This window comes from Podarcis tiliguerta (genome assembly GCF_965153285.1).
Source record: "Podarcis tiliguerta genome assembly, chromosome: 17".
NCBI classification, from domain to species: Eukaryota; Metazoa; Chordata; class Lepidosauria; order Squamata; family Lacertidae; genus Podarcis; species Podarcis tiliguerta.
Window position 1 is genome coordinate 33,115,418 of NC_139550.1, and position 70,421 is coordinate 33,185,838.

General features: G+C 46.3%; 4 protein-coding genes across 8 annotated transcripts; 1 reads left to right on the plus strand and 3 right to left on the minus strand.

The window, feature by feature from the left end:
- Window positions 1–3,390: 3,390 nt before the first annotated feature.
- On the plus strand, window positions 3,391–4,387 carry PSPN (persephin; the record flags this gene model as incomplete). The annotated part of the gene is made up of 1 exon (XM_083419113.1): window positions 3,391–4,387. A coding segment is annotated over one exon (414 nt), but the record flags the coding sequence as incomplete, so codon positions are not given.
- Window positions 4,388–5,858: 1,471 nt separating this feature from the next.
- Window positions 5,859–12,196, minus strand: ALKBH7 (alkB homolog 7). Its single transcript, XM_083420711.1, has 4 exons — window positions 11,880–12,196; window positions 10,109–10,282; window positions 7,685–7,809; window positions 5,859–6,312 (listed from the first exon to the last, which is right to left on the minus strand). Exons 1-4 carry the CDS (start codon window positions 12,171–12,173, stop codon window positions 6,177–6,179), a joined length of 729 nt encoding a protein of 242 aa, XP_083276837.1. The 5' UTR covers window positions 12,174–12,196; the 3' UTR covers window positions 5,859–6,176.
- Window positions 12,197–20,024: 7,828 nt separating this feature from the next.
- On the minus strand, window positions 20,025–46,058 carry LOC310667513 (afadin- and alpha-actinin-binding protein-like). 5 transcript variants are annotated; one of them, XM_083420090.1, is made up of 14 exons: window positions 45,892–46,058; window positions 42,138–42,217; window positions 40,269–40,435; window positions 38,892–39,107; window positions 33,126–33,236; window positions 31,672–31,807; window positions 31,260–31,335; window positions 29,541–29,685; window positions 28,809–28,893; window positions 26,904–27,052; window positions 22,769–22,942; window positions 21,759–21,885; window positions 21,220–21,391; window positions 20,025–20,674 (listed from the first exon to the last, which is right to left on the minus strand). In XM_083420090.1, the coding sequence occupies exons 2-14, from the start codon at window positions 42,190–42,192 to the stop codon at window positions 20,545–20,547; spliced, it is 1,743 nt and encodes a 580-aa protein (XP_083276216.1). In that variant the 5' UTR covers window positions 42,193–42,217; window positions 45,892–46,058; the 3' UTR covers window positions 20,025–20,544. The 5 variants fall into 5 exon arrangements, with proteins under 5 accessions (XP_083276216.1, XP_083276218.1, XP_083276217.1 ...); XM_083420092.1 differs by lacking the exon at window positions 45,892–46,058 and adding an exon at window positions 44,979–45,028 and having other exon boundaries at window positions 42,144–42,217; XM_083420091.1 differs by lacking the exon at window positions 45,892–46,058 and adding an exon at window positions 44,979–45,028.
- A 3,547-nt stretch (window positions 46,059–49,605) lies between these two features.
- Window positions 49,606–57,345, minus strand: CLPP (caseinolytic mitochondrial matrix peptidase proteolytic subunit). The gene is made up of 7 exons (XM_083420691.1): window positions 57,279–57,345; window positions 54,912–55,013; window positions 54,122–54,193; window positions 52,962–53,058; window positions 52,236–52,423; window positions 51,095–51,200; window positions 49,606–50,080 (listed from the first exon to the last, which is right to left on the minus strand). Exons 1-7 carry the CDS (start codon window positions 57,294–57,296, stop codon window positions 49,911–49,913), a joined length of 753 nt encoding a protein of 250 aa, XP_083276817.1. The 5' UTR covers window positions 57,297–57,345; the 3' UTR covers window positions 49,606–49,910.
- Between the last annotated feature and the right edge of the window lie 13,076 nt (window positions 57,346–70,421).

The following is a 70,421-nucleotide window of genomic DNA, read 5'->3' on the forward strand; positions in this document are numbered from 1 at the left end:
ACACAGGTTCCCCTCCCCTACTTTACGGCTTAAAGCAAAAGGATCATTTAGTACTGAGAGGGGAAAGTTTAATAAAACATTGTTTTAGGTTTTGAGTGTACGCAAGCCCTCTGTCTTAATGTGCTTGTAGCATGAAAAGGGCTTATTAAGAGCCAGTGTGGTGTAGTGGTTAAGAGCAGTAGTCTCGTAATCTGGGGAACCGGGTTCGCGTCTCTGCTCCTCCACATGCAGCTGCTGGGTGACCTTGGGCCAGTCACACTTCTCTGAAGTCTCTCAGCCCCGCTCACCTCACAGAGTGTTTGTTGTGGGGGAGGAAGGGAAAGGAGAATGTTAGCCGCTTTGAGACTCCTGAAGGGGAGTGAAAGGCGGGATATCAAATCCAAACTCTTCTTCTTCTTATTATTATTATTAAAAAACCGGTGTTTGAAAACACAGCAGACATGCAGGGTGGAAATGGAATGAGGTCCCCTCACTCGATGCAATTCCCTTTTGCATCCCCTAATTCTATTATGGAGTTCCCGTAACCCTCCAGAGCAGATTTAGGGGGCATGGAGGATCCTGTTGCATGAGTGGACTTTGTTTTGTGCATGCAACAACTTGGTTGAGTCCCACCCTCATTGCTTTGGGATGGGACACCCTAGATAAGTGACAAATGCCTAGAGAGAGGAAGTAATGTGAGCTTCTCCTATGCTCCTGCCTCCCAAGCTCATTTTGTACATATTTCTTATTTGGTAAGAAATGGCCAAGTCATTGTTCTATGTGTGCGGCTGACGTATCAGTTATTTACAATTCAAAACATTCCAGCTGCGAATAGCTAGATCCACTGCGCATACAAACCTGGACAACTGTAGAAGCTTGCTCATAGAATCATAGAGTTGGAAGAGACCACAAGGGCCATCGAGTCCAACCCCCTGCCAAGCAGGAAACACCATCAGAGCACTCCTGACATATGGTTGTCAAGCCTCTGCTTAAAGACCTCCAAAGAAGGAGACTCCACCACACTCCTTGGCAGCAAATTCCACTGTCAAACAGCTCTTACTGTCAGGAAGTTCTTCCTAATGTTTAGGTGGAATCTTCTTTCTTGTAGTTTGGATCCATTGCTCCGTGTCCGCTTCTCTGGAGCAGCAGAAAACAACATTTCTCCCTCCTCTATGTGACATCCTTTTATATATTTGAACATGGCTATCATATCACCCCTTAACCTCCTCTTCTCCAGGCTAAACATGCCCAGCTCCCTTAGCTGTTCCTCATAAGGCATCGTTTCCAGGCCTTTGACCATTTTGGTTGCCCTCCTCTGGACACATTCCAGTTTGTCAGTGTCCTCCTTGAACTGTGGTGCCCAGAACTGGACACAGTACTCCAGGTGAGGTCTGACCAGAGCAGAATACAGTGGCACTATTACTTCCCTTGATCTAGATGCTATACTCCTATTGATGCAGCCCAGAATTGCATTGGCTTTTTTAGCTGCCGCGTCACACTGTTGGCTCATGTCAAGTTTGTGGTCAACCAAGACTCCTAGATCCTTTTCACATGTACTGCTCTCAAGCCAGGTGTCACCCATCTTGTATTTGTGCCTCTCATTTTTTTTGCCCAAGTGCAATACTTTACATTTCTCCCTGTTAAAATTCATCATATTTGTGACCTAGGTCTCTGTACCAGCGCTCTAGCTTTTTGACCACTATAACTGACATAGCACAGTGCGCAAGGATCAGGCAGGATGGCAACAATCCCTTGGGGGTTGAAACGCAGAATTGGCCCCGTCATGGAGAACAGACTTCCCCAAACATCTGGAGGGCCACAGGCAGGCAAAGGCTACCAGAGAAGGGTTGGGTATCTGATTGTCCCAAGGGTACCAGTCATCTTATTCCCAGATGGGGCTCAAATATTGCAAGTGATCCCAGCTTGGAGGTGTGCGGAGGGGGAGGGCTTGGGTGTCAAACCATGAGAGCAGGACATTTCTTGCTTTAAATTGGATCCACGGCGAGACTCCTTACAGGGTCCCCGCCGCGGGATCACATTCACCCGGTGCTATACTAGCTGCACTGGCTCCCAGTGGAATACAGGATCAGGTTTAAGGTGCTGGTTTTAACCTTTAGGGACATGGGTGGCACTGTGGGTTAAACCACAGAGCCTAGGACTTGCCGATCAGAAGGCTGGCGGTTCGAATCCCTGTGATGGGGTGAGCTCCCGTTGCTTGCTCCCTGCTCCTGCCCATCTAGCAGTTTGAAAGCACGTCAAAGTGCAAGTAGATAAATAGTGCAAGTAGATACCGTCGGGAAGGTAAACGGCATATCTGTGCGCTGCTGCTCTGGTTTGCCAGAAGCGGCTTAGTCATGCTGGCCACATGACCCGGAAGCTGTACGTCGGCTCCCTCGGAAGCTGCCACAGTCGGCCACGACTGGACCTAATGGTCAGGGGTCCCTTTACCTTTAACCTTTAAAGCCCTATACGGCCTAGGACCCTCATACCTACGGGACCACCTCTCCTGGTATGTCCCATAGAGGACCTTACTGCAAACAAAAACATCTTGGAGGTCCCGGGCCACAGAGAGGTTAGGCTGGCCTCAACTAGAGCCAGGGCTTTTTCGGCTGTGGCCCCGATCTGGTGGAATGCTCTGTCACAAGAGACAAGGGCCCTGCGGGACTTGACATCTTTCCACAGGGCCTGCAAGACAGAGCTGTTCCACCAGGCCTTTGGCCAAGGCACAGTCTGACCCCCTCCTTTGGCAACCCTCACAGAACTCTAGCCCAATGGTTGCCATTAATTTGATTTTGAATTGATTTTAAAATGAATTGATTTTAGAATGCTGTGTTACTTTTCTTGTTGTTAGCCATTCTGAGCCCGGCTTTGGCTGGGGAGGGAGGGATATAAATAATTTTATTATTATTATTATTATTATTATTATTATTATTATTATTATTATTATTACAGTGGTGCCCCGCAAGACGAATGCCTCGCAAGACGGAAAACCCGCTAGACGAAAGGGTTTTCCGTTTTTCAATGCGCTTCGCAGGACGAATTTCCCTATGGGCTTGCTTCGCAAGACGAAAATGTCTTGCGAGTCTTGAGATTTTTTTCCGCTCCCCACCCCCTTTTTCTAAGCCGCTAAACCGCTAATAGCCTTTTAGCAGCTAATCCGCTAATCCCTTAAGCCTTTAATAGCCGCCAATAGCCGCTAAACCACTAATAGCGCTAAGCCGCTAATAGGGTTGCTTCGCATGACGAAAAAACCGCAAGACGAAGAGACTCGCAGAACGGATTAATTTCGTCTTGCGAGGCACCACTGTATTTTTTATTATTATTATTATTATTATTATTATTATTATTATTATTATTATTATTATTATTATTATCCCCCACCTGCCTTACCCCATTCTTCCTTTCCTTCTCATTTCAGAAACACAGACCTCTCAAGGACCATCCCTGGACACGGCAGGCCTCCAGAACAGCCTGCTCAAGTCACCTCCTAGCCCAGCCAGGAGCCGTCCCAAGCGGCGCGCATGGGAGAGGCCCGAGGACCGGGAGTGCCGCCTGCGAAGCCTGCAGGTTCGCGTCAAGGACCTGGGCTTGGGCTACAGCTCCGAGGAGACCATCCTCTTCAAGTACTGCAGCGGCAGCTGCCCCAAGGCCCGCAGCAACCATGACCTGACCCTCTCCGCTCTGCTGCAGAGGAGCGAGATACCGGCCTTGGGGGACCCCTGCTGCCGCCCCACACACTATGAGGATGTGGCCTTCCTGGATGACAGCCACCAGTGGCAGGAGGTGGAGCAGCTTTCGGCCGCTGCCTGCAGCTGTGTGGGCTGATGGTGGTGTTGTTTTTGAGGGGGCGAGGGGAGGGATAAATGAAAGCAGACATGGGGCAGCAGCAGAGCCCATAGTAGAACAGGCCACCTTGCCCCACCAACGCAGTCCATGGCTCAGAGATGTGCTTTTAGCCACCAATTAATGTGCAACTAACAAAGACGTCCCAGCAAGGGGTGCCCAGGCCGCCACGCTGCTCCCCAGTTCCAAGAGCAAAGCCATTCCTCATAACTCACAGCCTAGGGGAGCGGCCTAAGGAGTGTCACACCCATTACTGGTCCCCTGCTCCTCCCTAGGACCACTTCACTTTACAAACATGCGGTGTTTTGACCAGATCCTTTCCGAATTAGGTCCGAGAGGCTGGGGCAGCACCGCAAGGGCTGAGCAAGCGGATATATTTATGGGTTATTTCTAAGTTATTTAATTTATTTCTTCCCCTGAACAGGAGGAAGGCCTAGCAGTTGTGCTAGCCTTTGTCCAAACTGAGCTCCCCTTTACGAAATAATAATGTATATGCTGATTTCTCATGTTAAGAGGCTTGAGGGTATTAGTCCCAGACATGCAATAAGAATGACTGACTTGTAAATACTGGTGTCTATACAATAAAGAGCAAGCAAGGAAATGACAGCGTCTACAGTTTTGGGGTTACCAGCACACATTGGGAGGACAGGTTGCTTGCTAGATTCATGGGAGGAAAGACTGGATGAGCAGGGTATTATTATTAATTATTATTATTATTATTATTATTATTATTATTATTATTATTATTCCCCAACGGATGACCTGAGCTAAATGATAAGAGACTGCTGCACAGTGACCCAGGCAATGCCAGGTATAGAAAAGCAATGTACTGCAAAAGCAATACCTGATCAATAATAGTATTACTATTAGGTACCTATCCATGGCCTACTTTTAAAATGAGGCTGCATTTTAAATTGCATTTTAACCTGTATTTTAAATCCCCCCATTATGTTTTTATTGTAATTTTACTGGAGTTAGCTGCCCTGAGCCCGGCTCTGGTCACGGAGGGTGGGGTATAAAAATATATATATTATTATTATTACTATTTGATGAACCAAGGAAAATATAAAAATCAGAAAGAGACCCTGGCAACAAGCCTACATTCTAAGGAAAAACATATACAGGGGTTGTTTTTTTAATTAAAAAAGGCAAGTGCTTCTCAACCATCCCAGCTCCACAAGCATCATGAATCTTTTTCTATTTAAAAAGAGAGGGAGGGAGGGAAGGAGGAAGGGAAGAAGAGGCAGTGAAGGACAGTACAGGGTGAAAAGTCAGAGCAGGAGGAAGATGGCCATGTGCATCTTATAGATAAAAAGTGGGTCCTTTCTTGCAGGCTGGAGTTAAAGGTGGGTCCAAGGTCTTGAAATGGTGGACAGGCATTTTCCTAAATTCTCCCTCCCTGCACCACCACCAATTGATTCAAGGATTATGTGAGCTACGGATAGGAGTGCTAAGAGTGGAAATTTTGTGAGCACTATAGTCTCCCCTCTCTCTTTCCACATCCAATATCAAATCTGCACCTTGTCTTCCATTTTTATGTTTCAATTGCCAGCTATCTTCATGGACTTTCAGTGCCGCAGGCCAGAAGCAGGGTTTTTATTCTACTCTATTTCCACTCTTTGCACACCTCTCCAGTATCGCAATCTAGGAGGACCCTGAATTAGCCTCTGAATTATTTTTGGATCACATGAATACTCAGGCTACTGTTGAGGATCTCATGACAGGTCCTTGTAAGGCCCACTTTGAGGGACACACCTCACACAACGGAGAGCAAATCCCAGCTGTGAGAAAAGGCAAAATTTCAGGCGATTTGGGTTTTGAATTGGGAAAAACAAGAAAAGCTTTGCCATTCTGTTCACACCAGCGAGTTGCCACGGACCAGGTGTGTGATTCTCCTCATGACCTCCACTTTTGTTAGTTAGAGAGCCTGTAACCTTCCATTGGACAACACCTGTTTAGCCTCCTTTGCTGAGTTCGCCATTTTGAAACAGCCTGTTTGACAGCGAATGCAGGCAAAAAAACTTGAGAGCAACATATCAAAGAAGAAGCATCAAGATTTTTATTCCCTGAGATGAACTGTACATTCATGAAGTATGTTTCGGCCCATTTCTCCAACTCTTTGCAGGGCTCCCCTCTTTCCCATCCACTAAGGGCAAAACTGCCTTAGATCTTGACCATCCTCAGACTCTCCTCCTTCTGGTGCGCTGAGGAGAAAGCCCATCCATCACTTACTCCTGGCTGCAAAGCTGTGTCCCATGGAGCCAGGAGGGCAGGGCAGAGCCACAATTTCAGAAGCGTCCCCACTACCACCAGATGAGCACTTAAGAGATACTCCAAATGGAGATAGTCAGGTTCTATGGTGGAGTAGATGGCAAGGGGAGGTTTCGGCAGATGACAGAGATCCTCCGCTCCCGGGGGATTTTCTTTCCACCAAAAAAGGATTCCTCATCTTTAAGGATCTCATGAGTGAATTCATAGCGAGCCGGCCCCCTTAAGACAAAGAGGAAATTACTCAAGATACCAGTGTGTTACCATAACTAATAATAATAATAATGCACACACACACACACACACACACACACACTGTTTCCCCAGCCACTCTGGGCGGCTCCCAACAGAACATTAAAAACACGATAAAACATCAAACATTAAAAACTTCCCCAAACAGGGCTGCCTTCAGATGTCTTCTAAATGTCAGATAGTTGTTTATTTCCTGGACATCTGATGGGAGGGCGTTCCACAGGGCGGGCGCCACTACCGAGAAGACCCTCTGCCTGGTTCCCTGTAACCTCGCTTCCTGCAGTCAGTGAACTGTCAGAAGGCCCTCGGTGCTGGACCTCAATGTCCAGGCTGAATGATGGGGTAGAGACGCTCCTTCAGGTATGCTGGGCCGAGGCCATTTAGGGCTTTAAAGGTCAGCACCAACATTTTGAATTGTGCTCGGAAACGTACTGGGAGCCAACGTAGGTCTTTCAGGACCAGTGTTATATGGTCTCGGCGGCCGCTCCAGTCACCAGTCTAGCTGCCGCATTCTGGATTAGTTGTAGTTTCTGGGTCACCTTCAAAGGTAGCCCCATGTAGAGCGCATTGAGGTAGTCCAAGCGGGAGATAACCAGAGCATGCACCACTCTGGCGAGACAGAGTGGAAGGAATTTTGCTCCAGGCAGAAAAAGAGACACTGTGATCCACCCAATAGGTCTCTGTGGCTCAGCTCCAGGACTTGGGTATTTTATATCTGGCTTCACTGGGCAATCCTAAAGAAGACCTTCTGTTTTCAGACACTAACTGTAGAGATGCAGTCTGCAGATACACGCACACACACACAAAACACACTCATCTACACCTCACAGCACTTCATGTATATGAAGAGCTTAGGACCTTCATGAATTCCTGTAAGACATCAGACTGGTTCACACATAATGTGAAGCCACAGTTCCTTGATCCACAAATGAGTCCTGAGCTCATATATTCCCCTCTCCCCTCTTTTTGGGGAACAGAAGCTTCTGCTGTTGAACAAAACACAGTTCCTTGTAACATCCAAAAAGCAGGGAACCTTGATTTGCGAGAACCAGTATCTGAGTGGGGTTCATCCCCCTGAGTTTCAGCGTAACAGGGAATGGTGTTTAAATTGTTCTGAAGCACGCCTTGTGGCCATGCAGAGAAGCGGAAGCAGGAACCTAGTGCTCCCTTCAAAGAACGCTTTGCAAGGGGATTTTGACAGGTAAGCAAACAACAAGGGAGGACTCTTGATTCATCACTGTACTTTCTCAGAGGCATCTGTTGGGAGGTAGGATCTGGGCTACATAGTCTCTCTGCCTGTAATCTACCCAGGCAATTCTAACATGCTAATATGGCTTATTACCTGAGGATGTAGAGAGAACGGCGTTCAAGAAGCAGGTCCAGCCAGTCATGCGCGTTCTGTTCACTGACCAGGCGCATCACACTTGAGGACAGCAGGGAAAGCCCTGCAATGGTGCAGCCACAGAACTAGCAGACGGTTTTTGAAAAAAGGAAGGGGGAAAGAGAACAGAATGTTTAATTCTGTAATCACAACCAGTCCTTTAACACAACCCAGAAACAAGAGCACCTGTGAGAGGTGGGGCAGGAAGATACATTTACACGGGGAGAAAGGTGATAACATTTGAACACATTTTCTCAATGCCTGAACTGGGGTTTGATGTTGCCAAGAAGAGGCACAAAATTCAATGGGACCCACGTCTGAGTAGACATGCAAACGATTATGCTACAGGAATCATATTCTAACACAAATTTTCAAAGCAACAATTCCCCAATTGAAGCAAAATCTATTCTAATGAGAAAGCAACGCCAGAAGGGAACAGACAAGCCTGGTTCTCACTGACAGGGTAAATCTGTATTTGAACTCTTTCCCTTGAATTCAGTTTGAAGAAATTCATGCGATGAAATCTTCCAACAAACACAGTCCCCACGGCACAGAAAACTAGAATGTCAGGGAGAATGAGAGGCTAGAATCCTTCCCACACATGCAGGGAGCTGCTTTGCACGATGGAGCATTCAGACAGACGAGCCTCCAGCTGCGGTCACAGGTACTGCTGCCGTCCAAACACAAGTTTACCTTCTCAATGAGAACCAGGCCTTCTTATTGCAACTAAGGGCCAACCTTTTGTGCATGAATGCACAGCAACAAAAGGCAGGCGCTCTTCTTGAAAAAGCCCTTAAAGGTAAAGGGTAAAGGGACCCCTGACCATTAGGTCCAGTTGTGACCGACTCTGGGGTTGCGGTGCTCATCTCGCTTTATTGGCTGAGGGAGCCGGCGTATATCTTCCGGGTCATGTGGGCAGCATGACTAAGCCGCTTCTAGCGAACCACAGCAGCACACGGAAACGCCATTTACCTTCCCGCCGGAGCGGTACCTATTTATCTACTTGCACTTTGATGTGCTTCCGAACTGCTAGGTGGGCAGGAGCAGGGACCAAGCAATGGGATTCGAACCGCCGACCTTCTGATCGGCAAGTCCTAGGCTCTGTGGTTTAACCCACAGAGCCACCCACGTCCCAGAAAAAGGCCTTAGGCCAATGCTAAATATTAATCTACACAAAAAATATGCCTCTTATTCATGGTCACTTGGGGTCTCCTGCTGCCCACCTGCACTTATTTCAGTCACAGTTGCCTGATGTTGCTTCCCATTCATTTTGCTGGCTCAAGGTGAAGGGGGGGAAGTTGCCATATTGCAAACAAATCCATAAGGACTATTTATGGCTGATCAGATCAAAGTTCCCTCTAGTACCACATCTCTCCTACCCTGGCCAGTCAGGTGGCTCTAGGTAAAGGTAAAGGGACCCCTGACCATTAAGTCCAGTCGTGACCGACTCTGGGGTTACGGCACTCATCTCGCTTTATTGGCAGAGGGAGCCGGCGTACAGCTTCCGGGTCATGTGGCCAGGATGACTAAGCCGCTTCTGGCGAACCAGAGCAGAGCATGGAAACGCCGTTTACCTTCCCGCCACAGCGGCACCTATTTATCTACTTGCACTTTGGCATGCTTTCGAACTGCTAGGTTGGCTCTAGGAAGCCCATAAAGGGCACCTAGGGAAGGGGTGGCCAACATGGGGCTACCTTTGTAGGTGACCCGGAAACTGCAATTAATCCAGAATGCGGCAGCTAGACTGGTGACTGGGAGTGGCCACCGGGACCACATAACATCAGTCCTGAGAGATTTGCATTGACTCCCAGTACGTTGCCGAGCACAATTCAAAGTGTTGGTGCTTACCTTTAAAGCCCTAAACGGCCTCGGTCCTGTATACCTGAAGGAGCGTCTCCACCCCCATCACTCAGCCCAGACACTGAAATCCAGCGCCGAGGGCCTTCTGGCGGTTCCCTCTTTGCGAGAAGTGAGGTTACAGGGAACCAGACAGAGGGCCTTCTCAGTAGTGGCACCCGCCCCGTGGAATGCCCTTCCTTCAGATGTGAAGGAAATAAGGAGCTATCCTATCTTTAAAAGACATCTGAAGGCAGCCCTGTTCAGGGAAGTTTTTAATATTTAATGCTGTACTGTTTTTAACACTTGATTGGGAGCCGTCCAGAGTGGCTGGGGAAACTCAGCCAGATGGGCGGGGTATAAATAATAAATTATTATTATTATTATTTACCAGCCAGCACAGATCATAACCAGGAATGAGGCATTATAGTCCACAGCATGCGGAGGCCACCCCTATTTCCAACCCCTGCTCTGGGGCACAACCCTCCCCAGTTATCAGGATGCTATTCTGCAAAGCTGCAAGGAGAATACCTGGCGTGTTTGCCTTACCTTGACACTGTCTATGTGAGGCTTTATGTAGCCAGTTTTATCCAAATCCAGGACGTGAACTTGAGCGAGCTGCGGCACTCCCGGGGGGAAAGCCGTATCCCGGACCCTTTGCAGGATCTCCTGACACTCCTTACTCCAATGCGATCTTTCTGTCTCGCGGTACCTATGAATAACCTACGGGATGGAGAAGAGATTTCGTGAGATGTTTCGGAGGCCCCCGGTGGTTGAACCTGCCCAAGGCCTGGAAAGAGGAAAGCCCGCATCTGAAATTGGGAAAGGTTGTGGAGGAAAGGGCTCAGGTTTACTGCATGTACAATGTTAAAGGAAAATATAATGAAAATGATGTATAGATGGTACTTGACCCCTGTAAAGTTAGCAAATAGCACAACAGTGATAATCTATGCTGGAAATGTAAAGAAAAAGAGGGTACCTTTTACCATATGTGGTGGACCTGCCACAAGGTGAAAGACTTCTGGGAGAAGATTTATAATGAGCTGAAAATAATGCTGAAATACACATTTGTTAAGAAACCAGAGGCCTTTCTTCTTGGAATAATAGGTCTGGAATTGCCCAAGATTGTTTTTGTATGCCACAACTGCAGCTCGAATTCTATTAGCCAAGAATTGGAAAACACAAGAAATACCAACAGTGGAGGAATGGCAGATGAAGATGATGGACTTTTCGGAGCTAGCCGACCTGACCGGAAGAATCGACCAGGAGGAGGAGGAGCATCAGGAAGAATGGAAGAAATTCAAAGACTATTTATCTAAATATGCAAAGATAAATTAAATAGAAATACTTGCAAAATAATAGTTAGGCTAAGGATCTGAATATGTGAAATTCTAAAACAATATGTTTAAAGTTAAGATGAAAAGAGATAAAGATGTTAAGAGGATTAAGGAAATTTTATGAGATATTATTTTGGAAAACCGTTACAATGATACATAATGAAATTCAGTCAAGCGAATTTGACGAAGTCATTGAACTAGGATATTCATATTGGACCAAGTTCAGTTATGAATTGTGTTTGTCTAAAAATGTGGAAAACTAATAATTTTTTGGGGGGGGAATTATAATTAATTGAAAAAAAAAGTTGAAATATACATTTATAAAGAAAACAGAAGCCTTTCTTCTTGGAGTAACAGGTTTGGAATTGCCCAAGAAAGATGTTAAAATATTTTTGTATGCCACAACTGCTGCTCATATTTTGTTGGCTAAAAAGTGGAAAACCCAAGAATTACCAACAAAAGAAGAATGGCAGATGAAGATGATGGATTTTTCAGAGCTAGCCGACCTGACCAGAGGAGTCCGCGACCAGAAGGAGGAGGAGTATCAGGAAGAATGGAATAAATTTAATGATTATTTAGTTAAATTTGTTAAGTTAAACTAACTGGAAATAGCTTGCAGATACTTAGGATTTTATTTATGTTAAATGAATTAATATGTTTAATTCTATAAGGTGAAGATTTAAGGATGTTAATGTTTAAGTCAAATTTCATAAAAATTGTGATTTGGAAAACTGTTAAAAGGACATGCAATGAAATTCAACCAAGGGGAAGCGAGGAAGTCACTGTAATTTTTAACAAGGCTATGATTTATGTTTGCTTTGTTTGTTTGTCTTGTGTGTTTGTTGGTTTGTTTATAATATTGTGAAAACCAATAAACTTTTTGGAAAATAATAATAATATTTTTTTGGAAAGAGGAAAGCCCCCGTCTCCCCTCCACTTCGCGCGCCCACCTCGGGCGCCCAAGGTGCCCCGGGGATACCCACCCCGTCCCAGTGCGCGTCCTGGTAGCGGCCTCGGCGCAGCGGCGCCTCCACCTCCCGCGCCAGCAGCGCCTCTTCTTCCTCGCTCAGGAAGTCCGGCACCACCGACGCGCCGCCCGCGACCAGCCTCCGCAGCAGCGCCTCGCTCGACGCCACCGCCGGCTGCTCCGGAGCGCCTTCCCGGCCGTGCAGCGCCCGCTCGGCGCATCGCCGCGCAGCACAGTGCGCCCTCCGTGCGCCCAGGGCGCACCGGCTCTGCATGGCCGCTGGCGGGGCAAGGGCGAGCTCGCGGTGCATGCCGGGCGCGCCGACACCCCTCGCCGCATGCTGACGTTCGCCTTTCACGGATCCCGAGGACGGGAGCCAGGAACCCACGTGTTTGCTTTCTCCGCCCCCTGCCATCCTGTCCCTTTAAGGAATGCGCCAATGTTGTGGTGCGTCCCCGCTTTGGAGCTAGTTATCCGATCAAGCTTACGTTCTTCGTTTCATGCTTTCAAAGAAGGAAAATCTCCCAAGCGGTCGACCACACACATTGGGACAGCAAATAAAACAATACGGAACAAAACATTAACTGAAGAAAGCAAGCCAAATGTCAACATACATCCAAAACAACTTTTATTGAGCTGTGTTTCCAAATGGCACCCACCGCAGTCTTGGGTAGCTGCTATAAGGTCCCGAAGGTGAACAGATCTTTGTATTTGTGGTCAGCTTTAGAAGGCATCCCTTAGCTTTCTGAAACCTTGTTCAGGGAAGTTTTTAATGTTTTTTTAATCGCATTTTAAACATGCTGTTGAGAGCCGCCCAGAGTGATTGGGGAAACCCAACCAGATGGGCAGGGTATAAATAATAAATTCATTATTGTTATTATTATTATTATTACTTGCATAAGCAAGCACGTGCACCTGGGCAGAAATGCTCCGGTTTCTTTTGAATCTTGGAATTGTAGAGCTGGAAAGGTTCACTTGAAGGGGTACAGTTAGGGTTACCCCAGAAAGCCCTAAAAAACTGTTTGCGAATTCCCCCCCAGCCAGGCCTCGGCGTACGCATTTTAAAAACTGCAATTTCCTCTAAGACAAAAAGCACAAGCTAAGCAGTCCTCTTTGTAACAAAAACGCTGTAACAAACCTTAGAGCTGAGAACAGAAAACCTTTCGGTTCCCAGATAGAAGCAACCTTGTCCTGGTACATTGATTTGCAACATACTTCCGGGAACAGAACCAGGGAACGAAAAAAAGCAACATTCTATGTAAGAATCTGTGAAGGGGGACAGGGAAAAAGGGGTTTGAAAAAAGGATAAAACCTGCTTGTAAAATGTTTTCGGTGCGGCCTGTCTTTTGTGAACTGAATCACACAGGTGCCTCTGCCCCTCCGGATGGCAGAATAAAACGCTCTTTCTCTGGATTAACCCCTTGGTGTCGTTTGGCTCCTTTTGTCTCTGCTCGGGTGCAACAATTATTCCTACCCATGGATTAAAAAAGGCTAGGTATTTCTGGTGCATCGGCCCGGGAATAAGCACGTTCCCCGAGATCGAGGGACAAAGAGGTCCAGGGCGTCACTGCAAGGCGAGCAGCTCAGGATCCTGGGTCAACAGTTCCAGCGCGCATCCTGCCATCTTCGTGGGAGGGACTGGCCACCCATTCCTGAGTGGACACGCGACAAGTGACGGAGAGAAAGAGCAACGGCCGTGCAGAAAGAAGGTACCTCGAGGAACAAGGTAAGCTCCACAGGGATAGGTGGGAGCAAAAGAGAGTCTGATCAACTCCGCCAGCAGGGTAGAAGAAGTGCCACTGGTTTTGGTATTGCCCAGAAAAGCAGCAAAAAGGATGCTGCAGGGCGCCGGTCGAAGTCTAAGCGCTGCCGGTTATGGTTGGTTTTGTGCCCAGAAGAAGCAGTAGAGTGCTCTTGGGCCCCGGTCGAAGTCTAAGCGCTGCCGGTTATGGTTCTTTTTGTGTCCAAAAGAAGCAGTAGAGTGCTCTTGGGCCCCGGTCGAAGTCTAAACACTGCCGGTTGTGGTTATTTTTTTGGGGGAAAGGGGATTGGGGGAGGTGCATGGGTTTTTGTTTTTTTTCTGAATGTGCGTGTGGGGACACTCTAGTGAATGTTTTGAGTGTGTGAGATGTTGAAAGCAACGTCCGGCCTGTGACTGAGTGAGAGAAAATAACGTTAGGAGGGCTGAGTGTCCCAGTGTCCCAGTGTCCCCAGGATCCCAGTCATGGGAAATAAAAGCAGTAAAACAATTCTTGAGACACCACTACAGAGCTTTCTGGAAAACTGGAAAAGTGCCATGAAAGCAGAAGAGTGGGGATGTAAACTCAAAAAAAGCAGACTCCAACATTTATGTGAAGTTGACTGGCCTTCGTATTTACGAGAATGGCCTCCTGGAGGATCCTTTGATCCAAACTTGGTCAACATTTTATGGAGTAACATTTTCAAGGTCCACACAGATCAGATTCCCTATATTTCTATCTGGAAAGCCAATGTGGATCAAAATCCCTCATGGCTTCGGAAAAATAGAATTGTGACTGCCCAAGTCAAACTGTGTTCAGTACAATTACAAGTTAAAAAGCCACCAGTTTTGCCAGTCCTGGAAGAGGAGATAATTACCCCACCACCACCATATGCAGCAACTGCACCAGGGCTAAATGAGGTTCCCCTTACCCAACCCCCTTTTGATGCAAGCAAGGAAGGTGAAGAGGAAGGTGATGATTATGGTGATGATGATGACTTCAGAAAAACTCTAGATAAAGAGATAAGATGGACTAGTAAGCAGTCTGACAGAGTGTTCCAGTATGTAGAACCGTTTAAAAGAGTGAGCTGGATGTGGCTTCTTGGTTCTAGAAGCAGCACAATGCAAGGATGTGAATTGGCAGACAGAAAGAAACAGAGCAGAAGGCTTTGAGAGCCGCATGGGACAGAACTGTTAAAAAAATAGACAATTAAACCCAAGGGATTGAAATCCCTAGGATTACAATATTGACCATTGAGGAAATCCGCAAGATATATGCCCTCAGGGCAGCGGACAATACTGATGTTGCAATTGAGGCAGCTAAAACTCCACTTTGATGGCCCCACCCCAAGTGTACGACCCCCTGGAGTCATCCGATGTACAGGACCACAGACCTCCAAGCACTTTAAATCAGAATCCTTCTTTCGAAGAGGACCCAGCCAAAATAATTAGGGGTTTGTCTTCAAGCAGCCAGAAAGCCAAAAATGCAAGAGGGTGTCCACGGGAGGGAAAGAAGACGCCTAGGGAAGAAACCAGTGCACCATCTGCAGGCAAGAGGGTCATTGGGAAATGGAATGCCCATAGGCCCCACGCCCGACACACCCCACCCCCACAGGCTGGGAACAATAAGATTTCTCAAAAATGATTTCTTCTCATCTCTGTTCTTGCTAAAAGACTGTTGCAGCTAGAAGCGAGTGAACTAACTGTTTCTAACATTCATTCATGCAAGTAACAGGACATCAGCTTTTTTTTTTTTTTTCCCTTGTGCCAGGCGCTTGGAGGTAGCTTCAGAGCGTTATCTCTTGGCTGCTATCCCAAGAGGAAAATGCTGCATTCTCACCAACCAGCTACCCTGAACCCCACACTGTCTGGATTTATGGTTCAGCCACAAAAAACCCAGAAGGCCAAGGGTTACCCACCCCCCTTGCCCCAAGCACTAACCTGAGGAAAGTGACTTTCTTAAAAGCAAGTGAATGCTTTCTGTGAACTTTGTCAAGTTTTTCTTTTTAAGGTGCAATTTTACTCTGAAAAAGGAGCCGCAGCATAACATAGGAATTTTGAAACTTTGAAACTTTGCCAGAAGCAAGGAGCGCATTGTTCTTTCTACAGAGACTGGCAGTCTTTGGCAAATCAACTGAAATTTGCAACATGTTTTACAGGCCACGAGAGCTCTGAAACTTAGAGCACACGAATGAGACTTTTAAAAAAAAAATCTCAGCTGGCAAAACTAAACCCAAGGAACAGAACTGTTAACCCCTTGTGAAGTTTCCTGCCAAGCATACCCTTTTGAATTAATGTTTGCTAGGCCTATACCTTTAGGTGCAAATGCTATCTGTCAATGTACAGTCGTTCTGCCGTGTGTTTCTTTTTCTCTTCTCTTGACAGGTAAACCGGCCAGAGGCTGTCCTGTTTCTCTACAGCTGTTAAAGTCACCAGCATCTGTGACACCTGATCTGCACTGGCCCCTTCGACTCACCCCAGACGTCCAGACATCGCTCCAGCCCTGTTGGAAAGGACCACACATCGTCTTGCTTTCTACTCCCACGGCTGTTAAAGTCTCTGGCATAGCTCCTTGGATACATCATACCCATGTAAAGAAGGCCTTCTCGGATTGGACTGTTACACCGCATCAACAAGAGCCGCTTCGACTCACCATTTCCAGACGTGCTCCAGCCTGCGCTCCAGCTCCTGCAACCAGCGTGGATTGAAAGGGGACATTTTCTTTCCTTTCCTTTTGCATAACTGAACTTTATTGAAGGTACCTGCGCCTGGTTTGCTTTACGCCACCCCTGCAGAGGAGGGTGTCTAGTGAGTCTTTTCTTTCAGCGTAATTACACCCCAGCCCACTCTCTAGCACTTACCTAAGCCCCTCCACATGCATACAATGGCTCAAATACGACTGTGGGTCCCCGTGCTGGTATTTCTGCATAATCAGACTCCAGGCAGTGGTAGAGATTGTTGCTAACACGACAGCCACGGCCCTTAGGCTAATTGCCACGCAATTGGATGAGACACGCAATGTGTTTCTCTCAGTCCGATTAGCGTTGGACTTTCTCCTGGCGCAACATGGCGGCTTTTGTGCAGCATTAAATCTCACCGGTGGGGCCTGTTGCTTTAACATCTCTGATCATGGTGTGGCCATTCGCAATTTGGCAGCAGGACTTGAAACAGTGGCCCATATTCCTACCCAAACCTGGGAGGGATGGGAGATGTCATGGCTTGACTGGTTGCCAAAACTAGGATGGGTAAAAGGCCTGTTTTTGCTGCTGCTTGGCCCACTTTTCGTTTTGCTAATTTTTTGCTTTTCTGTACCTTGCTTGCTGCAATGCTTGCATACAATGACACGCAATATGATTTCTCGCATGCTTCGCCCCCAGATTATAGCTCTGACCCAAGAATATCAGCCTGTGCCTTCCTGGGACGAGCCTTTTTGAGAAAAAGGCTGTCCAAAATTGAGAGGTATGGAATGAAGGGGTACAGTTAGGGTTACCCCAGAAAGCCCTAAAAAACTGTTTGCGAATTCCCCCCCAGCCAGGCCTCGGCGTACGCATTTTAAAAACTGCAATTTCCTCTAAGACAAAAAGCACAAGCTAAGCAGTCCTCTTTGTAACAAAAACGCTGTAACAAACCTTAGAGCTGAGAACAGAAAACCTTTCGGTTCCCAGATAGAAGCAACCTTGTCCTGGTACATTGATTTGCAACATACTTCCGGGAACAGAACCAGGGAACGAAAAAAAGCAACATTCTATGTAAGAATCTGTGAAGGGGGACAGGGAAAAAGGGGTTTGAAAAAAGGATAAAACCTGCTTGTAAAATGTTTTCGGTGCGGCCTGTCTTTTGTGAACTGAATCACACAGGTGCCTCTGCCCCTCCGGATGGCAGAATAAAACGCTCTTTCTCTGGATTAACCCCTTGGTGTCGTTTGGCTCCTTTTGTCTCTGCTCGGGTGCAACAATTATTCCTACCCATGGATTAAAAAGGCTACACACTAAGGTCATCTAGTCCAACCCCACACAAGGCAGGACTTGAACCCATGACCCTGAGATTAAGGCTCTCATGTTCTAGGACTGAGCTGTCCCTTCGCAACACACAGAGTAGCCCTGAACGCACTGGCTGCAAAAAAAATAATAATCAGGAAAAGAGAGTTAACTAAAATCGCTTTAAGTTGTTGTGGTGATTTAGAGGTTTAATCTCAAATCAGGCTGGATTTCAGCTTGTTTGTGTCTGGTATCTTCTCTTGCTTACATTAGGTTCTGTATTATTTTATTATAATTCCACTGCTACCAATTTCTCATGAGCTTTGTAAGCTTATGGGGAGGAATGTGTGTATGTGGGGTATGTGTCTTTTTGTTTTTCTTGTAAGTCCCTTTGGGTTGCCTTGGGCAAGATGAAGGGGCTAACAATATTATTATTATTATTATTATTATTATTATTGCCAGTCCTCAGCACAGCAGCTGGTTCCCCCCCTCCCTTCCAACTACTTTGCATATGTTGTTTACAATGGACAGGATCACACTAGGATTGCGGGCACACACAATAAAGCTGAATTCACACGTTAAATGTGTTTTAATACTCTGACCAGTAGCTTGCCAACAGTATGCATTACTTTTGCAGTTGTAGCAGGAAACCCCCCACCCCCCATCATTCAGTTTGTACAGACTTCACACACACTCACACTCACACACTACATACGCTACACTTCTGTTATAAATTCATAGAAAATCAACCATACATCAGATTTGCACTGTTCCACTTTTATTTTACTCCATGAAGGAAGGACTACAAAATGGGGAAGGTTTGATACAGGCCACCATAATCCCTTGAGCATAGCAGCACATCCACAGGAGCCCTGCCCAGTTGCTATGCCAACCCTGATGGTCCTAGACAGAAGACCATCAACTACACTACAGACTGCATACACAAGTGGATTCAACACGGACTATAACAAAAGAACAATGATTGGATTTCCCCTCAGGGGGCAGGAAACTATGACTACCTTTGTCTTCAGAAAATGACTCATGGGAGGGGGGAAAGAGGGGAACCAGCCAGGTGACAGGACACTCAGGTTACCACAACTCCTCCCTCACCCCCTCCTTTCTGTAATGTATGCATGATGTTTCTGGGGGTGGGCTTGACCTAGAGGAGGGGAATTTCAAAAGTTTTTATAAGGTCTTGCACACCATTTTTCTGGGTCTTTCCTCTCTCCTGAGAGTGAGGGGAACACCCTGCTGCAACAGTACAATAAAGGCCAAGCCTACAGGCTGCTATTTGCTCCAATTTACTCTGGTTGGTGTCTTTACTTTTTGTCCAAGGGAGCCCTCGGATTTTTCCGGTAACACAGTGTACAAGGGGACAGGAGCTTACAATCTTAAAATTTGAAGAGGAAAACAACAGAAGGGTAAATACGGGATTCCCACCCCCTCCAGCTGTTATTCATACTTTGCTTGGTAACAGTTTTAGTTGCAGCAGGGCTAGGAAATAAAGCCAAAGGCCTAATAAGAAAGGTAGGTCTTGAGTGGTTGAAATAATTGCAAGAGCATCGTGTACACCTAGAATTCCAACACTCGCATCACTGCAAACACTCCCTTCATTTATCCTGGATTAAGGCACTTGGATTTCAGGCTCCACCCACGAATTGCACTATGGCAGAGATAGCTATGGCCTATGTCTGAATACTCTTTTTTCCCCTGGCACTTACCGTATTTTTCGCTCCATAAGACGCACCTGACTATAAGACGCACCTAGTTTTTAGAGGAGGAAAGGGGGAAAGCCCTGGTTTTTTTGGGATCAGCTCACAGTTGTGCAGCTTCTTTTGCAAAAGGGAAAAGCCCCCTTTTTAAAGGATCAGCTCAAAGTTGTTGAGCTTACTTTGCAAAGGGGAAAAATCCTGTTTTTATGGGGTTCACCTCACAGTTCTGCAGCTTCTTTAGGAAAGGAAAGGGAGCCGTTTCTACAGTTTCCAGACAGATCTAATCAGCCAGTCACATGTTGCTGGGGAAACAAACAGCCTCCTTCTGCAGAACATTCAACAATGGAGGCCTGGGCAAGGGGGCGAGGCCAGAAAGTGAGCCAGCGATCGACCACACATTCGCTCCATAAGACGCAGACATTTCCCTTTACTTTTTAGGAGGAAAAAAGTGCGTCTTATGGAGCGAAAAATACAGTAAATCCTACCTCTCCTCCATTATGGAACCCAAGGTGCCAACATGTCGCTAACGCTCAGGTGGCCCTGACCAGATCTGCTCAGCTTCAGCAAGTTGGTTAAAGCTGCATTGAGACAAAACACTGGGACCATGAACTGAACTGTCTCATGGTACCTGAGCCAAGTCAGTCAGAGTATTAGCTGCGCCGAGGCCTCTGAAAATCAAGGAAGCATACCTTTCCAAAAACCCTTCCAAAATTAAGCCAGATACCACACACGGATAAAAACACGTTTTTATTATAAGAAGATAAGAACCCTTGAAGAAACCCCCAATTCTGTGGCCACAAAAACAAGAGAAAACTTTTAAAAGAGGTAACTGAGGCATAACAGGGTGTTTAACGTGTAAATTCTTAAAAACCTTCCCCACTGGAATGTTCTTGGATATAAATTGGGAGAAATGGACTCATTAACATTACACCCCTAAGAGCAGATGTATTAACATATAAAATTCAAATGTCCAGTTACCAGCATCAATTACCAGCAATGATTATATCACTTCTATACTTGCACACAAAACAGTTCAATTGCATCTTTTATTCCCATTAGCAGCTTTTCCTAAGCAGCAGCAATGAATAGAATTCCAAATGAGGGAAAGCCATCTCTTGTAAGTTCTACTGAGGTTAAGGAGGCATGCATTAACATTTCAGCTTCTTATAACTAAGACAGCAAAATATATTGAAATGGAACTTTTTTTAAAAAAAAAAACAAAAACCCACTCAGGTAGCAAGATTAAGAGCAGCCCTAGAGGAAGCTGTCCAGGAAGCGTTCTAAAAGGTCACCCTGAAGCTCATCTTTCACAGACACCTCAGTTTGGCAAGCTGTGTTTTGGCAGCTCCTCTTGCTTTGCCAGAGCTGTGGAGGAGAAGCTGGCCTAGAAGGAAGAGACCAAAATAATAAATACACATGTGGTTATTGTGTGCCCATTCTTCCTTGTGTGTAGGCTGTTCAAATCCCAAAATTCCCTTCCTATTTATGGACAAGAGGATATTATTTATTTGTTTATTTTTTTAGCTGATTTTTATTTAATTTGCCACACAAAAAAATCTAACATTGACATTTTGATAATGGCACTCATGCCTTCCATCCCTGTAGACAAACTATAGAAACAGAGGCAAGTGTCCTCTCTGTCATATTCATTCATTCATTCATTCATTCATTCATAAATACACTCCAGTTGCAGTTACTATGTCCAATCTTATCAGCTATTGATGTAAGCAACAAACAGGCATGGGTCAACAACACACAGGAGGTTTCTTTTAGCAATACAGAAAGGCTCAGTTGTTGCATAAGGCAATGCAGGGCTAGGACAGTGTTGGGAAATTCAGTGTGCCTGGAAGGTCATCCCCAAGTCTGGACTGGATCTCCATCAGCCCCCACCCTGCTGCCTGATTAGACCAGGAGCAACGATGGCCTTACCAGTCATCTGGGAGGACCAGCTGTTGCCTGCACATGGTAGGGCTGGTTGGGTTTGAAGCAAGGTGTTTTCTTCTTAAGACCTGCACTGGGCTGCAGCAAGGAGTGATCGTGACCTTTGGATAAGGGGTACAGATGGGCTTGTTCCACGTCCTTTGTTTGAACAAATGCTCATCTGTGGTCAAGGAAAGAAAAAGGGTTACAAAGCAGAAAGCTAAGAATGTCAAGACAAGCCCTCAGGGATCAGACCAAAGGTCCATCAAATTTAATACATCATCATCATCATCATCAAGTCCTGCAATCCAGCAGCAGATGGCCAGTTGGCACCAAACCAAACTTTGCGGTCCCGTGGAGCAGTTTCCCATTTCTGTGGCTTTTAGACATCAAGACAATAATAGTTTTGCAGACCTCCGAAGACAGAGACAGATAAGATTTCTATGCATTTCTGCCTTTACATATGTACTACTGAAAACACAGGCATAACCACAGTAGGACACACCTGCCATGGGTTTTGAAGCTATACTAGAGGTGGAGACAATTACCTTGCACCCCTCTGGCAGCCACTGGGGCAGAGAGCCTTCGGGTAGGATCTCTCACATCGAATCCTGGCCATGAAGACAAGAATCCTTGCTGCAAGAATAGGGCCTTGCGTTGCTCAAACTGCTTCCTCTGCCAAGGAGAACAAAAAAAGACAGATTATTGTCTATTTCCAGAATTCTACCAATCTCTCAGTCATCTTGAGAGCACTCAGAACTTCTCCTTCCATGGCCCAAAGCTCAGTGAGATGATCAACTTGTGGTTGAGCTATACTGCTTAAGATTCTAGGAGCTCACAATAATCCTCTCTGTCATATTCATTCATTCATTCACACACACACACACACACACACACACACACACCCACCCTCCAAACAAAGAGCTAGATGTTCAAGAGAAGGTTCCCAGCCTAGCCTTTTCCCTGACATGCCAGACTATGAGAAGGCAATTTGACTTTATGTTTGTTCCTAGGGAAATAAAAGGTAAAGGTACCTCTGACTGTTAGGTCCAGTCGTGGATGACTTTGGGGTTACGGCGCTCATCTCGCACTATAGGCCGAGGGAGCTGGTGTTTGCCCGCAGACAACCAGAGCAGCACATGGAAATGCCATTTACCTTCCCACCAGAGCAGTACCTATTTATCTACTTGCACTTTGGCGTGCTTTCGAACTGCTAGGTGGGCAGGAGCTGGGACCGAGCAACGGGAGCTCACCCTGTTGCGGGGATTCCAACCGCTGACCTTCTGGTCGGCAAGCCCTAGGCTCTGTGTATAAACTTGAGGTTTAAGAAGATGAATCTATCAGGGATGAGGAACCTTTGGGCCCTCCAGATGTTGCTGGACTACAACTCCCATCATCCCTGACCACTGACTGATGGGATTCAGAGCCCAACAACATATAGAAGGCCCACATCTGCCCTACCCTGTTTCATCATTCTCAAGGAGGCATTGCTGCTGCTTGTTAAAAATGTATAAAGGTGGCAACTTGGCTTCAGGTCTTCAAGAAAGTAGCTGCCTACCTCCCACCCCAGCCGAATGGCCGCTTCCGTGAAGTTTTTCCGCTCTACTTCAAATGCTTGTTTCTGCTCCTCAAACCTATTCTGTTCTTCTTGCAGCAACTGCTGTTCCTCCAGAAAATAAGATCCCTTCAGGTGAGCTGGGAGCTCTGAACTGGAGGCAGCGGTCAATTGCTCCTGAAAGGAGGAGACATGTCACTTTGGGTGGGAAAATGAAATGAAGAAACAACGGATTTTTTTCTCTGTCATCCACCATTACGGGGCAACATCTTGTACCCAACCCCATGTTAGCCCTGCTGCCAATGCTACCAAGCCAAAATGTCAAGCATAAAGTGCTGGCCTTCTTTCTTATGAGCAGTGAGACAAATAGTTGCTTACAATTGGGGGGGAAACCATTATATGGAACTTGCCGAACTGACCAGGAGACTCCGAGACCAGAGAGAAGAGACGGTGGAAGAAGATTGGAAGAAGTTTAAGGAATATTTGAAAAAATATGTTACTATTTAAATATTGGAATAGCTTTGGAAGTGGATATAGGCTGTAGGGTTAGAAGTAGAAGATAGTGTGTTTTAAAATAGTATTATTTGTAAGTGATAAAATGTGAAGTTATTTTAAGTGTGATAAAAAAAAAAAAGATGCTTAGAAACTATGATATATGTAAACTGCTAAAGATGAAGTAAAATGAAAATCAGATAGGTGGGACTTGGGGAACCCACTTAACAATGTTTAGAAAAATAAGGATATGACAAGAATTTGTTTGTATTGCTTGTCTTTTCTGTTTGTGTTCTTTATTTGTGTTATAAAATGAATAAACATTTTTTTTTTGGAAAAATCAATTGGGGGGAAAAACCACCCACTCCCATCATAGAAAGTTGGGCCCAACATGTGTGAAATAAAGCATTTATGGAATGCTTAACTCACTTATCAGACGGTGATAAGAGGAATACCAAAGAAAGATGGGCTTGACTCTTGATTTATATCATTTATTAACAAGAGTAATCTCCCTTCCATGTGGATGACTGAATGCAAGACTTAACACCTGTACATGTATTTGTCTTGGAAGACAACATGTTTGGTAACTGATTTTTTTCAAAAAAATATTCAGTAAAGTTTGTAAACAAATAAACGAGCCACCCTTTCTGATTACAGAGATTTCCACCAAGGGGAGTAGGAACAGAATATGTCTCCATTACAAACTTGCATTGGTTCTGCCCCAGTTTTAACAGCCATGGGATTCCCAGTAACTGACTCCTGGAAACCACAGTTTAGTGCTGGTGCATGGTCAGAACTACGGTTCTCATGGTTCCTTGCAAGAAGGCAAGACTACCAACCAGTTTGTGGTGCTACAAGATTCAGCCAGTAGAGGGAACTAAAAGGTTGAACTAAGAAGGGATGAAACTTCACAAGCACTTGCTGCTGATGGCATGTGGGGTTCAGCCATATAAAATCTGCAAACAGCAGCCTGTAAGTACAAGTCATAGACCTTTTCCCACAGCCCAATTATTTGTGCACCAACTCACAGAAAGAACCCTGCTCTTCCGTCACACTTGCTACAATTCCATGTGTACTCAGATGCCTGTCCTGCTGAATTCAATACTTTAGGGTGAATTCCAGTTACCTTAGAGGACCTCCAACTTCCTCTTCCAAACGGAGGTTCCCCCACTTCAGCCCAAGCAAACTCTCCAATGCTCTGTATGCAAATTCTCCCCCTTCCAGTGGACATTTGGCACCTGCTTGCTGGCCTCGATCCAGTATGCCCGAAGGAGCATCTCCACCCACATCGTAGTGCCTGGAGACTGAGGTCCAGTGCCGAGGGCCTTCTGGCGGTGCCCTCGGTGTGAGAAGCCAAGTTACAGGGAACCAGGCAGAGGGCCTTCTTGGTAGTGGCACCCATCCTCATCAGATGTCAAGGAAATAAACAACTACCAGACTTTTAGAAGACATCTGAAGGCAGCCCTGTTTAGGGAAGCTTTTAATGTTTAATAGACTATTGTATTTTAATATTCTGTTGGGAGCCGCCCAGAGTGGCTGGGGAAACCCAGCCAGATGGGAGGGTATAAATTTATTATTATTATTATTATTATTATTATTAATCTATCTTAGTTTGGGCAGCCAGAGCATCTGGGCAGGAAAACTGGTGATGTGATGCCAGCTACATGCACACTCAACCGCTGCCCGTCCTGACTATTGAGTGTGTCAATTTCAGAAGGTTGTGCTGGCCATGATCATTGGCTGCTGCCCACAAGTTGTGTAATATCTGTATGCAACTGCAAGGAAGCACCCAGGAGTTTGGAGCTCAGTATGTTGTTGACATCACACTCTATTTTTTCTCTCCACTTCATGGAAAAGCTGCATAGAGGTTCTGAACTGAGTCCTAGAGAAAGCAGTAGACTTCTTGTGGCCAATGTGAAGCTTAATCCAAACAGGACAGAGGTGCTCCTGGTTAGCAGAGCCGACTCAGAAGTGTGTAACTGATTTTTGATGGGGTAGCCTTCCACTTTAAAATAGGTGTTCCCATTTGGGGATTCTTCTGGACTTTGCTATCACCTTAGATGCTTATGTATCCGCACCAACTATGCCCATTCCTTGAGGCTGCACATTTGGCTAGCTGACATGCGCTTAAATTGCATCCCATCTGGATTCCTGCAACAGGGCTGCCTTTGAAGAGAGTGCTTGGAAATTTCAACTGATTCAGAATATTGCAGCAAGGCTGTTAGCAAGAGCTGCTAACTTGCAACATAACTAAGCTATAAATCCTGGCTTATAAAACCATACTGTACAGAGGCTATGTGCTGGTGCCTGCAGCTTAAGCCCTCCCACTTTGCACAACTGGCTAAACAAACCACAAAGGGGATGGCTTGGTGCTATGTCTGAACCCAGGATTGTGGTTTGTTTCACTGCAACAAACTATAGCTTTGGGCTGGCTAGCAATCAAAGCTTGCTAGGGCAGAACAAACTACGGTCCTAGGTTCAGGCACAAAGCTAAACTATTTTTTTTCTGGTGTGTTTTCCATCTTGCACCAAAGAAAGAGGGAAGTGAGAGTGCCCGATACAATTCAGTGAGCCAAGGGTGATGGCTAAGGTTTAGGGCTTAGCACTGTGTGTTTCAACTGCTACAGGCTTCCAATGTTTCCAGGCACAGTTCAAAGTGCTGGGATTGACTTTATGGCTTGGGGCCAGGATAACGGAAGGACTGCTTCCTCCAGCATGAACTGTCTCCCTACTGAGACCCACCTGCATGTCCCAAAGCCCCCAGAAATATGCCTATTTAGAACTAGGAAGAGGGTGCTCTCAGGAATGTGTCAGCAGCGAGTTGAGGGCTCTGGCACAGCTTTAAACTGTAGTCATTGGCACGTCATCTATCAATCCACTGGGCACCACTCCTGGTTCTTCTCAGTGCAACAAGCATATTTTTGCACAGTGTGCACTTGTAGTTCACAAGAGCCTCATGCCTTGCAGCAATAACAAATACTGTACTGGGACGTTTATGTGTGTATTCTGCTCAAATGCACAAGGAAGCCAGTTATTATTGGATAGCCTCAGTTTTCAAGTTTCTAGACCTTATGGGGGTTTTTTTTGGAAGAGCTTTAAAACTGTGTGAGAAATGCCTAGAGTTACTGGATAAAGCTTCAGGTGGAGTGGGCTTGGTTTAATGCCCATAGCTGACCCAGGCTCCCCACCATGCAGGGCAGGTGCTGAGTACAAACAGCCCTACCTATGGCTGCCTAAAGCAGGGACAGGCAACCTAAGGCCCAGGGGCTGGATGCGGCCCAATCGCCTTCTCAATCCGGCCTGGAGACGGTCCAGGAATCAGCGTGTTTTTACACGAGTAGAATGTGTTATTTTATTTAAAATGCACATCTGGATTATTTGTGGGGCCTGCCTGGTGTTTTTACATGAGTAGAATGTGTGCTTTTATTTAAAATGCACCTCTGGGTTATTTGTGGGGCATAGGAATTCGTTCATTTTTTTCTTTTCCACAATATAGTCCGGCCCCCCACAAGGTCTGAGGGACAGTGGACCGGCCCCCTGCTGAAAAAGGTTGCTGACCCTTGGACCTAAAACCTGATGTGCCACCTGCAGAGGGCAGACAGGAATGCCCGGAGAATGGCCAGAATTGACCAAATCTTTCCTTTACCTGGAAACATTGCTGCTGCAATGCAATCAGCACTCTGCTCTCCTCAATTTCTCCCTTTAGCTTCATGATTTCCTTCTCATGATCCGTCACGCTGATTACAGGGTCTTGCCCACCTCCCTCAGATACGCAGGAATCAGCAGCATAGACAGCTGTGGAGGGAAAGGTAAAGCAGGAATGTGTATTTATGCAGCCCAACATTTCAGCACTAGGAGGCTCAGAGAAGGAAGCTACAAGAGAGACACAGATTAGAACTCAGGACTTCCAACGCATCAGCTTGCCTGGTTGGTCCAAAAATGAAAAAAATAATAATTTCAAGCTTCAAGCTGCACTTAAAAAGATTCCAGGATCAGTATGGTTTGGGGAAGAGAGTTGAAAAGCTAGACTCCACTGCAAGATGGGAATAAACTGATTTACCTCACAGGGTTGTTGTAAAGTTCTTAAAGTACCTTGTGTATTTTTAAAGCTGAAAGCTGGATCAGTTCGTTATTGTATGCAATATTTTTAAAGATAACAGTGTACATACAAACACACCCTTCCAGGTGGTGTAAGTGTCTTAAGTCAATCTGATAGGTCAGAGCAGGTTCACCTGTTGCGTTCCTAACATGCCATGCCCTTGCTTTATAAACATGACTGCTAAGGAAGGCTGCATTTTAGTGGTAACAATGCACCAAGTTTTGATATAAGCAAGTGTCCTTGTTGCCAGTAAACTTTCGCGAGCAAAAGGCATTCTAGGAGGATTATGGCTCTTGTTGCTTTTGAATTAGCTCCAGCCAGAATCAAAGCTGAACAAAAGACTACAAAAAATGTCAGCCAGACCACCTTTGTTGGTTCTTTTTGAGCTGATTATGACTCCTGGCTTTTCAATTCAGGCAAAAGGGGGCTTGACCATACCACAAGAGAACAGGCCAAGTAACCAAGCTTTCGTTCCATGCTGTGTTTTACTGCTGCTAAGGTCTTGCACACGTCATCCCTGAACTGAACAACGTTAAGAACCAATATAAGCCAACCTAGGAACCGGGTGAGACATGCAATCAAATGTTGTAGTGTGGATTTCAGCCAGCTTCTCTCCCCACACCTGTTATGGAAGCAAAAAGACCTTGCCCTGTGTAATCCCAGCATTTGACATACAGAGAAGTTGCTGTATGCAGAGGAACCATTATAGCTGCTATCCTCCAGGAATGTGCGCAATCCTTTCGGAATCTCATCCAATCTATGTCCGCGACCAGTGCCAGATTTACGTATAAGCTAAACAAGCTATAGCTTAGGGCCCCACTCTCTTGGGGGCCCCAAAAAAATTTAAAGGGAAAAAAACTGGATATACATTTCCAAAATATAAGTTAAACAATTACCGTATTTTTTGCTCTATAAGACTCACTTTTTCCTTCCTAAAAAGTAAGGGGAAATGTGTGTGCGTCTTATGGAGTGAATGCAGGCTGCGCAGCTATCCCAGAAGCCAGAACAGCAAGAGGGATCGCTGCTTTCGCTGTGCAGCGATCCCTCTTGTTGTTCTGGCTTCTGAGATTCAGAATATTTTTTTCTTGTTTTCCTCCTCCAAAAACCAGGTGCGTCTTGTGGTCTGGTGCATCTTATAGAGTGAAAAATACGGTACTTTGATAAAATACATGTTTTGTTATGTGCAAATGGCTTTAGATACCTATTAGGTCCATAAATTACCATATAGCATATATTCAGCACAAAAAAGCAACAATTTGTTGTTGGCAAAGGACAGCTGGACATATAAAGGGCCCCATTACCTTCAGTAGCTTAGGGCCTCATCGAACCTAAATCCGGCCCTCTTTGCGACCATCACCAGTGCCTCTTTTCCCAGGGAATTTCCAGGGTAAGAATAATGTGACATGGGAGCCAAAAATCAGTGGAAAGAACATGCAGCTTCCAAAACCATACCTTGACCCCCAAGGGCCTTGAGGCTGCTCTTCAGCCTGCTCCACTGCTCCTGGAAGGCCTTGTATGGGCAGCTTAGCTCTGCATCCTGGAGAAGATAAAGCAGCAGCTGAGCACCAGAAAAGTCAGAGGACTGTGGACCACCCTCCCATCAGATGTCAAGGAGATAAGTAGATATACAACCTTCAAAAGACATCTGAAAGGCAGCCCTATATACGGTAATCTTCTGATACATTTTTGATTTTGTTGGAAGCCACCCAGATTGGCTGGGTCAATCCAAACAGATAAAAAGGTAAAGGTAAAGGAACCCCTGACCATTAGGTCCAGTCGTGACCGACTCTGGAGTTGCGGCGCTCATCTCGCTTTATTGGCCAAGGGAGCCAGCGTACAGCTTCCGGGTCATGTGGCCAGCATGACTAAGCCGCTTCTGGCGAACCAGAGCGGCACATGGAAACACCATTTACCTTCCCACCAGAGTGGTACCTATTTATCTACTTGCACTTTGACGTGCTTTTGAACTGCTAGGTTGGCAGGAGCAGGGACCGAGCAACAGGAGCTCACCCTGTCACAAGGATTCGAACTGCCAACCTTCTGATCGACAAGCCCTAGGCTCTGTGGTTTAACCCACAGTGCCACCTGCGTCCCTCCAAACAGATAGGCGGGGTACAAATAATAAAATTATTATGAAGTGGCGGCGGCAGCTGCTGCCAGCCAAGAGCCCCACAAAACTCTTACCCGGGCGGTTTCAGTCCCCAACAGCTGCTCCATATCTTGGCCCACTTGGCTCAGCAGCTGCTTCAGCTGGGCATTCTCCAAAGCCAGGCCCTGCTCTCGCTGTTCCTGCTTGGCTAGCTGGGTGCGGTAGAGCTCTTCCTCCTTCCTGCCAGAAAGGAGAATCAAGAAATAAAGGAAGATGGATACTGCCTTCCAAAGACTAAACCAGGCCCAGGACTACCACCCCCTGTGATCTTCAACAGCTATCCACCGTTAGGATTCTTTCCCCGTGCTGCAGTCATGGGATTGTTTTTATCACAAGACAGTGTATGTTTTCATTCCACATTGTGGGAAGTCACGGAGACAGGATGTTTGTATTACTGTGTTTCCGTGATTCAGGACGTTTGTCCTTTGTTCTCTCTCTTTGCTGTCTGATGCTGAAGAGGAAGGAGCTGAGTTACGATGCTCCGAGTGTGTATATGTAAATAAACGTAGTTTAGCCAAATGCTGCGCTACTGAGTCTGTACGCTGACTGCCTTTACTCTGCTGATCCTGAAGTGTGCTGATGCCTCTAAGGTATCAGTCGCTGTGATTTTCGGGCTGGAGAAAGATTTTGAATCTCCCAAACGAACGAAAAGGAGGGAGAGAACATGCCAGTTGGGCATGTGTCTTTGCCAGACTCCTACTCGTGTGTAGGACCTCTTGACATCCACGACCTCTTGATAGCCCATCCTTGGATTTAAGAATTCACCTGGCAGCCAGGAATTCCATGCAGGCTGGGAGAGTGGGTGGGTGAGGAAGGAAAACCTCTTCCTCCATGACCCACACAAAAAATGCCATGTGGAGCAGGCATACTTAGCCTGCATGACCTCCAGATGTTGCTGAACTAAAGGTCCCATCATTACTGACCATGAGCCCCGGCAGCTGAGGCTGATGGGAGTTGATGGGAGCAATAGCTAGAGGGCCATAGGTTCCCCATCCCTGATGTAGAAGGGCCTGGGGTTCCATACCCAGAAGCTCTAGGTAGTGATGGGATAGGGAAAATCTCCTGTCTGGAACCCTATAGAGTCACCAGCAGTCCATGCAGACAGAACTGAGCTAGCTGGACCAAAGGCTGACTTGGTAGATAACTAAATATATAGCTATGTTCCTATGATCCTATCAGCTGGATCAGCTACCTTTAACCTTTCCAGACCCATTACCCACTTTTAACCCAAACATGCATTCGGGGACCCATTTCTTAATATTCTACCATACATTTGCACAGTGGTAGTGAATCTGTTGAAACATTGTCCAGCCTGGACACTGAGGTCCACCTCTGAGGGCCTTCTGGTGGTTCCCTCACTGTGAGAAGTGAAGTTACAGGGAACCAGGCACAGGGCCTTCTTGGTAATGGCGCCCACCCTGTGGAATGCCCTCCCGTCAGATGTCAAGGAGATAAAAAAAACTGTTTTACTTTCAGAAGACATCTGAAGGCAGCCCTGTTCAGGGAAGTTTTTAAAGGTCTATGCTTTATTGTGTTTTTAATATTTTGTTGGGTGCTGCCCAGAGTGGCTGGGGCAACCCAGTCAGATGGGTGACATATAAATATTGTATAAGGCTATGACCCACTAGCAAGTCCCAACACACCAGCGGAAAATCGGTGCGCTAGATTAGTCAGTCCATTTCTGTGTGCAGCTAGTTCTTTCACACGCTTCTTAAAGCCCCTGGGTCCTTAACAGACAGGTCCCTGTGACTCACCTGCCAAGCGTTTTCCCGGTTTTCCACGTTGCTCTCCTACCATCAACCCGGGGCAGGGTGTTGAGGACTTCAATTGCTAGAGACAGCAAGACTAGCCTGAGTAGGAGATCAATATTACACCATCTCTTTCCTTGCCCCCAGCCCCAGGACAGAAATTCCCTTCCCCAGACCCCACAGCCAGGTTCTTGGAGCCGAATCCAAATTGTGCTGTAGCAAGCAGCATACAGAGTCCTGCATTGCAGGGGGTGGGTCTAGATGACCCCCGGGGTCCTTTCCGGCTCCACGATTCTATGATCCTAAATGCTAACTTCTCCCACTTTCCATTATTCAAGTTGCAAAAGGAATTTTCCAACGCACCCAAATGAAGTTCTCCTGCCTTGAACTTCCACACTCCTCCACCTTGCCCACTTACTTCCTCTCTTGTCTTTCTTGTCAGTCACCAGCTGGCTCATCTTCTCCCTGAGTCGGAGTAGCTCTTGCTCCTTTCTTTTCATTTCGTGGCTGTGCTGGCTCTTCTGGTTGGCCAGCGCATTCAGGAGCTTGGCTATCTTTTCAGACAAATGCGGACACTTCTTAAGAAGTGTACACAGGAAGCAATCCCAAAGTCTATCCAGACTATCCCCTCCAATAGATCACAGATGGTCAACTTGTATTGCCTTTTATTCTATTCGCTCTCACATACATGCCTGTAAAGGAGTTGCTAAACTGGCCACACAGCAGCAGCCTGCTTAGCGAGGTAGCACTGGCACTGTTTTTTAAATGTGTGCTTTAACATCATCAGCCACAAACCCATTGGGTGGAAAGAAGAGGTGGCCATGAAATATAAATGGGGTTTAAAAAAAAATCTTAAGAGTGGTATTCAACTAAGTTTTACTCAGACTAGAGTATTCAGCTACGTAGACCCAACCAGGGCTTCCCTCTCCCCACCAAAATTAGTTTGTAGGGTTCGGAGAGCCAAACCATGTGTAGCAGGAAGAGAGGGCAGAGTGTTCCACCAGGCAAACAGAAATGTGTGCACCGATGGTGCGATCTGCTTAGCGCCACGTTGAACCACCTTCTGTAGAAATTAATGGATGTGACCTAATGGTACTGATGTTTTGATTGGCAAAGCAGAGGAGATGGGCAGAACCTTCTAGGAATTCTCTCAGTCATTGGGAATGTATCACTTAAGACTGTTGGTGACAGGAGAAAGACTGGACTATTATTATTATTATTATTATTACTATTAATTGAATTTATATACCACCCTATATGAAGGCACCAGGGAAATGTCCCTGGGGAGAGCATTCCACAGACGGGGAGCAGTGGCGTAGCGTGGGTTGTCAGCACCCGGGGCAAGGCAAGTAATTTGCGCCCCCTAACCCGTGGATTTTAGTAGGAGCAGAGAGCTGCGAGTGGGAGCGCCCCCCCCCCAGATGTTGCGCCCCATGCGGCCGGCCCCCCCTGCACCCCCCACGCTACGCCACTGACAGGGAGCCACTGCAGAGAAGGCCCTTTTCTCGAGTTGCCACCTTCTGGACCTCTCAAGGAGGAGGCACACGAAGGAAGGCCTCATAAGATGATCTCAGGGTCTGGGGAGGTTCATACGGAAAGAGGCGGTCCTTGAGGTATTGGGGTCCTGAGCCATTTTATGGCTTTGGAGAACCTTGGGACAGCTACACCCAATTTTGACCAACAGAGGAGCCTCAACTGGGGTTTATTATGTCCAAATGGCATTATTGTGATGCTCTTTTAAGCTGGCCTCCTCTGTTCCCACCATAAGTCTCATTTCCTGCTGCCAATTAATGAGAAGTGTTGCCAATTGGATTTTCCATCCCCAGCATTAGAAAGCCAAGGTTCAGTCGTTTCCCCCTTCATTCCACTTACTTCATCCTTTTCTCCTTTCAGCATGCTATTCAGTTGCTTGTTCTTGTTTTGAAGTTGCTGCTCCTTGCTCTGCACAGCTGCAATTTCCTGTTCACAAGCTTCCACCTGGTCCTGAAGTTTTGGGGGGGCAGGGTGGGAATAAGCAGGAGGTGTAAACAATTAAGGCAAGAAAGACCGCGTCTCTCTCCCTGCACCTCCCACCCCCCAAAGATAAAGCACCCCACTAATTATATTGCTGAACAGGGCAGGTGGATGACACATCGGTTAATAAGTCTGTAGGGAAGCAAGCAAATATCTATATAGGCCCAGTTTGCTAATAATAATAATAATAATAATAATAATAATAATAATAATGCTAAGCCAAACCAAACCATGGCTTGGTGCAAATGAGCGGATTGTTTGATGTATTATGGTTGTTTGATGTATTACGGTATTTTAATATTTTGATGGAAGCAGCCCAGAGTGGCTGGGGAAGCCCAGCCAGATGGGTGGGGTATAAATAATATATTATTATTATTATTATTACTATTACTATTATTCCTAGAGAGAAGGTTGCAGCTGCTCTCCTCTTCTTCCTGCTCCCACACTGCTGAAGGCCAACTCATGCTTTGGCTAAGTGTTGCTTCAGAGCCCAGGTGTGTGGCATGAGCAGTTAAGAGAGGAACAAGCCTTAATTCCAGCCAGGTAAGTTAACAGATTTTAGAGGCTCACAGCTGCTTTCGGCTGAATATTGGTTCCTTACTGAGCCTGCTACCTGACAGGGCAAGATGGGCCCTTCCTCTTGTTATAAGAATTCTAAGGTCTCAAATATAAATTAAATGTACAAGGCAAACCCATACCTAAGTATATAAACCACGTGTCTGAAATAGTACAGGAGAGCAACCCTCAAGCCATTTTGACTCTCCCAAATTGACCTCAAATATTTCTCTGCAAGGAGGAAGGAAATGGGGAAAGCTTTCCAATTGTATTTTGCATACCTGCCTTAAGGGCGTATTTGTGTGTGACCTGGATTCAGGAACTAAAGTATTAACCATCACAAAAGAATGGCCAGGCTGCCCAGGTAATGCAATCAGTGACCATTATCAGGTATCCTGGCAGGCAGGATTTCTGCTGTAGACCACCTCCTCTGCTGTAGACCGCCTCTTTCTGTGATGTATGTATGATGTTTTAGGGGGGTGGTCTTGGGCTACAGGGTGGGCAATTTCAAAAGTCTGTACAGTGGTACTTTGGGTTAAGTACTTAATTCGTTCCGGAGGTCTGTTCTTAACCTGAAACTGTTCTTAACCTGAAGCACCACTTTAGCTAATGGGGCCTCCTGCTGCCGCCGCACCGCCGGAGCACGATTTCTGTTCTCATCCTGAAGCTAAGTTCTTAACCCAAGGTACTATTTCTGGGTTAGTGGAGTCTGTAACCCGAAGCGTATGTAACCCGAGGTACCACTGTATAAGGGCTTGTGCACCATTGTTCTCCTCCCTCCTGCGTGTGGGGACCCTGCTGCAACAGTTTAATAAAGATCAGGCTTACTAGCCGCTTTGCGTCTCAATATACTCTGGCTGGCCTCTGTTATTTTCTCCTACCGATAGGGGACCCAATTAAGGACTCTATACAGGCTCTTGGATACCCCATAAGGGAAAAGGAGCATTTTTTTTTTCTTTTAACACTCTTATTGCAGGTAGGTGTCCAAATCTGGTATTTGGGGCTGGTGGAGCTGCCCACAAGCTTATCTACATCCTGGGCTCCTTTTGAGGAAGGGCAGGATATAAATTTAATACACAAGCAAATACAAATAAACAGAACTTGAGCAACTGGCTGTAGCCCCCTCCACCAGCAGCGTGCTCACAAGAAAGCCCACTACTTTATATCACTGCAGCATGCTAGGTCTCTCCTCGTCCTGGCACCCTCTCCTTGAGAACCCCTAAAGATCAAGGAGAATAGATGATCACACAACAGTTAACCCTGTATGATCTTTTTGCCGCTGCTTAGAGTAAACAGAGTTTAATTTAGAGACAGTATGTTATTGCACTGCCCAATCCAGATAGTTGCTGTTCCAGTAAACTATTTAAGAGTTTCGTACTGTACAGAAACTGTCCTTGAACGGGGACACTTTGATACAGCTACTTCTGCCTCACCCTTTTCTTAGTTGCCATTACACAGAAAAGTATTTTGAACTATTCATTATTCAGTGGAAGTTTTTCTCCCTTATCAATTGTGATTTATTTTTTTTGCTGCGCTCACAAAATTTCCTATGAGCTCATGATTAGTCCACAGAAAACCCAGAAGTTAAAAGGCACTAATTATACTTTGAACATTCTGAAGCGCTATCTCAGTAATTCTTACAGCAAACCTGAAAGGCAGGTCAATATTATCCCGCACTGCGAATCAGTTGGTATAAATGAAGTTTCATGATCAAACAAAAATAGAGGATAAGGATCCAGAGATCACGCTAAGGGTGGCCAAATTTTGCGCAGCTGCCATAAAACTCAGGGAACAAGCTGTGCTATTACAAAGACTAAGGCCTCAGATGCAAACTCTAGATAATATTTTAGAGACTAAGACCTAAACCACATTTCTCATGGCTGTCATATTCGTATTGTTTATCGTCATATTCGATTGTAAATTCAAACTTAATTCTATTGTGTTTTATGCTCGCTTCGTACGGTATGTGAATCTCATCTGAGACCGTAATAAATTTTATTCATATTCAGTTTCAGTTTCATAATAAAACAATGTCCATTATACTTTACTCAAGCATAAATTTACTTGGATGCAATGTCACCACCTATCTAAATAAGCCAGCTTTCCCCTTAATGCATTGCCGGCACTGAAAAATGACTGATAAATAACTATTATTTGTTGTTGTTTTGTTGTTGTTATATACCATCTTATACAAGATGTGTACAACACAGATGGCTCGATTCAGCTAAACAAATGAGTTGGCAGGAGCCAGCAATTCCCCCTAATGCAATGGGCCTTCTATCCCATACCCCAAACTGGCTCATAAGAACCCCCAGAAGAGCATTGGGGGAGGGGAGGAGAGGGGAGATCACTCCTTCTGTCCTGGATGCTTTAGTTGAGATTTCTGCATTGCAGGGGTTGGACTAGATGACCCTGGGACCCTTCCAACTCTTACGATTCTACGAACATTGAATTCCTCTCAGGGCTCTTAGAGCTACACACTGGACTCTTAGAGATACACACCTAATACATAACTTCCTCCTCTCCACACAAATTCAGGATCCCTGAACTAATGTGCTAGGGATGGACTCCAAGCAGGGAGGGAATGGAACGGGAAGGCTAGAAAGAAGTGTCTCTCACTCAAAAAAAAGTAGAAGCTTCTGCTGATGGGGACACACTGACTCACACACATTTATAACGTACCGTATTTTTTGCACCATAACACTCACTTTTTTCCTCCTAGAAAGTAAGGGGAAATGTCTGTGCGTGTTATGGAGGGAATGCCTACAGGTGGCAGGGGGGGGGGGAGATCTGCTGCAGTTGTGAGCAGAGGATCCATGGTTCCCCTTCCTTCCCTCCTCCGTGGCTCGCTTTGAAACAGCAAAGCGGGAGAAGAGCCGCTGAGTGGGGAGGAGAGAGGGACAGAGAGCCTGCTTCTTTAAAGGAGCAAAGCGGGAGAGGAGAGGAGCCGCTTACACGAGTGTAAGCGGCTCCTGTCCGGTTGGCTCCTTTAAAGCAAGCAGGCTCTCTGTCCCTCTCTCCTCCCCACTCAGCTCACTACATAGCAGCAAAGTTTTTCAGCTCACTAAGCCAGGGATGAGCGGGGAGGAGGGAGAAAAGCAGAGCCTGCTTGCTTTAAAGGAGCAAAGCGGGAGAGGAGAGGAGCCTTCTCCTCTTATACCCCTCTTCTGCATTATTAGCAGCATCCTTCTCCACACACCCCATGCGTGTTCCTTCTCCCCTTAAACCCTCTTCTGCATTATTAGCAGCATCCTTCTCCACATACCCCACGCCTGCTCCTTGTCCCTTGAGTGCTTTTCCTTCCCTCCCCACTTAAAACGTGGTTACAAAGCACGGATCCACATGGATCCTCAGGATTTTTGCACTGGGTCACCCCAAATTCACCATCAGATCACATAGCATGTCCATGGCTACATCTTGCACCAAAAAAATCACGCACCCACTGTTGCCTGGGGCTGCAGTGGTGCAAAAACGTGGTTACAAAGCCTGGATCCACATGGATCCTTAGGATTTTTGCATTGGGCTACTCCAAACTCACTGTCAGATCACATGTCTGTGGCCACAGCATGAACCACAAAAATCATACATCCACTGTTTCGTTTAGAATATTTTTCTTCTTCTTTCCCTCCTCTAAAAACTATGTGCGTGTTATGGTTGGGTGCGTGTTATAGAGCGAAAAATACAGTATATGTTATTTTTGGTAGCCATCCTGAGATCTAAGGGGTATAGGACTGAAAGAGGCACTGGAAGGACTGAGCGGAGCACAAAAATAGGACTCCCCCCCCCCCCCCGCAGGCTGGCCGTCCCCAGAGCTCAGTTCTGTGGAAGGAGGAACACATACTGTCTTAACAGAAAGGAGTATTTCTGAAGAAATTCAAGAGGCAGACCTGTTACAAGGTGCAGCAAAGCAGTGGATTTCATTTTGAATACAGTGGTACCTCGGGTTACATACGCTTCAGGTTACAGACTCCGCTAACCCAGAAATAGTACCTCAGGTAAAGAACCTTGCTTCAGGATGAGAACAGAAATCGCATGGCGGCAGAGCAGCAGCAGCAGCAGGAGGCCCCATTAGCTAAAGTGGTGCTTCAGGTTAAGAACAGTTTCAGGTTAAGAACGGACATCCGGAACGAATTAAGTACTTAACCGGAGGTACCACTGTACAGTGGTGCCTCGCAAGACGAAAAGAATCCGTTCCGCGAGTCTTTTCATCTTGCGGTTTTCTCGTCTTGCGAAGCAAGCCCATTAGCGGATTAGCGCTATTAGCACTATTGGCAGTTTAAGGGCTATTAACGCCTATTAAAGGCTTAAGGGATTAGCGGTTTAGCTGCTAAAATGCTTTTAGCAGCTTAGCGCTTCAGAAAAAGGGGTTTTGGAGCGGGGAAAAAACTCAAAAATTTTCAACAATTTTCGTCTTGCGAAGCAAGCCCATAGGGAAATTCGTCTTGCGAAGCGCCTCTGAAAACAGAAAACCCTTTCGTCTTGTGGGTTTCCCGTCTTGCGAGGCATTCGTCTAGCGGGGCACCACTGTACTATTAGACAGCCAGCAGACTGGAAAGCACCAGGAAGTTCTACGGTTAATTTCAGCAAGCCATGTAGGAGAGGTTTCTGCTGGTTTGTGTCCCAAGCCAGAGGGAGGTGTCATTTGGATTCTACCCCAGGGGTAGGCAAACTAAGGCCTGGGGGCCGGATGCGGCCCAATCGCCTTCTCAATCTGGCCCGCAGACAGTCCGGGAATCAGCGTGTTTTTACATGAGTAGAATGTGTCCTTTCATTTAAAATGCATCTCTGGGTTATTTGTGGGGCCTGCCTGGTGTTTTTACATGAGTAGAATGTGTGCTTTTATTTAAAATGCATCTCTGGGTTATTTGTGGGGCATAAAAATTTGTTCATTTCTCCCCCAAAAAATACAGTCCGGCCCCCCACATCGTCCGAGGGATGGTGGACTGGCCCATGGCTGAAAAAGGTTGCTGAGCCCTGTTCTACCCCAATACACCCAAATGCAGAGAATAGACATGAACAAGCTGAGACGCACTTATGGGATGAACAGAGTAAAAACCCCAGAGCTCTGACCTTGAGTTTACCATGTCGTGACCTCAGATAGTCCAGTTCTCCAGCCCGTCGCCTTTCCTCTGCCTCCAGGTCACCCAGCTTGGCAGACACACCTTGGTAGAGATTCAGCAGTCTGCAAGTACTGTTAACTAATGCCAGGAGGTCAAAGCCGTGCTCAGCACCATCTCCAGAACCATCATCCTTATATAGCGCAGGGAGCCCCAGCATCACCAGTTCCTAGGTAGAGAAGGTAATTAAGGAGAGAAGGAGTAATAAAGGAGTCCAATGACTGTTTAACTGCAACTGCTTTTCTCCAGGTTCTGTCCACCTTACCATTAGGTACTCATTTTCTCTCCTGGGTCATTGGTTAACTTGCTTTCATCATCTTCTTAACAAGTCCTTATACAGGTGCCTACCAGCACACCAGAAGTCTACCTTCTGTGATCCCTTTGCAGGAGACAGAGAGCCCCAAATTCATCATACAGCTCAGCTTTAATAGAAATTCTGACGCATCCTCAAAACTACCCTGCAATTTGAAATGTATAAATCTAAATCATATAAGGGTTGGAAATGTAAAAAGAAAGACGGTTCTTTTTATCATATGTGGTGGTCTTGTAGTAAGGTTAAAGCTTACCGGGAAATGATATACAGTGAATTGAAAAGGATGTTCAAAATAACTTTTGTAAAAAAACAACCCAGAAGTTTTTCTTTTGGGAATTATAGAGACAGAACTACCTAAAATGTATAGAAACTTATTCATGTATGCTACTACAGCGGCAAGAACGTTACTCGCCCCAAAATAGAAAGAAGCAGAAGTCCCAGCAAAAGAAGTATGGATACAAAAACTCATGGAATATGCAGAAATGGCAAAACTTACTGGAAGAAAAAGAAATCAAGATAACATATATTTTTTTAAAAAATGGTAATGATTTATTACATTAATTATAAACAGATAAAAACATTGGCAGGATTGTTGTAATAACCTGCAGTTTCATAAGAGTATATATTTAAAGAAGATGAATAAATGAGCAAATTAAGTTAATTTGGATATGCAGAAGATATTAAAAACAAATTTGAGGAACTGCAGAAAGAGGGAGAAGGAAGTCAAGTTTTGAAATGTCAAAAGGATTGTAAAAATAGTGAAATGTCTAAAATTTATGAAGTGTATAAGCTTGAAAAGTACAAAATAAAAATACATAAAATGCAAACAAAAAACAAAGACCCCCAACTACCCTGCAAATTGCACAGGAGCGGGTAAAACCTCTCAGTTGCTACACCTGCAGCTTGACGTTACCAAACTAGACAGCAGCAGACAGCTGGAAAAGTAGATTCCTTCCCTGTAAAAGGCTCAGTCCTGACTCACACACAGTGACCTTCCTGCCCAAGGCCATTGCTCACCTTGTTAAGGTAGGAGATACAATGATCGACATTGTCACTCCAGCAGACGACATCGCCCAGGCCACCAAGGCCTCCCAGAAGCTCCCCAGAGTCAGGGTAACAGGCCGGGTTGCACCCATCAGCTGAAAAGAGGCCCATCTCAGAAGCATAGCTGAAGAACTGTGTGTCTGTGAGGAAGAGGACAAAGTAATAACACAGGAAGCTCCAGCGGGAAGACATAGGCAGACAGTGGAAGAGGGACCAACGGATGCCTGAGCTGTAGGTGGGTTGCACACTAGCGTGATGGACCTCTGCGAATCCAAAGGACAGAGGAAGGTCTCTAGTGGCTTAAGTGTGGGAGTGAATGCTAAGCTGGCGTTTTCATGCATGCATCTGCACTCGTGTTAGAAACTGAGATATGGAAGCCAGGAGCTAAATGGCACCTTAAGCCGGGGTTGTAGGCACGCTTTTTTATAACAAGAATACAAAGCTGAAAATGAATGAACTGCAGCTAAAATATTATTTTCATTTTCCACATGGTCTAGTCCTTCCCCTGCGCGCCCCCCTAATATTCTTAAGAGGGTATCTTCTCCAGTCTTCAGAGAGTAGCTGGAAGTGGGGAGGCAGAAAAACATCCTTCTTTCCTTCCACTCTGCAGTTTTAATCTGAAATCTTAGGCGCAGTACTGTGCCCAGAGCTCAGAAACTGCTCGTGCTAATGAAATTCCCTGTTGCAAAATGCATCTAGAACAGTAGGAGTTTTGAACAATCGTCTGCACACACACACACACACACACACACACACAAACACACACAGCTTCTTTACCCATATATTTGTGCACTCAGTAGCATACTGGTATAATGACAAGCTTGAATGGGAACCAGCCACTTAAAGACCGCCGTTTCAGCCATTACACAGCCATATAGAGAAAACAAGTGCAGCTTTTTTGTGGGAACTGACTGTAGGTACAAGGCTGCAGAGATAAAGCCCCAGAGGTCCAGTAGTCAGGAGCCCTGCTCCACAAGGAGGAATCAGTCCAGGAGGAAACAGTCCTAGAAAAGCAGAGTAGCTCTCCCGCCAGCTATAGCACAGGCCATTTGGTGCCTCACTTTGTGTAATTACATTTGTGTAATCTCATTGTTGGGACGCAGGTGGCGCTGTGGGTAAAACCTCAGCGCCTAGGAGTTGCTGATCGTATGGTCGGCGGGGTGAGCTCCTGTCATTTGGTCCCAGCTCCTGCCCACCTAGCAGTTCGAAAGCACCCTTAAGTGCAAGTAGATAAATAGGTATCGCTTTATAGCGGGAAGGTAAACAGCGTTTCCGTGTGCTGCGCTGGTGCTGGCTCGCCAGAGCAGCTTCGTCACGCTGGCCACGTGACCCGGAAGTGTCTCCGGACAGCGCTGGCCCCCGGCCTCTTAAGCGAGATGGGCGCGCAACCCCAGAGTCGGTCACGACTGGCCCGTACGGGCAGGGGTACCTTTACCTTTACCATTACTAATCTCACTATATACAAGTTGTACAAGTGACAATAAGGTCTTTCAGTTTCACTTAGTCAACAGGGAAGAATGTGTTGACAACCTTGGAGCAAGCCAGCACAAGAGCCAGCGCATGGGGTTGCGACTACGACCAGGGAAACCCAGGTTCAAATCCCTGCCATGCAGCAGACCTTGAGACTATCACTCTCTCTCTGAGCCTAACCTACCTCACAGGGTTGTTGTGAGGATAAAAATGTGTCTCTGTGGATATAATAATGTACACTGCTTCCTTAAGCCCCTTGGAGGAAGGGTGGGATAGAAATGTAAGAAATCAATCAAACGAGCAAATGCTGGAAAAGTTAGAAACTCTGGCAAGCATTTCTAGCTAAGCTGCCTTACCAAATGGTAACTGCACATTTACCTGTGAATAGTTGTTCCCCAGGAGTATCTGGGGCAGCTGAGGCTTCCATTTTCTACCAGGGGTTCACTAGAAATCTAGAAAGAAACTAAGAGTTATTATTATTATTATTTTGACACGCCTACAAGGTCCACAATGCAGCAGTGACACAGGAATCTGAGCTCTTCTACACCCAGCTAGTCAACATGCATCTGGCTCTCTTGCAAGAACTCACACATTAATTCTATTTTAATAATCACTACCAGTTGCTAGCAGATACAGATTCATTTTTTTAACTTTGATGCTGTACTGAATTTACTTGCCAGGTGGCTGACAGAAAACTGAATGTCCCTCTAGGTAACAGGGCCTCACATTGCTTACACAGTGAATTTCTGGACAGCTTTTGAATTTAGGTAAAAAGAAAAAGCACAACCGTGGAGGCCGTACACTTGTCCTGAAGCGTATTTTTTGAGATTCAGAAAAGTGTGTAATTTCCCCCACACATTTTTTTGCAATGATTTCCATCAGATTGCCTCAGAAGAGCTCTGTCACACAGCTGGCATCTGCAAATCCTGCCCTTTGCCCCATGCTTCTGTCAATTTAAGGCAGCCTTCGCCAACCTGGTGCCGTGCAGATGTTTGGGATGAGGCAATTCTCAAATGCCCCTGTCAGCACCACTGGCTGACTAGGACTGATGGGAATCAGACTAAAACAGGGGTAGGCAACCTAAGGCCCATGGGCCACAAGCGGCCCACGGGGGTCGTTTAACTGGCCCACAAGCCGCCCTTGAACCGAGCTGCCCACTTGGCAAGTCCCACACGCTGTGCTAAACTGGCGCAGCACAGCACAGGGACTCGCTTCCACGGTGCCAGAAATCACATCTGCACATGCTCAGACACCAGAAATCGCATCTGCACAGATGCCAAAAATTGTGTCTGCGCAGATGCCAGAAATTGTGGCTGCACACGCTCATGTGCGCGCGCTCCGGCCCATGGAAGGATCTCCGCTGGAGTGAACCGGCCCAGGCGAGGTAAACCTTGCCAACCCCTGGACTAAAACATCTGCATGTTTCTTCCTCTTCTTTGGCGATCACTCGTAGCCAAGTAAGATTGTCTTCCATAAACACGGTTTTAACAATGGACTGTCCTTCTGAAAATTGGCTGCCCAGATAAATTTGTAAACATCATTCGGCTCCTCCATGATAATATGACAGTAACAATCGCAAATAACAATGGCTCTCAAAGTGAACCATTCACAGTGGCATCAGGTGTTAAACAAGGCTGTGCTATTGCCCCAGCTCTATTCCTTATTTTCGTTGCCATGATCCTACACTTTGTCGTAGGGAAACTCCCCACCGGTGTAGAAACCACATATCGAACAGATGGAAAGCTCTTCAATCTGAGCAGGCTGAAAGCAAAGCGTAAGGTTACCATAACTGCATGGTAGCATGTTGGTGAATGCTCATTTCAGGAATGCTGCCTGTTTCCTAGGACAGAAGGCCTGGAGTTTATCGGCATTTTAAGCTATACTAATAAGATTGCCTGCCAAACCATATTTTACTTGTCTACTCTGTAAGGATGCTAGCTGGTTTGCCACTGTAAACATGGCCCCCACAGCATTCCTCATCCCCAGCTGTTGTCAGACTACAACTCCCATCATTCCTGACCACTGGTACTGCTAGCTAGGGATGATGGGAGTTGTAGTCCAGCAAAGGCCAGGGACCCAGGTTTGAGAAACACTGCCAGAGTCTTCAATGCATCCCTCCCAAATATCCCACCCCACATTTGTAAACTTTTCTGGACATAGACCTAGCTATGCATTTGCTACTTTGTAAAATGTACTCATTTTTTTAAATATTCAAATATTAATTAAGATGCCTACACATCACCTTTTATTAATAATAAAAACACAAACAAGGCAAAACATACAACAGAGCCCTTATAAGACAGCTGCCTGACAAGCTTTTCTCATCTCTATGTGGGGAGAAAACTTGCCCTGCCGAATTCCTGCTTAAAAGGCACAGGCACCCTGCAAACCAGGCAGAAGTTGGCAACCTTCATAACCGCCTTCCCTCAAGCTATTAACTTTACAGTACTTTAGTATTCAAAGGGAAACCAGCAAGCATAATCATCATCCTTTAAAAAGCCAGCACTCAAATCTCCATGTTTAAAGGGGTTTCAGGCACCTATATTAGAGGGCAGCAAGCTCGGTTTTTTTTACTCAAGCTTTTTCTGTTTCCCAGTGCAGAATTATTGCCACTGTTCTCCTACTTTTAAGAAAATCTGTCACTTCCTGCACCCACCCAGACAGAAGGATAAAGAGACACTAATAATAATAACAATAGCAATAATAAATAATAAATAAATAATAAATAATAATAAATAATAAATAAATAATAAATAATAAAAATAATAATGAACATATGGGGAAAGGTGTGGCTGATACTGTTAGGGAACAGGGCATGACGTCCATTTTCTCTCTCACTTCCACACACACACACCCCTCTAGCCCTTCAAACACACAACCACACACAGCAGCCATAGTGTATAATAAAAAGCTATTCTTTTTAAAAAGCAAAACAAAATTTGAAATCCCCCATAAGCTGATCTCGTTGATAAACACATTCACACATTAATCCTTTAACTGTTCCTATTTTTTTATCTGTAAACCGCCTTGAGTCCCTGGCTGGGGAAAAGGCGGGGTATATTATATAAAGGAATAATAGGACCGCGTTGAAGCCGCCAACCTCGCTAGCCTAACCTCCTGCAGAGTTGAGCAATATACGCTCAGCAGCCCTGCCGGCACCAGAGAAACCCCCCGACCCGCCGTCCCTGCAACCGCAATGCACACGCTCCTTACTAGCGCAGCGCAGACCCTGCAAGACTCGCCGGGAGCTGCAAGTCAATGGCTCTCCCCCCCCCCTAAAGTTCCCGCCCCTGTTCCGCGCGACTCGCCATTGGATGGAACGGAGGGATCCCGCTCTGACGTCATGCAGTTTGCAGTTCCGATATGTTGAGGCTGGTTACCCGCAGTAGCATCAGAGTGAGGTATACTCCGTGCCGGATTTAGCTAAACAAGCTATAGCTTAGGGCCCCACTATCTTGGGGGCCCCCCAAAAAATTAAAGGGGAAAAAAACCTGGATGTACATTTCCAAAATGTAAGATAAAAAACAAATAGAATAAAACCTACATACAGCACCAGTGTTTTGTGCTGTGTAGGCTCCTGTCATGTAGGTAATGGGCCCCACCTGCTAGCCTGCTCCCTAAAATATCACTGGTTTTGTCATGTGCAGATGGCTTTAGATACATAGGTAAAAGGTAAAGGGACCCCTGACCATGAGGTCCAGTCGTGGCCAACTCTGGGGTTGCGGCGCTCATCTCGCTTTATTGGCCGAGGGAGCCGGCATACAGCTTCTGGGTCATGTGGCCAGCATGACTAAGCCGCTTCTGGCGAACCAGAGCAGCGCACGGAAACGCCGTTTACCTTCCCGCCGAAGCGGTACCTATTTATCTACTTGCACTTTGACGTGCTTTCAAACTGCTAGGTTGGCAGGAGCAGGGACCGAGCAACGAGAGCGCACCCCGTCGCGGGGAATCAAACCGCCGACCTTCTGATCGGCAAGTCCTAGGCTCTGTGGTTTAACCCACAGCACCACCCGCGTCCCTAGATACCTACTCCATAAATTACCATATAGCATATATTCAACAACAAAAAACCAGCGACAGTTTGTTGTTGACAAAGGACAGCTGGACATATAAAGGGCCCCATTACTTTCAGTAGCTTAGGGTCTCATCAAACCTCAATCTGGCCCTGGATATACTGCAGCTGAATATGGAGGTTCAACTCGGCTATCACAGAATATTGGCAGCTCAAGACGGTAGAGAGGAGGGAGATTGGCACAGTCACTTTTGTGCATGTGGCAGTATGCACAGCCATTTTGTGCTGGCACCCATGGCACTTTTTATCAATATATGAGCACTTTTAAATGTATTTTTACTGGAGAAAAGACTGACCACCTTCGTATTGACGTCTTTATTTTAACGAGTCACCTGGGCCATTCTGAAGCTAGCAAGCAATTTAACGGCATATCTCCTATTGGAATGCACTTAAAATCCAGCTAATATATATATGTGAAACAAGCTACCTATCAGTTTAAGGCAGTGTAATAATCAAAAGCAGTGGTTCCCTAACTCCCCACCACCACCACTTGACATGTACTAACACCAATTATTGACTTTTCTGCCCCCTGTAGCAATTGTAACACATTGCACTAGATGCTGTGTGGCTTTTCATGGCATTTTGTTACTTCTTTTGTTTCTTACATTGTATTACCGTTTGAATTCCAGAGAACACAATGTAAAGTATGAGCATAAACAACAGAATACGAAGAAAAGAATAAAATAAAATGCTTTTGGAGGGAAAATCTTTCTAAAGATAGTTTTCTGTTTAAGTTACATTATAGTCCAAAGGCTATTCATCAGGAAATAAGGTTTTGTTTTTAGTTTTTCATGTGTGCTAAAACTCAGTCTCAGGTTGTTGTTTTTTAAAATCGTTTAACCACATCAGTTAACAAACATATGCCACAATGTTAGTGTTTTAGTTAAATAAATTGTTTAAATTGTTATTAAGGAAATGATTATTTTTCTCCTTCCAATGAAGTACAGCAGAAAAGTTGGCCAAATATAAACAGTTAACTTATTAAGCCTCACAATAATTTCATAATTATCTGTCAATGTATTTCTAATAGTATAACCAAATCAGCAATTTTTGATATAATTTTAAAAACTACTCTGAAAATTTATTATTCCAAAAATGAAACCTTCATCTGGTTTTAAATATTAAGAGTATACCAGCAAGAATGAGTCTTTGGGGGCGGGGGAATTAAATCAAGTCTTACTGGCCAGTGATTTAAATCAAATCCACCCTGCTTGTGGTGAATATATGCACTTTCCCCCTCCATTAATGTTTTTTGGCCCTCTCTCACCGCCTTTTCTGCTCTTTTAGATGTGGCAGCCATTTTGTGATGTGGCAGCATGCCCCTACAGCAGCCATTTTGAGCGCCATGCATCAAACGGAGCCTGTGCAGTCTGTGTTACTGTGGACTGTGGGCATATTAGGAAACTTTCCAGGTTTGGGGGGCAGGGAAGGCTGTGGTGGGCCTTGAAGAGACAAATAAACTAATGACGTGCTAGTCACAGAGGACATGCACAGATGGCAAAAATTTATCAGTTGCTCATGCCATAGGAGGATCCAAGGGGCCGAGGTCTCTTCTCCACCCCTGCAAAATATTTGAGGGGGCCAGAGCCCCCCCCAAAAAAATTTATGGTCCAAATGATGTGCATGCACCACATCTTGTGATCAATTATGTGGGGCAGGGCTTACCTGCCCCCCTCACAATATTTTATTCAAGTTGGCAACCTTGGCTCATGCTGTCTACATAGCAAAGTGCTTTTGCAAAGTGATCGTCTACAAAAATGCTTTTAGAAAACTCGAAACCGTATCACTTCAAATGCTGTAAGGTGTGCAGGTGCCCACTCTCTACTTTTTCCATCAAATACTTATATCTAACTGTGGATAAATGGAATTTTATTTTTTAAAAATATTGCATGTAGTTTAGTTTGGGAGTTATGGGATTAATTTGATTCCCAGAGCCAACCCACAATTTCTGAGACACAGGGTCCCTTCTGAAACATTGCGAGAACCACAGAACTGTGGAATTGGGAGGGTCATCTGGTCCAATCCCCAGCAACACGAGAATATTTTATTAAGATGGTGACCACACACACACATAGCCCTGCTGATTTGATAAGAAGAAGAAGAAGAAGAAGAAGAAGAGTTTGGATTTGATATCCCGCCTTTCACTCCCCTTCAGGAGTCTCAATGCGGCTAACAATCTCCTTTCCCTTCATCCCCCACAACAAACACTCTGTGAGGTGAGTGGGGCTGAGAGACTTCAGAGAAGTGTGACTGGCCCAAGGTCACCCAGCAGCTGCATGTGGAGGAGCGGAGACGCGAACCCGGTTCACCAGATTACGAGACTACCGCTTTTAACCACTACACCACACTGGCTCTCAGTGGATTATTAAAAGGGCAGTTTTCAGTGATGGGTGCCCATGTGAACCCTGGGACTGCTCCCCAGCCCAGTTGCAAACCACCCCCTACTGTTCGGAGTCCTGCTCAGATATCCGCTTTCCATTCTCTCTGGAAATCTTCGCTCTTGAACATGCACATGAGCTATCTTTTGCAAGAATTTGGTGCCATTGTCTTGTTGGGGGGAGGAATACTTTTTGGGGGCCGCAGCAGCAAACTCCCCCAACTCACACTTCCATCTATCACATCTGGACCAGTGGCTTCTACAGCAGCTCTGGAGAATCTTCCTTGCATTGTGCAGGACAGCAGCCAAGCAAGCAGAATCACCTTTTTTAGTCACCACTTCTCCACTGTGATGTGCTACATGCAGGGAGAATGGAGGATGGTGCCGTAAGAGCAAAGAAAGAAGCAATCGGCTTTCTCTGCCCTTCCTAATTCTGCTTCCCATTTGACTGTGACTGTGTTGCACTGGCAAAGCCAAGACATGTGTGTGTGTGCATCAGTTACCACCGCGTATGAAAGCCATGTAAAAAAATTCCTTTCAGTAGCACCTTAGGTAAAGGTACCCCTGCCCGTATGGGCCAGTCGTGACCGACTCTAGGGTTGCGTGCTCATCTCGCTCTAGAGGCCGTGAGCCGGCGCCGCCCGAAGACACTTCCGGGTCATGTGGCCAGCGTGAAGAAGCTGCAGCTGGTGAGCCAGCACCAGCGCAGCGCACGGAAACACCGTTTACGTTCCCGCTATAAAGCGGTACCTATTTATCTACTTGCATTTAAGAGTGCTTTCGAACTGCTAGGTGGGCAGGAGCTGGGACCGAACGACGGGAGCTCACCCTGCCGCGGGGATTCGAACCGCTGACCACACGATCGGCAAGTCCTAGGCACTGAGGTTTTACCCACAGCGCCACCCGCGTCCCTTAGCACCTTAGAGACCAACTAAGTTTTTTATTGGTATGAGCTTTCATGTGCATGCAGACCCTACTGGAACGATTTTTTTTTTAATTTGTTTCGACTACGGCAGACCAACACGGCTACCTGCTTGTAATTAGAACTATGAAAGCCATGATTATGCATAAATGTGGCATAGCAATGTTTGTGGACCATCCTGGGCCTCCTCCATATTGTGTGGCTGCAGAAGAGCTAGATGGCAGGACAAGGTCTATGAGGAAGGTGTTGGAAACACAGTCTTCTTGGTTACCTGGCAGAGATAATGTTTTGGCAAACTGTCCGGGCCACAATTCTGCAACAGCCAGCAAAATTATCTCCCACAAGCCAATGCTATGGACTATGGGACTTCTACCTGATATAAACAACGGGCCCATAAGTTGAGGGAACCTCAAGATCTGCTGCCAATAGCCTTTCAGTTAGAAAACCAAGGAAAAAAAGAACACCCACATCTCAGAGGTCTAAGTTTAATTTAAAAACGTCATTCTCTTATACAATGGTGCAACTGGAGGAGCGAGAAGGAAACTGGATCAGCTGAGGAGAAAATGGCAAAGAGACCAGCTCCTGTAAACACAGCTGGCCAGCTACTTGTGGGACCGACCGCTAAGAAAAGGCCTGCTAAAGGGAGACATCCCCAAACAATTCCAAGGACTCCAACCAAGCAGCCTGGGGAGGTAACACCGTCCTGACTTCAGAGTGCTGGCGCTGCAGAAATAATTCCTGACACGACAAGCATCCGAGGAAGTCGTTGATCCCTCAGGGTTCAGCTGAGGAAGAGGTGGAAGCAGGGGCAGGAGGAGCCTCTTTTTGAACCAGTTCCGGCTCATCTTCCCCATCGTGCGGAGGATGAACAAGCACCTTGTCCAAGATGCCAAATTCCTGGGCTTCGACTGGGCTCATGTAACGATCTCTCTCCATGGCAGCTTCTGTGAGGGTTAAGGACACGTAAAGGCTTAATACATAAACGTGGAAAAACACCCAAAAGTGTGAGCCCACATACCAGGGAGAAAGCCCTACTGAGTTCAGGAGGCCTTCAGTCTCCCTGCTCCATCCCAACTTCCCTCTCCACAGCCATTCTGCACCTTAAGCATCCATGGGTAGGCACTGCAAGGACTAACCCTTACTTAAGTCTTCCAGGATTATTTGTTTACATACTAATAGAATCAATGCACAAACGCAAGTCCAGCCCTGACCCCACCCGGCCCAATTAATCATCTGACAGCACCTCTCAAGGCTGACCAGGGAGGGAGCTGGGGGAGAGAGAGAGAGAGAGAGAGAGAGAGAGAGAGAGAGAGAAATGTCAGTCTCCCAGGGTGAAAGACTGGGAGGAGAAAAAAGATCCCAGGTGAGAGCTGGGAGGAGCTACTGTCCTCTGTGGGTGCTAAGGACCAATAACTGCTGTTAAGAGTAATTCAATTTGCATCTTCTGTAGTTGTAATGTAGCTGTCTTATGGGAAAATCTTAATTAATAAATTAAAAAATATATATCTTTAAAAGGAAATTGTGTTATTACAGAAGAAATTCTTGTTTTGTTTATTTGCCTTTTCCTCAAAGGGAATCTGCAGCCCTACAGATGTTGGACCACAGTTCATATCATCACACTGGCTGGGGCCAACATCTCTGAAGGGCCACAGGTTCCCCTTCTCTGGTTTATACCCTGCCTTTCTTCCTCCATGGAATTCAAGCTGACATACATGTGGATCTCAGGTGGCCACCCACCCAGACACTGATGAGACAAGGACTTGCTTGGCTTCAGGTGCCTTCAGAGCCTGCGCTGGGACAGAAAGCTTTATCTCACCACAGTGGTGTCCAAGGAAGGAACAGATCCAAACAGGAGGCTGGAACAAGAATATGACCTCCCTCGTCCGAATACTAGATACCTCCCCTGGCACACAAGGTTTTGTCTCCCTGCCCCACCTGATGGCTCCGATGCTTCTTACCAATCACATCCAGGGATTGCTTGGTGTGCTTGGCATAGAGGGCATTGATCTGCTTCTTCAGCTTGAGGATCTCCTCGGCCTGGATGGCAATGTCTGTAGCCTGACCCTGGAAGTCAGGAGTCAGAGAGTCAGTGGGAAATTACAGTGGTGCCCCGCAAGACGAATGCCTCGCAAGACAGAAAACCCGCTAGACGAAAGGGTTTTCCGTTTTGGAGGTGCTTCGCAAAACGAATTTGCTATGGGCTTGCTTCGCAAGACGAAAATGTCTTGCGATTCCTGGGTTTTTTTCCCCTCCCCCCCTTTTCCCCAACCCCCTAAGCCGCTTAACAGCTGTTCGCTAAGCCGCTTATCAGCTGATCTAAGCCGCTTATCAGCTGATCTAAGCTGCTAATAGCCTTTTAGCAGCTAATCCGCTAATCCCTTAAGCCTTTAATAGCCGCTAATAGCCTTTTAGCAGCTAATCCGCTAATCCCTTAAGCCTTTAATAGCCGCTAATAGCCGCTAAACCGCTAATAGCGCTAATCCGCTAATGGGCTTGCTTTGCAAGATGAAAAAAACCGCAAGATGAAGAGACTCGCGGAACGGATTCTTTTCGTCTTGCGAAGCACCACTGTATAGCCTGTCACCAGCGAGCACTGGGGGAATGCAGAGGATGGGTAAAGGTAAAGTAAAGGACCTCTGGACGCTTAAGTTCAGTCAAAGGCGCTCATCTCGCTTTCAGGCTGAGGGAGCCGGCGTTTGTCCACAGTTTTCCAGGTCATGTAGCCAGCATGACTAAATCGCTTCTGGCGCAACGGGACACCGTGACAGAAACCAGAGCGGACGGTAACACCGTTTGCCTTCCCGCCGCAGTGGTACCTATTTATCTACTTGCACTGGCCTGCTTTCGAACTGCTAGGTTGGCAGAAGCTGGGACAGGGCAGCAGGAGCTCACCCCACTGCAGGGATTCGAACCGTTGACCTTCTGATCAGCAAGCCCAAGAGGCTCAGTGGTTTAGACCACAGTGCCACCTGTACCCCCAAGGCAGAGATTCGCACCCCACATCCCAGGGAGCAATTTGTCGAGGAAAGTATCAAGACAGGGTGCTGGCTAGAGAAGGTGGTGTGGCCCCTACAAGAGCAGCAGAAGGGTTTGACTTACCCGTGCCCCACCTGAAGGCTGGTGGATCATTATGCGGGAGTTGGGCAGAGAGTGGCGCATGCCTGGTGAGCCCGCAGCCAATAGCAGGGAGCCCATGCTAGCTGCCTGCCCCACACACCATGTGCAAATGGGGTTCAGGATGTACTGCATGGTGTCGTAGATAGCCAGTCCAGATGTTACCGCACCACCTACAGAGGGAACCGAGAAGTCACTAGCGGTCCCCAAATTTAGGCACAGCATGCCTTCTTAAGCTACAGTGGTGCCCCGCAAGACGAATGCCTCGCAAGACGGAAAACCCGCTAGACAAAAGGGCTTTCCGTTTTGGAGGTGCTTCGCAAAACGAATTGGCTATGGGCTTGCTTCGCAAGACGAAAATGTCTTGCGATTCCTGGGTCCCCCCCCCTTTCCCAAGCCCTTAAGCCGCTCAACAGCTGATCTAAGCCGCTAATAGCCTTTTAGCAGCTAATCCGCTAATCCCTTAAGCCTTTAATAGCTGCTAATAGCCGCTAAACCGCTAATAGCGCTAATCCGCTAATGGGCTTGCTTCGCAAGACGAAAAAAACCGCAAGACGAAGAGACTCACGGAACGGATTCTTTTCGTCTTGCGAGGCACCACTGTATTTCTTTTTTTAAAATACCCAAGTGACATTAAGGATAAGGTGTGAGAGAGGAGATTATGTAGGGAAGCAGCTCTGATGTCACTCTGTGCTTTTCGCCGCCTCTCACCTGGGCTGTTGATGTACATGTGGATGGGCTTCTTGTTGCTTTCCGACTGCAGGAAAAGGAGCTGTGCAATAACCAAGCTCGCAACGTTGTCATCAATCTGTAGATGGGGAATGCAAGGCAGTGGATGAGAAGCAGAGGAACTCCTTGCTGCAGGAAACCCACCTCCTGCTCAAGTCAATATATACCTGAAGTCAAGTATACCTGAAGGAGCATCTCCACCCCCAGCATCCAGCCCGGACACTGAGGTCCTCCTCTCAGGGTCATTTGGCGGTTCCCTCACTGCGAGAAGTGAGGTTACAGGGAACCAGGCAGAGGGCCTTCTCGGTAGTGGCGCCCGCCCTGTGGAATGCCCTCCCTTCAGATGCCAAGGAAATAAACTACCACCGTATTTTTCGCCCTATAGGACGCACTTTTTCCCCTCCAAAAATGAAGGGGAAATGTGTGTGCGTCCTATGGGGCGAATGCAGGCTTTCGCTGAAGCCTGGAGAGCGAGAGGGGTCAGTGCGCACCGACCCCTCTCGCTCTCCAGGCTTCAGGAAGCTATCTGAAAGCCGTGGGAGCCTGCGGGAATTCCCGCCAGGCTCCCATGGCTTGCGCAGAGCTGCCTGCACCCCAAAGCCCGGACGCGCTGAGCAGTCGCGCCCGGGCTTTGGGTAGCTCTGCGCAAGCCACGGGAGGGCTCCCACGGCTTGCAGAGAGCAGGCTGTTCTGGGGGCTGGAGTCGGGGGAAGCTCGGGCTTCTCCCACCCCAGCCTCGCGCCTTGGGGGGGGGGGGAAATAATTCCCCCCCTTTATTTCCCCCCAAAAAAACTAGGTGCGCCTTATGGGCCGGTGCGCCCTATGGGGCGAAAAATACGGTATCTGACTTTTAGAAAACATCTGAAGGTAGCCCTGTTTAGGGAAGTTTATAATGACTGATGTTTTAATGTATTTTAAATCTTTTATTGGAAGCCGCCCAGAGTGGCTGGGGAAACCCAGCCAGATGGGCAGGGGAAAATAATAATAATAATAATAATAATAATAATAATAATAATAAGGGTTAGGGTTAATTATTATTATTATTATTATTATTATTATTATTATTATTATTATTATTACACATGGACACACTGTGTCAGAGGACCCATTTGCCTCGCTGCGGAAGGAGTTTGTGTACTTACTGGGCCCATGACACAGACAATGCGCTCTCTCAGAAGGCGGGAGTAGATGTCATAAGCTCGCTCGCCACGACCCTGAAAAAGAGAGAAGATCAGCACAAGTACCCTCAAGGCCTGGGATTCGGTGCTGGTGGAGGAGGAAAGTCCCAGCATGTTTCAGAGGGAAGGACCTCCAGCCTCATATGAAGGAAACAACTTGCTGGAAGCTTTCTTTAGCATGGTTCTAAGAGCAGAACCAAGTTAAGCCATTTTGAAGGCCACTGGAACAGTTGCATGCTGATAAAAACCAAGGTGTGCAGAAGGCAGAGTCGTAAATAAATTAGGGAACTTAAAACATGGCTGTTTTGGTCTCCACAAACTCCATCCCTGACACTTTGGCTGTCATTACCAAAAAGAATTAAAATTTAAATAGCATCCACCCTTAGGGAGATATAATAAAAGATGAACAGGAAATAATCTGTGCCATCAGAAGGAAACCTCCTCCAATTGCAAAAAGACTAGCACAATATACAAAGCCCTGTCCATATTCTTAAATTTCCTTAAGAGCCTTCAAATGCATTTGCATAGCATTAAACGTAACCTGCTTGTAGTTAGGTCTCTGCAGTTTCTGCATTGATGGGCCTGCAATGTAGCACAACCCTTAACAAATTACTGCTATGAGCCTGACGCTAACTGCCAGCCACCGCCACAACCACCTGTTATAAGTGATTTCAGACTTTGCAGTTCCTAGTCTGCTCCCTTTCCCAAAAATACGTTGATAGAGGAGTACCTCCCTCCCCTCCCCTGTGCTTACCGTTTGCTCCACTACAATGGGAATGAGAGGGATATGACTCCGGGGAGACTGGTGCAAGCTCCGAGTCACAGAGAGGAGGTGGCTTCCCAGCCGCAAGGGGTGCTGCATGCAGAGAGAAGGCTGGTTACCAAACAGACAGACACTCACCCCTGTCAATAACCACCAGCAGCTCCTCTGCAATCCTCCATTAAAGGTGCAGCATTTTCATTAACACCCTTTCAAATTCACGGCCACGTTCATCACTGCGCCCTCATGCTCAGAGGGAAAAGGAGGAGACTACGCTGCTTTTAGCATCTGTGAATGTAGAGGCAGGACTCAGCAGGGATGCCAGGTCAAAGAAACCCAAGGAAAGGTGTGGCATTCTACTTTCATGAGAGAACAGCAACACGTACCCATCAGTCTTTTTTTGTGCAATTGAAACACTTCACACACAGCCAACCAGCTGTCGCACTAACATGGCAGGCTAGCATATATCCCCATGTGTTTGTCTTCGAAGACAACTCTTTGCGTTTGGTGATTAGAATCAAAGAAGCACGGAGTTGGAAGGGACCCCAACTCTAGTCCAGGCTTCCTCAACCTCGGCCCTCCAGATGTTTTGAGACTACAATTCCCATCATCCCTGACCACTGGTCCTGCTAGCTAGGGATCATGGGAGTTGTAGGCCAAAAACATCTGGAGGGCCGAGTTTGAGGAAGCCTGCTCTAGTCCAACCCCCTGCAATGCAAGGAATCTCAACTAAAGCAAAATGCTGTATTGTTTTTAAACGCTGTATTGTTTTTAATATTCGGCTGGAAGCCACCCAGAGTGGCTGGGGAAACCCAGCCAGATGGACAGGGTATAAATAATAAATTATTATTACTATTACTAAAGCATGCATGACAGATGGCCATCCAGCCTCTGCTTAAAAACCTGCAAGGAAGAAGAGCCCATCACACCTTCTGAGGGAGTCTGTTCCACTGTCAAAACAGCTATTCCTAATGTTGAGTGGGAATCTCCTTTCTTGCAACTTGAAGCCATTGGTTGCAAGAGCAGGAGAAAACAAGCTTGCTCTACATGACGGTCCTTTAGATATTTGAAGATGGCTTTCATATCTCCTCTCAGTCTCCTCTTATCCAGGCTAAATGTACCCAGCTCCTTAAACCTCATCCTCTTAGATGTTATACCAGTTCTCATTGCTGGCCACGAGCAATGATGTGCTACAGGGCCCACAGCAATGTCACAGTACCAGGATGAAACTATCACCTCCGTGTACAACCTGCATAGGGCCTAAGAGATGCCATTCACACCCACCTCCTTCTTCTTCTGCAAGGGACGCCTCTAAGGTTGCACACCCCAAAAGTACTTGCCACCCCCCAATAAACACTGTAAGTGGCTTGCTTTAAGCAGTTGGCCAGTATGTGTCTTGACCCCTCTCGTCCCACTGCCCTGGCAGCACCACAAAGCAGAGAGAAGAGCACATGTAGGCCTTTGAAGAGACAGACCAGGCACTGATCCTGCGGGGCTACTTATAAGGAGATGCTAAGCATCTGAGTCTTCCTGGCTCTGAAAACCAACATAATACAGGTTTATAGAATCATGAATGGATGCTCCAAATAAAATGGACATTCTTTGCCCCTGGCCCACTCCCAACCCATCCCAAAAAAACCTCTAGAACTCTGAGTGACCACAATGAAACTGAGGAGTGGTACATTCAGGAGAAAATAAAAAGGACTTTCCCACACTTGCTACATCCTTTTACAGTGGTTGTAGCAACAAGAGACGGCGAGGATTGGACCATAGCTGTCAACGTTTTCCCTTTTTTTAAGGGAAATTCCCTTATTCCGAATAGGATTCCTTGCAAGAAAAGGGAAAAGTTGACAGCTATGGATTGGACAAAATGCATGGTGTTGTATATTTTGCTGCTGCTTCAGCTTGTAAACCGCCTCGTGCCTACGAATTAAAAGTGGAAGCGTGGGGGAAACTGAAAAGTTTATTCAAATTAAGTCTATTCAACATCTGTCCCCCGCAGCAGCTTCAAATGGTGCTTCCAGTTTAAAGGGGCCTTCGACTATGGGAGAGGGGGGCAAAAGGCTAAGGGGCTGCCACCACCACCTTCATATTCCGCCTCTGAGGTTGCAGAGGAGGTTAGAGAGGAGCTGTGGGGTGCAAGGCTCGGATCACTTCCTCGGCTCTTGGCATTCCCCGCGCAGCCTGGCGCGGCTGCTTGCCTTTGAGTAGGCGCTTGAGGCAGGAAAAATCTATGCAAGGGATGGCTCTCGGAGTGGGGGGGGACTGCCCCTTCCACCGCCCCCCTCTTCCTCACTACTGCACCCACAGTCCCTGATGCACCCACCCTCCAAGCCCCACCCACGTGCACTTGCCCCTCACCACTATCCTTTGCAACATGCTGCCCCGGAAGGTCTTTCTTGCTTTCCACCGTCCCACGTGGTTTTTAAAAAAAATTGTAGGGGGGGAGAGAACGCGAATCACGTGACGATAGCCGAGGCGCCGGGGTTGCGACGCCGCCGCGGTGCACCATGGGAAATGTAGTATAAAATTTAGGTGCTGGTGCTTTTTGTTTGGTTTGGGTTTTTTAAAAAAGCGGTTTTAGTATTAAGCTGCTCTAAAGAGCGTCATTCATTCAGTGCCTGATTTACGTAGAAGCTAAACAAGCTATAGCTTGGGTTTTTTTGAGGGGGGGGATTTAAAGGGAAAAAAACCCTGGCTGTAATAATAATTATTTCACTATTAATATACTTTTCCTTAATTGTATTTCCTGTCAACAATTACTTTGATAAAATACATATTTTGTTATGTGCAAATGGCTTTAGATACCTATTAGGTCCATAAATTACCATATCATATAGCATATATTCAACACAAAAACAGCGACAAATTGTTGTTGACGAAGGACAGCTGGACCTCATCAAACTTAAATCCGGCCCTGCATTCATTCATTCATTCATTTTTAAGCAAACGGGATTTTAAAAAATAAGTGCATGGCAAGAGGAAAATCAGCATTTGTCAGACGGCTGCGGGGGTGAACCGAATTGTTTGCAGGTCTGCAAGTTCAGAGGTGGCTAAGATGGGCAGCGACGCGGGTGGCGCTGTGGGTAAAACCTCAGCGCCTAGGAGTTGCCGATCGCACGGTCGGCGGTTCGAATCCCCGCGGCGGGGTGCGCTCTCATCGTTCGGTCCCAGCGCCTGCCAACCTAGCAGTTCAAAAGCACCCCCGGGTGCAAGTAGATAAATAGGGACCGCTTACCAGCGGGAAGGTAAACGGCGTTCCATGTGCTGCGCTGGCTCGCCAGATGCAGCTTGTCACGCTGGCCACGTGACCCGGAAGTGTCTGCGGACAGCGCTGGCTCCCGGCCTATAGAGTGAGATGAGCGCACAACCCTAGAGTCTGGCAAGACTGGCCCGTACGGGCAGGGGTACCTTTACCTTTTAAGATGGGCAGCGCTCCGTTCTTGTGCCTTCAATAGCGATGGGATCTGCAAAAAGGAGCAAGTGAGGCATCTCATGGCATGCACATAAATTTCCTCTAATGCCAATGTGCCTTTAGGGTTGCCATATTTAAGAAAGTAAAAACCAGGACATACCGAAAGTTATTGAGATTTTTTGAAAGGAAGACCCAAAAGTTGTTGACCTGGTTTTAGCCACTCACATTAAATGTCTACAGATGGTGACATTGCTCTTAGCTACAGGAAAAGAGGTTAAAAAAACCACACCGCAAAGGGGTACCTTACATTTCCAGGTGGGGATGGAAGTCTGTCACACACTGTCCTTCTTCCAGTTTCCGCTTCCTCCACCAAGTTTCTAGCATTTGTATTTTGGAGACGGCAAAATTTGCAAAAAAGATTAGTTTGTGCAAGATCAGATCAGAAGAATCTTTATTTACATCAGCCACTAGCCATAGCAATAAAACAAAATATACTGAAGATAGAGGTAAAAACCTAACTATGGAAAATACATTTTTGAGGTTTATATCAATAAAGCTTGTGCAAGAGTAGTGGTCGTAGCTTCTGCATTGATTTAGATTATATTCTGCATGTGGGTGTTGTTTTTAAAAAACCCTGAGTTTTGTCATCTCCTGGTATGTCCCACAGAGAAATTTACGGTCTGCAAATAAAAACATCCTGAAGATCCCAGGCCTCAGAGAGGTTAGGCTGGCCTCAACTAGAGCCAGGGCTTTCTCGGCCGCGGCTCCAATCTGGTGGAAAGCTCTGTCACAAGAGACTAGGGCCCTGCGGGACCTGACATCTTTCCGCAGGGCCTGCAAGACAGAGCTGTTCCACCAGGCCTTTGGTCAGGGCGCAGCCTGACCCCCTCCTCTGGCAATCTGCACAGAATTTTGCTTAATGGTTGCCATCAATTTGATTTTAATTAATTTTATAATGAATGTTTTTAGAATGTTGGATTATTTTGATTGTTGTTAGCCGCCCTGAGCCCAGCTTCGGCTGGGAAGGGCGGGATATAAATAAAAATTTATTATTATTATTATTATTATTATTATTAAATGAATTATAATGATAACAACGTAAATAAATGTTTACTGCTGAGTGGCTCACAGGCATCCAATCATACAGCAGGATACAATATCGAACCCGCCGCTGTTATGAGCTTACATCACAAAGTCAGCTGTGTCTGTTACGAGAAAGTCTCCTGGGATCCCCCTGTTTTGCTATTGTACACTCCAGCCTGCTGACTTTGTTATAGATGCTTTCAGATCCATTCTACCATGTTCAAGACCTGTATTTCCATTACTGTCCTCACAGTGGCAAGAATGCCAGAGAAATATCTTGCCAGAAACAGCACAGGGAGAGCTGTCTCCATAATATTCAGTCTCCACCCAGTAGACGTACAAAGAAATCAGCCCTATTGTAGTACATGCCAGTGCACCGAAATACCTTCATACATGCAGGGATCTTTCTTCCTTTATGCAAATCACTAATTTAGGGTGCAATCCTAGCCCCCCCAAATACATTGGCTGGGAGAAATTAGGCTGTAATGTACCTTTTCCCACCCCACTGATCTGGCCTTAAAGGTAAAGGTAAAGGTACCCCTGCCCGTACGGGCCAGTCTTGACAGACTCTAGGGTTGTGCGCCCATCTCACTCAAAGAGGCCTGAGGCCAGCGCTGTCCGAAGACACTTCCAGGTCACGTGGCCAGCGTGACATCGCTGCTCTGGTAAGCCAGAGCCGCACACGGAAACACCGTTTACCTTCCCGCTAGTAAGCGGTCCCTATTTATCTACTTGCACCCGAGAGTGCTTTCGAACTGCTAGGTTGGCAGGCGCTGGGACCGAACAGCGGGAGCGCACCCCGCCGCGGGGATTCAAACCGCCGACCTTTCGATCAGCAAGCCCTAGGCGCTGAGGCTTTAACCCACAGCGCCACCCGCGTCCCCTCGATCTGGCCTTAAGTCCGTGTAAATAACTTATCGCAGCCTATCTACTTGTGTCAGCTAAGAGAAAGACCTGTTGGTGGAATTTATTATTTAATATTATTGTTAGCATTTATTAAATTTATATATCACCCTCTATATGAAGATCACAGGGCACTTTACAAGTTATGCTGGTATCAGACCCTCCAAGTGTCCCTATTTTCCAGGGAGAATCCCAGATTTACAGAAACTGTCCCGGTTTCTGATTTGATCTCAGAATGTCCCGCTTTTCCTTAGGATGTCCCTATTTTCACCGGAGAAATGTTGGAGGGTATGGTAAAAAGGTAAAGGTAAAGGGACCCCTGACCATTAGGTCCAGTCATGGCCGACTCTGGGGTTGCGGCGCTCATCTCGCTTTATTGGCCGAGGGAGCCGGCATACAGCTTCCGGGTCATGTGGCCAGCATGACTAAGCCGCTTATGGTGAATCAGAGCAGCGCACGGAAATGCCGTTTACCTTCCCGCCAGAGCGGTACCTATTTATCTACTTGCACTTTAACATGCTGTCGAACTGCTAGGTTGGCAGGAGAAGGGAAGGAGCAATGGGAGCTCACCCCGTCGCTGGGATTCGAACCACCAACCTTCTGATCGGCAAGTTCTAGGCTCTGTGGTTTAACCCACAGCACCACCCGCATCCCTGGAGGGTATGGTAGGAAGTCCCTCTTTCCATTGGAGAAATGTTGGAGGGTATGGAGTTATGCAAACCCTGTTCCATCTGAAGGCAGCCCTGTATAGGGGAGTTTTTTTTAATGTTTAATATTTTATTATGTTTTTATATATGCTGGGAGCTGCCCAGAGTCGCTGGGGCAACCCAGTCAGATGGGTGGGGTTTAATTATAATTATAATTATTGAATAGGACGTCCCTATTTTCATCGGAAAAATGTTGGAGGTATGCGGTATAGAACTCAAAAAGGGCTGTGTCAGGCTCCCTCTCTTTTTCTGAATGTGGGTAATAAAACTGTGCAAAATGAAAGCTGCAGTTTCCCCTAATTTCAGGTGGAGCAATCTTACACACTCATTACTGGAAGAGGAGATTTAGTGGAACAGCCACTCAATCCTAATTTGCCCTTCAGTATGTATATCTTCAGTATATTGTTGCCTTAATCCTCCCACTGAATTGTATGGGGTGTTAGGGGAGAGGTAGTCCCTTTGGTAGGAATGCGGGTGATGTTCTGGTCTAAACCACTGAGCCTCTTGGGCTTGCCAACTGGAAGGTCGGGGGTTCGAATCCCTGTGACGGGGTGAGCTCCCATTGCTCTGTGCCAGCTCCTGCCAGCCTAGCAGTTCAAAAGCACACCAGCGCAAGTAGATAAATAGGTACTGCTGCAACGGGAAGGTAAACAGCATTTCCGTGTGCTCTGGTTTCTGTCATGATGTCCCGTTGTGCCAGAAGCGGTTTAGTCATGCTGGCCACATGATCCGGAAAGCTGTCTATGGACAAACACCAGCTCCTTCGGCCTGAAAGCGAGATGAGCGCCACAACCCCATAGTCGCCTTTGACTAGACTTAACAATCCAGGGGTTCTTTACCTTTTAGCTGTAGTTCATTTGGTGGGGGACACATTGTTCTCCTTCTGGTGTAGTTTGCCTACCTTTGGTCCACACCCTGCACTCAGCTCTCACCAGTGTCTCCTAGAAGCTGTCAGCATGCAACAGCAATCACACCCCTGGGACAGCTTTGACTGGCTGGCAAACCAGGTGAGAGTATCCAATGGGTTTGAAACCATTGGTGAGTTAGGGACTTCTTCTGCATGCAAAGACAGGCTCTGGCAGATTGAGCAGACGAGACCAATCGTTGGTCCAATGATCAAGAAGGCAGTTTCTGCATGTGCTGAAGAAGGAAGTGAGGGTCAAATGTGGCTCCTCAACCTGTGGAGGTAGTCCATCCAGGAGAAGGAAAACTCTGACCCCAAACCTCCACTGCCTTGCAGGATATCTTCAGGAGAAGATAAGGCTAAGGAGTACAGTGGTACCTTGGGTTACATGTTGTTGTTGTTGAGTCGTTTAGTTGTGTCCAACTCTTCGTGACCCCATGGACCAGAGCACACCAGGCACTCCTGTCTTCCACTGCCTCCCGCAGTTTGGTCAAACTCATGTTGGTAGCTTCGAGAACACTGTCCAGCCATCTCATCCTCTGTCGTCCCCTTCTCCTTGTGCTCTCCATCTTTCCCAACATCAGGGTCTTTTCCAGGGAGTCTTCTCTTCTCATGAGGTGGCCAAAGTATTGGAGCCTCAGCTTCAATTTGGGTTACATACGCTTCAGGTTACAGACTCCGCTAATCCAGAAATAGTACCTCAGGTTAAGAACTTTGCTTCAGGATGAGAACAGAAATCGGGTGGCGGTGGCGGGAGGCCCCATTAGCTAAAGTGGTACCTCAGGTTAAGAACAGTTTCAGGTTAAGAACTGACCTCCAGAATAAATTAGGTTCTTAACCCGAGGTACCACTGTAAACCCAACACAAAACCAGAGTAGAGATCCTAACACTTTCTGGCTTTGTGGAGTTTGTAAACCAAACCGTTCTTAAATCGGACTGTTCCTAAACTGAGGTACCACTGTATTGGTCTGTTTTCCTTTGGACCACATCAGTGAAGCTGAGAGGGGCATCTTGCCATCTGGGCAGCCCAGGATCTCCTAATTCTCCAGCCAGGATCCAAATATTAAGTAAACTCATTGCGGAGGAAACAGAGTAATTTTAAAAACAGGGTGTGGGATGTGGAAGACCACACAAGTACAGAACTAATATTTTAATAACATTCAGATTAACATATCCAAACCAATAAGGAACGAAATGTGGTAATCCCTGGTACTAGAATATTTGCAAGAGATAATAAGTAGGCACAGGGCAGATAAAGCACCCATCGGTTATGTCCACTGATTTTCTCCTAAAAGCTACCTTACCCCTTTCATCAGTGTTATGTACTGAAAACAATAGGATCCAAAATGCAGCAGTCTGATTGGTCCTAGAACAATGCAGCAGTATGATTGGTCCTCAGGAGCCACCCAATCCAGCTCCAGGTGGAAGTGAATCCGCAACCTGATTGGCCTACAGGAGAATCCCAGAATTAGCCAATCACGTGCGGCCCATTGTGTAAATAATGTATATAAAGCAGATATTTTAGGGGAACTCCCATTCCTCACTACTATGAGCTGAATAAAGAGCATGAAATCCACACTTGACTCTGAGTACATTTCACTGGCGACGACAATCGTGTTTTTGGAAACAGATCTTTGCCCAAGGGCAATGCGTAGTGCTGCTTCTGCTAAGCAACTGGGGAAGTGAGTCCTGCTGTCATATATCCCATTGTTTTTCCACACGCTAAGGGTCTCAAGACTGATTATATTTGCTGAAAAGTCAGAGAAGAATGTCCCTGAGTGTGCCAGGTTCCTACAAACGCCCCACTCCCTCCCATCACAGGGTGCAGCTGTGGTTCTCGTTCCCGTCCAATTCACATGCTTGCCAGCCAAGGCCAGAAAGGCGGTGAAGTTACTAGCCTCCCCTTGGCTGCAAATCTGGGACGAGGGAAAGCAACATTGTAGTGCAATCTGCTCTTTGCAACTCCATGACAAAAAGGCCCCTTCAGACTGCAACAACTTCTGCCTGTTCTTGTATGTTTCCTCTTCAGGCATGGAACTTGGTGATCCAAACTTTAGCTGCGGGGGCCATACCCCTCCTGATATTTCACAGATGAAAGGAGGACACTCTTTTGTGCTTATAAAATGCCTGTTCTCACAGCTCGAGCTGCCACAACTGCAGCTTGAGGAATCTGTAATACTCCCCTACCTCAGCGTTAAAGGACCCCTGACCATTAGATCCAGTTGTGACCGACTCTGGGGTTGCGGCGCTCATCTCGCTTTATTGGCCGAGGGAGCCAGTGTACAGCTTCCGGGTCATGTGGCCAGAAGGACTAAGCTGCTTCTGGCGAACCAGAGCAGCACACGGAAATGCCGTTTACCTTCCCGGTGGAGCGGTACCTATTTATCTACTTGCACTTGGACGTGCTTTCGAACTGCTAGGTTGGCAGGAGCAGGGACCGAGCAACGGGAGCTCACCCCGTCACGGGGATTCGAGCCGCCGACCTTCTGATCGGCAAGCCCTAGGCTCTGTGGTTTAACCCACAGCGCCACAGGAATCCCTACCTCACCATTACAAATTGCCAAAGGCTCTTTTCTGCCTGCTATGTTTTGCTACTACATCTCTTGTGCTGACTTCTGAAACTTAATACTGTATGTGCACCAACCATAACTATTTCCTTTTTGGAAAATGGGAGAAAATTTAATTTAACAGAGAATCGAGGTTGTGTTAATTGTAACATAGCTGCGACTCAAAGACACCCAGCGACATTTACTATCTAATGTTACCTGCAGAGGGGCTGGTGGAGACAAAGAGAAATGTCCTTTCTTATCTATGTAAATAATCCAAAAAGTTGCATGGACCTCATAAAGGAAACGGCAAAAGAAAATATTTTAAATATTGCATTGAGAAGCAAGGATATGGGAACTGAGTGGGGGGAAATTTGTATGTTGTAATGATTAAAATTCTGCCCCTTTTAGTTAAATGGTATCTCTTTCTTATTAATTCATGTGAATGCTTTTTCATGCGCGCGCGCACACACACACACACACACACACACACACTCATACACAGAAACATGGATGTTTAGAACCAGCAGGTGGTTTTTCTTTTAATGCCATGGGGATAAGCATTAAACACATGCGACTGTCTGCAGCTGAAGCTGCTGTTCCAGGGAACGGAATCAAGACTGGTTGAAGAACTGGCAATTCTGTGGAGCAGGATAGGACTTTGGCAGTCATGAAGCCCTTTCTAAGGTATCCACAATGAACAAGGCCATCGTATTCATTGAGGAATCGGAACAGGAGAAATGTACAAGGAGTAGAGTGGTGTAAAAACCCAATAAATTGATACAAAGCGGAAAATCACAAGTAGCAATGCCGGGCATTGAGAAAATTCCATGCAGTAATAGTAAAACAATACTTTTACTTGGACAAAAAACGGAAAAGGAAAAGAAACCACAAGGCACTGTGCTAGTATTTGAGTAAATCAAAACTCCTTCAAGCTGTATTTAGCAAATAATAATTTTTAAAAGGAGACTAGGAGAGAGGAGAAGGACATTTTCTGAGTATGATGGGAAGGGTGGTCTGAAATCTGTGTGTAACAGCCTTAAAATTGAAAGAAAGAGGCATTTGATTATGCCCAGTGTAAAAGGATATCAGGTTGCAGCCAGGCTTTCTTGGACAAAGAAATACGTAATAGGCTCTCTCCCTTGGATTTCAATAGTTGCTGGCTTTTCATTTTCGAAAGGAGAGTGGCCCATTGTCCCAGCCAGCCTTGCTGCAACCTGATATCTTTTCCACCAGACACCATCTAACAGTAGAATCCTATACACGTCTACTCAGAAGTAATCCCACCTGAATTCATTATGGGGGTGCTTACTCCAAGGGAAATGTGTATTGGGGTACACCCTCCCTTTTTGTTCATCCTAGCTTTCAGAGCCATTAGCTATATGCCTCAGAACAAGGCATATACCTTGTTCTGACATCAGAGGAATCCAGACATCAAAGGAATCCAGGTTGGGAACCAAAACTATACAATCGGGCTATTTGCTGTTGATTTAATTATTGTGACACCTGACCTGCTGAGAGCTTAACAGTTTTGCAGGCCTGCAGGCTAGCTTGTCACAATCCGAAGCTTTATGCTTCATTGTATCACCCAAGAATCAAAAAACATTCACAGAATTCACAGAATTCACATCTACCAAAACTACTGTTTCTATTCCAATCATTCCCAGTTTATACCCCACTCAACTACCGTATTTTTCGCTCTATAACACGCACCAGACCATAACACGCACGTAGTTTTTAGAGGAGGAAAACAAGAAAAAAAATATTCTAAACGAAATAGTGGATATATGATTTTTGTGGTTCATGCTGTGGCCACAGACATGTGATCTGACAGTGAGTTTGGAGTAGCCCAGTGCAAAAATTCTGAGGATCCATGTGGATCCATGCTTTGTAACCACGGAGGAGGGAAGGAAGGGGAACCATGGATCCTCTGCTCACAACTGCAGCAGATCTCCCCCCCGCCACCCGCAGGCATTCGCTCCATAACACGCACAGACATTTCCCCTTACTTTCTAGGAGGAAAAAAGTGAGTGTTATGGGGCAAAAAATACGGTAGATACAAAGGTGGCAGGGGAAAAAAAAATCCTTTATTTTTTTCCTGCAAAAGGCCCAGAGTAAATGCCAAACTCCTGTTTCTCCCCACAGTGAAAGGAGGCTGGAGCATCCCAAGCCTGAAGCTATAATTTATTGCTCTCCAAGCATAGGTGCCATCTCTGGAATTTGCACTGTGGGTGCCTGGCGGGGTGACGCAATGCGTTGCATGTGTGACATCACACAGCATGACATAGGCACCATCTCCATGGGGTTGTGGGTGCTTTGCCGCCCCTCCTCTGCTGCCACTGCTGTGACCAGACCAAGCCCTCTGCTGTGGGGCCTCCCCTGAGGCCTGCTGTGGCCGCAGATGCACCCTAGAAGCTGGGCTGCACATCCACAGCCACAGGGACCCCCAGCAAAGACCCCACTGAGGAGGCAGAGGCTTCGGCCCAAGGCACATGTGTGACATGACATCATATGTCATATCATCATATGTCATATCAAGTGACATCATCACATGATGGCACAAGTGATGTCATGGGCACCCACAATCTGGAGCCCAAGTCAGAGCCTCTGTCACCACGTAAGACATGCCATCCCTTTTATTTTAGATGATACCTCAAAACAATGGGTCCGATGGGAAACAGAACTAGCTGAGGGAATATGGACCTCAGAATACCCTTTCTTAAAGCAAAAACTTAGAACCTGCCTAAAAATTTGAAGGAGAGTCATATAAACCATGCTTACTGCATTGAAAGAAACATGGGCATAGCCGGGAGGGGGGGCAGCTGCCCCCCAATCAATAAACATACATAGCTAAATGAGGTGATAATATAATTTATTATTTATACCCCGCCCATCTGGCCGGGTTTCCCCAGCCACTCTGGGTGGCTTCCAACAAAATATTTAAAATACAATAAAACAATAGACATTAAAGACTTCCACCTGCCCCCCAACAAAAGGCCTGCCCCCCCAAAAAACAAAAATCCTACTATTTCACATTACCTCACAACAATCTGATGTGGTCAGAAGGTGGGCAAAAGTTGTATACCAGTTATGTGACTTTTATAAGAGAAACACAACACTCTCAGACCAAGAAATACAAATTACACTAGGAAACTTACAAACCCCTTGACCATAGCTGTCAAACTTTCCCTTTTTTTAAGGGAAATTCCCTTATTCCGAATAGGATTTCCTTCTTAAAAAAAGGAAAAAGTTGACAGCTATGCCCTTGACTGCTACTCCAACAAATCTGCAACTTTTTTTGCTAACCCAATGACCAATAAGGCAGCCACAAGACCACTAGCCACATTTCAAAGACATGTAATTTCCACAGAAGGACATGGTCCAAGTATAACATTTGCAAGCTATACCATTCTGTTCAGTGCATCAGTTGGTTCAATTGTCCTTGAGAATGCAATTTTGGCTATGAACTTGACACAGGACATTAGACAAACAAACAATGTCTGTTTACGTCTGTTTCGGCAACCAATAGAGAATTAACCCTTAAACTCATAAATAGATGGTACCTAACTCCTAGGAATCTGGCAATCATCTATCCTGACACCTCATAATGTTGCTGTAGGGGTTGCCTGAATACTGAAGTTAATTTTGCAATCAGTCCAGAAAACTTTTTTGTGCCTGCGTCCTATTGTGTCTGAGGTACAAAGGTTATGAGGCTCTGCAAATATTTATTGGACTGCTCTCTGTGTAAGGATAAAACAAATAGCTTGGTTTCTAGATTAAAGAAAGATCTGCGTTCCACCCTTAATCCTAACTCTATTTACTTGAGAGTAAGCCCCATTAAATTCAACAGGATGTCCTTTTGAGTATAGATAAAGTTTGGATTGTGCTGTTAGTCTGCAATCTTATACCCACTTACCTGTTGGAAAGTCAAACCAAGGATGCTTACTCCTGAGTAGACATGTAAAGGTTCCCTTAGTCCACATAATTCTGGGAATTGTAGTTCTGCGAAGGGGGTAGCCAAATAATCCTCTGTATCCTCACTAAAACCACAATTCCTGGGATTATTTGGGTGGTAACCAGCATAGTTAAAAGATTTCAAAATATATCTGGATTTGATTCAACTGTGTGAAATGTTTTTGGCTAGACATGTGGTATACTGTATCATCATGATAACCGAGAGTGTTTAGGGGTTTTTATGCAATGGTCTAACACAGGTTCCTTTCTGGAAACTGTTATGGTGATCAATGGGGTTGGATTTCTTTTTTAAAAAATGCTTTTACCCCTGGAAAAGAGGACATGTCCTGGAAAAAGAGGATGGTATGGCAACCCTGGCTCAAGACAATTTGCTGCTTCAATAGGCTGCACTAGGGAATCCCAGAAGTTGCCAATGATCCCTTGTAACATGCAAAAGAGGTTGGCATTACTGCAAGAGACCCCAGGCAATGGCACTTGGATCACCTTGAACTCCACTGGTGCCCTAAATGGCCTTGGGTCACTTATGCAGTTGGATTGGCTCAGATTCCTATCCAGTGTTTTGTGAAATACCAACTTTGCCATTTAATCGATCAGAATTGCATGGACCACAAGGCTGTAGGTGATAACACGGGGGGGGGGGGGCAGTGGCGTAGCGTGGGTTGTCAGCACCCGGGGCAAGGCAAGTAATTTGCGCCCTCTAACCCGTGGATTTGCGCCCCATAACCCGTGGATTTGCGCACCCTAACCCCCAGATGTTGCGCCCGGTGCGGCCGGCCCCCCTGCACCCCCCACGCTACGCCACTGGGGGGGGCTCATCAGACCTAAATCCGGCCCTGTACAGTTCCCATCATCCCTGACCACTGGTCCTACTAGCTAGGGATGATGGGCTTTGTAGTCCAGCAACAGCTGGAGACCTAAATTTGGGAAACCTTGCTAGAGAACTAATGAGCCCAAGAAAGAGTTTATCTTTCCCCCTTTTAAATATCTCTTTGCATGTGGTAACGGTGATGAGGGTGAACATAGCCAAGAACATAGCTAGCTGTGCCCCACCTAGTCCCATTTCCCTATCCTTCTAGGTTGGTCTGTTTGTTTAAAGGGAGATTAGCCACTGTTTACAATCCCAGGTTTCCAGCTTCTTTTGTCCTATGACATACTACCTGTTTCATGAATAAAAGAGCCATTGTAAAGTTTTACTGCAGGTAGACACAAAAGCTTGGTAAAGATGGCTGTTGTCATCCTTGGACAGGTTCACAGGTGCTGGCGGACTCACCTTTGTACAGGACTGGCCTAGGACTGGCCAAATATTTATGGTGTTTCTGTTTTTATATGCTTACTGTGATTTTATACTTGCTGTACAGCACTTCAGTGTTTTCTGTATCAGTTAGTGGTACACCTGCGCATGCTTTTTCCTGTCTAAGGTGAAGGATAAGATGTGCCTGCCCCCATTACATCTTATGACTGGACAGGTAGTTGTATTTTTTTCCAATACTGGTGACAGGGGTGAGGTCATTATCCACCATACTTGAGAGCAGCCAACTACTTTAAGGCAACTCCTCATTGCCACATTTCAACATCATGTTACCTAATAATAGGGCTGTACTACACAAGTACAGTCGTACTTTGGATCCCAAATGCCTTGCGAGTCTAACGTTTTGGCTTCCGAAGGCCGCAAACCTGGAAGTGAGTGTTCCAGTTTGCGAACATTCTTTGGAACCCGAACGTCTGATGCGGCTTCTGATTGGCTGCAGGAAGCTCCTGCAGCCAATCAGAAGCCACGCCTTGGTTTCCGAAACGGATTCCGTTTGACTTCTGAGGTACCACTGTATTCTGATTTCACCTCTGCCTTCTTAAACCCACATGCTGCTGCTTAGGTTACCTCAGGGGTCAGCAAACTTTTTCAGCAGGGGGCCAGTCCACTGTCCCTCAGACCTTGTGGGGGGCCGGACTATATTTTGGAAAAACATATGAACG

Bases quoted from the DNA above. Each gene is read 5' to 3' on its own strand.
- ALKBH7 (XM_083420711.1), bottom strand. From the start codon at position 12,173: ATGCACCGCGAGCTCGCCCTTGCCCCGCCAGCGGCCATGCAGAGCCGG. The intron at 10,283-11,879 runs GTGGGTATCCCC...TCCATCCCGTAG, and splicing joins AGGACGCGCACTGGGACGGG to GTTATTCATAGGTACCGCGA. The intron at 7,810-10,108 runs GTAAGGCAAACA...ACCGTCTGCTAG, and splicing joins CTCACATAGACAGTGTCAAG to TTCTGTGGCTGCACCATTGC.
- LOC310667513 (XM_083420090.1), bottom strand. From the start codon at position 42,192: ATGGAAGCCTCAGCTGCCCCAGATACTCCTGGGGAACAACTATTCACA. The intron at 40,436-42,137 runs GTGCAGTTACCA...TCTTCCTCACAG, and splicing joins ACAACTATTCACAGGTAAAT to ACACACAGTTCTTCAGCTAT. The intron at 20,675-21,219 runs GTAAGGCCATCG...TCTTCCTTCTAG, and splicing joins CTGGTCCTCCCAGATGACTG to GCCAGCTTCTCCTCCACAGC.
- CLPP (XM_083420691.1), bottom strand. The intron at 54,194-54,911 runs GTAAGCACAGGG...TCTCTTTTTCAG, and splicing joins CCATTGTAGTGGAGCAAACG to GGTCGTGGCGAGCGAGCTTA. The intron at 50,081-51,094 runs GTAAGAAGCATC...TAACCCTCACAG, and splicing joins GCAATCCCTGGATGTGATTG to AAGCTGCCATGGAGAGAGAT.